The 67,480-nt window shown below is 37.3% G+C and overlaps 4 protein-coding genes, 1 long non-coding RNA gene and 1 other non-coding gene across 7 annotated transcripts; 1 reads left to right on the forward strand and 5 right to left on the reverse strand.

Annotated features, from left to right (window-relative positions):
• The first annotated feature begins 29,664 nt into the window (after positions 1–29,664).
• On the forward strand, positions 29,665–31,528 carry LOC103446036 (protein UNUSUAL FLORAL ORGANS-like). The gene has a single exon (XM_008385093.4). It carries the CDS (start codon positions 29,979–29,981, stop codon positions 31,296–31,298), a length of 1,320 nt encoding a protein of 439 aa, XP_008383315.3. The 5' UTR covers positions 29,665–29,978; the 3' UTR covers positions 31,299–31,528.
• A 463-nt stretch (positions 31,529–31,991) lies between these two features.
• LOC103445993 (GTP-binding protein ERG-like) lies at positions 31,992–36,078 on the reverse strand. Of its 2 annotated transcripts, none has more exons than XR_003776938.2 (8): positions 35,474–36,078; positions 34,562–34,651; positions 34,012–34,157; positions 33,482–33,640; positions 33,315–33,381; positions 32,967–33,093; positions 32,723–32,862; positions 31,992–32,634 (listed from the first exon to the last, which is right to left on the reverse strand). XR_003776938.2 is itself a non-coding variant. In XM_029110110.2 (8 exons), exons 1-8 carry the CDS (start codon positions 35,966–35,968, stop codon positions 32,550–32,552), a joined length of 1,290 nt encoding a protein of 429 aa, XP_028965943.1. In that variant the 5' UTR covers positions 35,969–36,077; the 3' UTR covers positions 31,992–32,549. The 2 variants fall into 2 exon arrangements, 1 of the variants encoding a protein (XP_028965943.1); XM_029110110.2 differs by having other exon boundaries at positions 32,986–33,093; positions 35,474–36,077.
• A 2,119-nt stretch (positions 36,079–38,197) lies between these two features.
• Positions 38,198–43,127, reverse strand: LOC103445992 (protein SUPPRESSOR OF FRI 4-like). The gene is made up of 7 exons (XM_008385055.3): positions 42,694–43,127; positions 41,589–41,689; positions 40,831–40,957; positions 40,315–40,691; positions 39,527–39,672; positions 39,348–39,401; positions 38,198–38,652 (listed from the first exon to the last, which is right to left on the reverse strand). The coding sequence occupies exons 1-7, from the start codon at positions 42,885–42,887 to the stop codon at positions 38,581–38,583; spliced, it is 1,071 nt and encodes a 356-aa protein (XP_008383277.1). The 5' UTR covers positions 42,888–43,127; the 3' UTR covers positions 38,198–38,580.
• A 537-nt stretch (positions 43,128–43,664) lies between these two features.
• On the reverse strand, positions 43,665–46,231 carry LOC103445991 (uncharacterized). The gene is made up of 3 exons (XR_011571936.1): positions 45,856–46,231; positions 45,132–45,241; positions 43,665–44,132 (listed from the first exon to the last, which is right to left on the reverse strand). It is a non-coding gene; the product is annotated as an uncharacterized lncRNA (long non-coding RNA).
• Positions 46,232–48,433: 2,202 nt separating this feature from the next.
• On the reverse strand, positions 48,434–52,100 carry LOC103445990 (zinc transporter 1-like). Its single transcript, XM_008385053.4, has 3 exons — positions 51,406–52,100; positions 49,877–50,026; positions 48,434–48,832 (listed from the first exon to the last, which is right to left on the reverse strand). Exons 1-3 carry the CDS (start codon positions 52,024–52,026, stop codon positions 48,527–48,529), a joined length of 1,077 nt encoding a protein of 358 aa, XP_008383275.1. The 5' UTR covers positions 52,027–52,100; the 3' UTR covers positions 48,434–48,526.
• Positions 52,101–54,924: 2,824 nt separating this feature from the next.
• Positions 54,925–55,031, reverse strand: MIR7125 (microRNA MIR7125). The gene has a single exon (NR_121005.1). It is a non-coding gene; the product is annotated as a microRNA MIR7125 (primary transcript).
• Between the last annotated feature and the right edge of the window lie 12,449 nt (positions 55,032–67,480).

Genomic DNA, 67,480 nt, shown 5'->3' on the forward strand with positions numbered 1-67,480 from the left:
GGGAACAAACTTTCTTTATGAAAGGATGGATATTGGAAGGGGTATTTGCAAGAAATGTATTGCAAGTGTCAAGGACACACCTTTCGAAAGGTGTTGTAAATTGTTCTTGAATAGTTCAAAACAGTTGGTTCTTCTACTTGAATGCTTGATTCTGTATTAGTAACTATGTTTTACAAATCGTTGTAAAAGTGTGACTAATAAGAAGTAGAAGATATATGAGAGAAGAGAAAGTACTTCACATTCGGAAACGTGAATCAAATATAGATCTCTGCGAAAGCAGATGGTACTTACTTCCTCATATGAACTACCAAAGAAATTGGAAAAACATAGATTGTCTTTATATTCCAATTTTAAGGAACTAAATTCCGTCACTATGTGAAATGGATAAATGTTTTGTTTGACAAAACAATGTTCTTTATTAATCAATGATTGGATTATGGTAATCTAATTAATTGTCTCTATAGTAGAGATAATATGGTAGTGTTAACTGTTTAGAAAATAATGATGCTTAAAACCCAAAAGGTTGCAAGGTAGTGACTAATCTCAACTAAAGTTGTGATACCTCTAAAACATAAATTACGAGTTGGTCATAAATGGACGCTTTGGATCGTTAGATCCGGATCCAATACCTTCTTGTTAAAATTGTATAGAGGCGAAATGTTCGAATCTTTATTCTTTTGGAAAGAAGAAAGAATCACAAAGTTGTTGAGGTTAATTCACTTAAATGTTAGTGGCACTTGTCCGCAAACATAATATTACTCATGTTGAATAACATTCACCGAAGATCACTCTCGGTTGGACTATAGTTTATTTTGAATAAACACAAGTCCGAATACTTTGCAAACTATTTCAAAGAATTCAAGTAATGTAAGTTGATGAGTAAGACATCTAAAGTATTTACCTCCTTAGATTTGATCCAAGAAAGGTAACACTTTAGATAAGTTTCCTTGAAAGATATCAAGGAAAATAGCATCATAAGATAATATATTTCTCCATTAGGAGAAGAACGAACTCGAATAAGATTTAGTTCGTTAGATGTTATCTATTATCCATATATAGGATATATACTTCTAAAACAATATGATTGTCAATGAGAAGATCTTCCAATATTTTCATGACTCCATAAGATGTAGTTGGAAAGAAAGACAAATCTTAAGCATGTTAAGATTTGGGGTTGTGTGCTAATAAGCAATATTTGTTAGATAACAATCTTGTAGGATATCCTTAAAATAACTTTTGGATATCGCTTCTATAAACCAACTAACAAATGTTGTTTTGTTGGGTAGTTCATTGTAATTCTACAATGTGATTTGCCTAAAAGCAAATGAACGAGAGATAGAACTCAAAGAATGGGTTCTTTGAGAGACAAGAAAGTAATCAACAAATATAACAACCTAGTTCCTATACCACAAGCTCCAAGGTAGTCGATAAGGATTTATAAACCGTCTCAGTTGAATGGTTTTGAACTTTATGACTACATTGAGTGCATATACGATATATACTCAAGAAAATGGTAAAGTACCATTTGACTCGAAATAATGAAACCTTAATAGCTAATTGGTAGCTTAAGGTGACTACAATCAAAGAGAATGGTTGACTTTAAAGGAACCATTTTTGACGTAGTCTTAGTTTCAATTAATTCGAAGATTGCTAGCTACAACTAAATGGTGATTCAATGTTTTGACATAATATGGGTTTCCGAAACCATTATTGAGATAGTCTTGATAATATATGTCTAAAACTATAAATCACAAGACATGTAAGTTGTAGAGATCCATCCATCATGGATCGTAGCAAGTTAGTGGGAGCTATTTGCATTTTATGAGAAAAATGATCAAATCGTTTGATTTCTCATAAAGATGTAAATGAATCTTTTGTTTACTAGTTTTACAAAAGATTAGTGGGAGTTAATCATGTTCCTAAAATTTAAATATATATGATATATTAATTTTGGAAATGAAAAGAATACTTCTTCGTTAAAGTTATGACTTTAATACATTATATGAAGATAGAATGTATATGGGAGATATAGTCTATATACATGGGATGGAAATCTATAATGATATATTTCATGATATAATTGGATTATATCAATCCCTAATAATAGACAATTGATGCTAGGAAGTTTCTCATATGATGATAAACTTCAATAAGAAGGACGATTCTAGTGAGACTAGCAAGTTGCCCTTCTCAAAGGGAATGTACCCTTTGACTCCCAAAGAAATAATGCGTAAATTGAATCCTTTATACATATGCAGAAAGGTTATTTATGTATTTCATATTGTATGAAAAACATTGATATGAGTTGTACCTAGAACGGTACAAGACGATATCAGTGCAAGCCCAGGATCAGAACCATGGCAACTGTCAAGTGAGTCCTTAAGTATTTAAGAAATACTAAAGGATAAATTCCTCAAAGATCGAGGAAGAATCAAAGTAATGTAATGGAAGCGTAAATGTATTAGATTATGAATCTAATCCATCATTGGATGTTTCTTCATTATGAATGAAGCGATAAACGAATATCTCTTTATTATGACTAAAGAGATATTTGGATGGAAACATTAAAGTAATGACTTTAGTGTGTTCCATTATGAATGCAAGATATATTGCCATATAGAAGTTTACAACAATGTTGTTTGGATGGGAAAGTTCATTTATGAACTCTCTATTCGATTCCAACCAGAAAGTGTATGACACTAATGGGGCGATAGCTCAAGCCTGGGAATCAAGGTCTCATCAAGATCCGAACTCAAATGAGAGACTGAACCACATGATTGAGAATCATGTATAATGGTGAAGTCGTTATACTCAAGGTTGCTTCTATGGATAACACATATAGATATCCACTGTCTAGGCCTACTACTCAGCCATTTATGAAATGACTACAGAAGAGGTATCATACTGATGACCAAGCTGATTGGCTCTAGTGCAAGTGGGAGATTGTTGGAAATGTGCCCTAAAGCCAATCATGTGATGATACTTTACGGACATTTCACATGTTAAACTAATTTAGTTTTACATATAAAGGGCAAAGATTATTGTTTGAGCCGTCTCATATAAATGTTATATGCTTAAACGATAAAGTCCAAGGAATATGTGATTGGGAGAATGTAATCTAATGAAGTTAGATTCATGAGACCATTCTTTCGTAGACACATCCTAAATGTTCCTGATCATAGGATTGTCAATTGGGCATTGACAGTCCGTTAAGATCGGTACGTACTATGTCTTCTCTCAGGGAGAGTGATTAGTCTCGAGTCATTGGTGTGTGTGACATCAAGACAAGTACGTAGGTGCTCAATAGAGAATGAGTACACTGAACGTGATCAACGAAGAGTTCTCATATTCCATGTCACATAAGAACTCATGGTTGGGATAATGCAAAGTAGTCCTTTGACCTGAGGCATCACAGTTGTCTTGTGGTTAAGTCCTTGATCTTTGATTATGTCAAAGTCACCCTCTCGGGGTGTCCACGACATCGTTGGGGTCAAGTGACTTAGCTATGGAGACAAGTGAATGCGCAACAAGGGATCTCTAACCTTCAAACAGTTGAGGGAGAATACTCTATGATATGATTTAGAATCTCTGGCCAGAGTATGAATGAGATTAGGGAATGCGTTCCAAATCACATTCAAGTAAATCATATAAGCACAAGATTCACATTGGATAGTAGACATGAACAAATAAACTATCAAACCAAACAATGTGGTCAAGAGTATTAGATTAGAGAAAGACCGTATTGCATTTGTAATCCCGAACTGAATAGGTTCTCTAACCTCTTTTGATTAGCTTGGGTAACCATGACATGCTGCTAGGCGTCAACCATGGTTTGTGGAAGCCCTAAACGTGTGTAATCACTAAAGGGAGAATTGAAAATAGTTTCAATTCACAATCGATGTAAAATGGTTTTAATTAGGCCTGGCAATTCCTGACACGACCCGATAACCCGACACGACACGACCGGAAATTAACAGGTGTTTGAGTCGACACGATAACGAATCGGGTATTATCGGGTAACCCGATAAGCACCTGTTAAGATAACGGGTTGGTTCGGGTATACACGTGGGTAACACGATACACGATAAGCAGAATATTAATTTAATAATTTTATAACCCTAAAAAATACTATAATAATTATATATATTAATTTAACAATTTTATACCCCTAAAAAGTTTAAAACTATAATAATTATATATATATATATATATATATTAAATTTTAAATTATATTTTATACCCCTAAAAAAACTATAATAATTATACTTACAAAATAAATAGATTTAAATTTACATAATAAATAAATAAATATATATATATATAAGAAAATATATATATATATATATATATATATAATATACACACCATTGAACTTGATGGGATACACGAAACTAACTTCAACGATCAAACCGTCAAACTTGTTTGTATATGCTTCGAGATCGCATATGCCAAAAATCACAAAAAACAAACATTCACAGATCAAGTAATGAGACAAAACTTTTCGACGGTTATAAAACAAAAAATCACGATTTAACGGTTATTTTAACTTCGATTTTGATGATTTTTTACAACTACACTTGTTGACCCTATACGAATACAATGAATGAATTCGATCGTCAATTTAAAATATTTACACAAGTGGATACCACAAAATCTTATGTTATACTTAATGAAAAGTATAAATAAACTCTAAGTGTTAGTGAATCTATCGTTTTGATGGGATACGAACTCTATGAAATTAATTTCAATGATCCAACCGTCAATCTTGTTTGTATATGCTTCGAGATCGCATACGCCAAAAATCACAAAAAACAAACATTCAGAGATCAAGTAACAAGACAAAACTTTTCGACGGTTATAAAACAAAAAATCACAATTTAACGGTTATTTTAACTTCGATTTTGATAATTTTTTACAACTACACTTGTTGACCCTATACGAATACAATGAATGAATTCGATCGTTAATTTAAAATATTTACACAAGTGGATACCACAAAATCTTATTTTATACTTAATGAAGGTATAAATAAACTCTAAGTGTTAGTGAATCTATCATTTTGATGAGATACAAATTCTATGAAACTAATTTCAATGATCAAACCGTCAAACTTGTTTGTATATGTTTCGAGATCGCATACGCCAAAAATCACAAAAAAAAAACATTCAGAGATCAAGTAATGAGACAAAACTTTTCGACGGTTATAAAACAAAAAATCACGATTTAACGGTTATTTTAACTTCGATTTTGATGATTTTTTACAACTACACTTGTTGACCCTATACGAATACAATGAATGAATTCGATCGTCAATTTAAAATATTTACACAAGTGGATACCACAAAATCTTATTTTATACTTAATGAAGGTATAAATAAACTCTAAGTGTTAATGAATCTATCGTTTTGATGAGATACAAATTCTATGAAACTAATTTCAATGATCAAACCGTCAAACTTGTTTGTATATGCTTCGAGATCGCATACGCCAAAAATCACAAAAAAAAAACATTCAGAGATCAAGTAATGAGACAAAACTTTTCGACGGTTATAAAACAAAAAATCACGATTTAACGGTTATTTTAACTTCGATTTTGATGATTTTTTACAACCACACTTGTTGACCCTATACGAATACAATGGATGAATTCGATCGTCAATTTAAAATATTTACACAAGTGGATACCACAAAATCTTATTAAGCGTTAGTGAATCTATATATTAAATTAAATTTAAAAAATTGGTGGCCATTAGATTGGCTGAGATTTAATCTCAGCTGTCCATTATGCATTAGGTATTTAGGTTGGACTTTGGAGACTATCCTCTTCTGCTTTTCTCTTCACTGCCGCAGACAGACCCCTGCTTCTCTCGGCCCTCCCCTGGTTCTCTCTCTGAACTTCATCCTCTTCCGTGTAAGTTCTTTCTCTGAACTTCTCATCTGCCCAATATTGTATTTTGTATGTTAGGGGATATTAATATTATACATGTTGTAGTCAATGTCATTGTCATAAAGATTAATATTGAATTGAACAAATAGTGTGGTGAATATAAAAAATATAAATAAAGCCCTAGGGTGCCATAAACTTGGTGCTGTTTTAGATGCTGATGGTATATATAATATACCAAAAGTTTGAAGTAGATGCTGATGTTTCTTTTTTATATTTCTTGTTGCCTTGATCTGTGTTTGTATGCGTTTGTTGATTTTTATGTGTTTGTTCTGGGATCCCTTTTTTGAAGATGAATTTGTTATCTTATTGGTTGGTTAAGTAGGGGTTGGTTAGTGATTGTAATTTTCATGCAAATTGCTTAGTATTGTTTGGTAATTTGCAGTTATGTTTATCTAGAATTGATAATCTTAGTTTTGTTTTTCTTTCTTAAAGCAATGGATGTTGTAGACCAAGATTTTACAAACCTTAGTGATGGAGGGTCGGTGGAAGTTACAATGGGAATACAACCTGATCATGAAAGTGAGAATACAGAAGATACAAATACAAGTCCGGTAAAGAAAAAGGCTAGAGTGGTCAAATTAGGTAAGCGAACACTCAGGTCTCCTGTTTGGAAAACTTTCAACAAATTGACTACTATTTTTGAAGATGGTAAAAGTCGTGCTCAATGTAAAGATTGTAAGAAATTGGTAATAGATGATAGTCATCATGGGACGGGTAATATGAATAGACATTTGAAAACATGCCCTGGACCGACTGGTGGATTATTGTCGATGTCTGAATTATGTCCCCAAAACTTTGATCCTGTGGTATTCCGAAGCTTATTGGTAGAGGCCATCATCAAGCATAATCTTCCGTTTAGTTTTTCAGAATATGAGGGAATTAGGGCTTTGTTTGCATATATATCTCCTGATATCAAGTTACCGTGTAGAAATACAATTAAAGCTTGTGTGTTGAGGATGTTCAAAAATGAAAAACAAAAGCTTCATAATTTGTTAGGCTCAGTTGAAGGTAGAATTTGTTTGACATCAGACTTATGGACCTCACAATGCACTGATGGGTATCTTGCTCTTACTGCTCATTTTGTAGACAAAGATTGGAAATTGCATAAAAGAATTTTAAGTTTTTGTCACATGCCTCCTCCGCATACTGGTGTTGCATTATCTGAGAAAATTAATGCATTGGTGACTGAGTGGGGGATTGAGAAGAAGTTATTTTCTATTACTTTGGATAATGCTTCTTCAAATATTTCTTTTGTTAGCATTTTGAAGAATCAATTGAATCTTAGAAGTCTTCTTGTGATGAATGGTGAGTTCTTTCATGTGCGTTGTTGTGCTCATGTTTTGAATTTGATAGTCCAAGATGGACTTAAAGAAATTGATTCTTCGGTGATAAAGATTCGTGAATGCATCAAGTATATAAAGGGCTCTGAGGCTAGGAAACTAAAGTTTTATGAATGTGTTAGACAAGTGGGAATATTGGATAGTAGGAGAGGTTTGAGACAAGATGTCCCTACTAGATGGAACTCAACCTATATTATGCTAGATAGTGCAATTTTCTATCGATATGCTTTGATTCATTTAGGGTTGAGTGATTCCAATTTTAGTAGTTGTCCTTCTTCTGAAGAGTGGGATAAAATAGTGAAGATTTCCAAGTATTTGGGGTACTTTTATGAGGTTACATGCTTATTCTCTGGGACAAAGTACCCCACATCAAATTTGTTCTTCCCTAAGGTGTTCGTAATCCAACTTCAAATTAAAACAGCCATGAATGACTCTGAAAGTTTCATGAATAAGATGGGGACTTGCATGTACATGAAGTTTGAGAAGTATTGGTCAGAGTACAGCTTGATTTTGGCAATTGCAATCATCTTAGACCCTCGTTATAAATTGCATTTTGTGGATTGGGCTTACACAAAGCTTCATGGTGTGAATTCGGTCGAATTTACAAAGGTTAATGACAAATTGAATGTTCTTTTTGGTGTGTACTTGGAAAAACTTTCGCATCTTGATAATTCAAATACTCCAGTGAATTCAATGCCTAATCGTCAAACAAAATATGGAGATGTTCTCTTTGAGGTAACATAAGTTTGTTTTTATTTACTTTATATATTTGTAGTAGTAGTACTATGATGCATGATTCTTATTACGTTTTTCGTTTTTGTTTTTTATGATGTAGGATTTTGATAATAATTACGATGGTTCAAGTTCGATTGAAAAAAATGAGTTGCAAAAGTATTTGGAGGATAAAAGAATAGATAGAAAAGTAGACATAGATGTCCTTTCTTGGTGGCAAAAGGAGCGTTTTCATTATCCGATACTTTCTCAGTTAGCACGAGATGTGTTAACAATTCCCATTTCAACTGTTGCATCAGAATCTGCATTTAGTATTGGAGGTAGAGTACTAGATCAGTATCGTAGTTCATTGTTACCAGAAACAGTTCAAGCTTTGTTGTGCACACGAGATTGGCTATTTGGAAAAGGAGGTAATATATTTTTATATGGTATAATACTATTGTTTTATTTCTTTTCATAATTATTTTGGTAAACTTCTCATAATTTGAATGGTTTTTAATGTTTGGTTTTTCTATACTTAGTTTATGCGGAAGAGAGTTCTGACGTGGAAAACCTTACCGAAAACATCATCAACATAACTCTTGAAGACAATAGATCAAGCCAAAGTTCCAATACAATTTCCCCATGATGATTGATGAAAATTGAGGATTTTGTAAAAGAAATAACATGCAAACTTTGAGTTCCATTGACAAGGTTTAAACTTTTGAGAAAGGCTTCACAACCTTGAAAACAAAAACTCTTTCATTTTGCATATCCTTGCACATTTAATATTTTGTAATATACTAGTGTATGAATGTTTTTTTTATTAGGCTCTTATTTTCGAGTGCAGATGTAGTACTTAAATGACAAATATGTTTTAATGTTTTGAAGTAATATTTATGTGGTAATGAGTGGAATGTGCAAATTTAAGAAAAATATATATTTTTCTTAACGGGTCATAACGGGTTATAACGGGTCGGGTCACTTTACCCGTTGGGTAAAGTGACCCGACCTGTTAGGACCCGTTAAGATAACAGGTGTGACACGACACGACCCGTTAAGATAACAGGTGTTACACGAAAACGACACGAACACGACAGACACGACCCGTTTGCCAGGCCTAGTTTTAATCGCCCACTACCTCGCTAAAAGGAACCTAATGGATCGCACACCATAAAAGGTAGAGATTGGAGATTAAACGGAAATGAGTAAGAATGATTAAATGGTTTAATCATTTATTTATGGCAAGGATTAATTAATATGTTAATTAATCAAACGAATAAGTTCGTTAAAGACTTCGGGATAGTTTTGGACCTTAAGGCCCAATGGGCTTCGAACGTCAAGCCCATTAACTTAAGTTGTATGACAATTTAATGAATAAAGATTCATTAAAGCCCAAAAGCCCAAAAATCCCAATATGGCCGGCCATAGTGTGATGAATTAGGGTTTTGGTTATTTAGGTCACTTAAAGAAGTGACTATATAAATGACTTTATAGCCAAATATTCATAAAGGATTAAAAGGGTTTATTTTTGGGGAAAATTGGTGAGAATTGTCTCTCCATTTTCTCTCTAAAGAGGCCAACACCTTGGAGGGTACATCTAGCAATCCTAACAACTCCAAGGTCACTCATTTCTTCTACAATCTAACCTTGGTGAAGAGACTTAGAGGTTCTCAATTTTGGGAACTTGGAGAACCTATTTTTCCATCCAAATCCATGGATCTAAGAAGCAAGGAATGAAGGCCCTATCTCTTTGGGTGATTAGCCTTTACTTATGCAAAGAGGAATCCACAAAGGTAAAAATTTCAACTAACTTTGTTTTGAGTTGATTATTGGTTCACCAATCTACTAGGCTTTGAATTTCATGGTAATGTTTTGTTTTTGGGTGCATACAAGCATGATTCCGCCTTTAATTGTTAATTGCATGCTATATGATGTTGCTCAAATGAACATGTTTTTCAAAATAATTCCTTCAAGAGATTCTAATAAGACTACTATGACTCAAAACAGATTTGAAACACTCAAAACTGCCTAAAACAATCAAATTGACTCAAAAAGAAACTAGAACTTGATTTGGACGAATTTGAAAGTGTTTATGACTCCAAATGCTTCAAAACACAAAATAAAACAGATTTGAATGACTAAGATTCAACAAAATATGGGGGGATTGTGTTTGGACGAAATTAAATTAAATGGGCAGATTGTAAGACAAAATTGTGATGAATCAATGGATGATGGAATAGTTAAGGGGCTCTTCTCCACACATGAAATATATGCAACGTAAATCAATTTCCAGTTATCAATTTAATAAGTTATGAACCTCGACACTCCAAGTTAATTAGGTCCGCTTAAATTAACCTTCAGATTTCCCTAGAATCATTGAATTGGATGAATATGCATCGCAAACAAATTATTCCTAACAAGTTCTCTATATGAACAGCATGATAAAGACACAAGTTAGAATCATTACGTTCTTTGGAAATCATAAGCATCGACAAGACATTTGTAACTATGAAAAGCATGATACTCTTGCCAGGAATCTACTTAACACGATCGTGACTAGCGACCTTCACTACTTGCGAATATAAATTCATAACGATTAGGTGAAACAAACTTATATCCTAGCACCAAATTCAAGCATGCAAATTAAGCGTGCACTCTCAATCAACATACAAGAATAAGTTCTAAATCAAACGGTTAAGCAAATTGTATTCACGACTTATGCAACGATAACTGGAAGTAATCAACTTATTTCACATATATAATCATGGTTTTTAATACACCCTTAGCCAAAACGAATTTAGCCAATCATACTTAAAGCAGAACAAAGATTACATGAATTAGACATTGAAATATAAGATAGAATACACCTAAAATTGTTCAACAGCTCAGAATGAAGAGCCAAACAATTGAGTGAATCTGTCCCTTTTCCTTGCTTGCGGCAGATTGGGTGTTGATGGTTTCTGGGCTGTTTTGATGATGTAGACTGGATTTTGGGGGGTGTAGAGGCACGGCAAGGGGTGTAGGGTGAGTGTGGAAGAGTGTTTGATGGTTGGAAGGTGGTGGAGAACTCGAAAAAGAGGGTGGAAGAAGGTGGAGCGGCTGTTTGTATTTTCTGGGCGCCAGAATGGTGTTTTGGCGTGAATGGTCAGTATATGGATGATTTGTGGCTGCACAGGGATGTTTATTTAAAGGGATTTCAGGAATTAAAACCCTAGGTTAATTAGGTAATCAGAAATTAAGTCTAAGGCTTCTAGAAATAGGAAACAAAATCAGAAACTTAAGGGAAATTGACTAAGAGGTGCGGCTAGGGTATGAAACATAAAAGGAATGTGTTTTAATTCAGAAAATAGGAAAGAATCACTCTCCCTTGCACGGCAAGGAAGAGGAAAGGTCAAGGGAGCGGCTGTGATGTAGGAAAGGTGTGGGTGACCTAAAAACAAAGAGAAAGATGTTCCCTTGCACGGCAAGGGATGGTGAGAAAGGGAAAGGTATGTGGGGTGCGGCATTGATGTAAACCATGCAAGAAATGTGTGCTTGATGTCCTAGAATACTGAGAAGGCCTTCAAAGTTGATAACACTTAAGGACACTTAGGAAAGGTCAAACCAAAGTAGGAAACCTTGGCTTAACTTTCCTACTTCAACTAGGAAACCTTGTTCAAGTAGGAATTATCATCTTCAAATCTTCAATTTCTTCCATTCTTTTGGCTCTAAGTATGTGATGTCCAATCCAAGCTCAATTGTGCTCCAAAAGGCTCCACAATGCATCTTTTTGTATAATATGCCCTTAAAACCTGAAAACACATAAAACTAGCTTAAAAGACTTACTTTAACTAAGGAAAAACAATGTAAATGCACAAGAACAAGCTAACTAAGGTGCATAAATATGCCCCTATCAGAAAACTACTAACATAATAAGTGATGGTTTTACTGAAAACCCTAGCATGCCAAAAATATCTCAAGAGACATATCGTGAAACAAAAAATATCAAACGTCTCATAAATCGTCTCGTAGCGCTATGTACTGCTAGTAAGATCACTAAAATAAATATATCTCCCGGCCTTATACCAGCACCGTGGTCTCTGTGCCCGTAGCCAGAGATTACCAACTCCCGGGCCAATGCTTGCTCCGTGTCTCTCAGCCCGTAGCTAGGGATTATTTCTCCCAGCCTAACTGCCAACACCAAATCCTCGCCCCAGGCGGCATAGTGTCTACTAGGTACGCACAAATAGTTACGCCTCTCATAAATAGCCACTTCATAGTATAAAGTCATCCATCGTCTATACTATAAAGAAGGGTTTCTAAAACATGTTCCAGCATCCTATCGTCATCCATCAAATAGTCTACCAGTTCATGGTTTTTATAAAAATACGATATATCAAACTATAGCTTAATATAGGCTAACAATTAATTCCTCACAAAAAACGAGACGATAAACAACATATTTCATAAACTTGCTTAACATAAAAATCAGTTCATAAACTCATAAGGCATGCATTTTATTTATGCAATTAAATTAGGAAATTATACAAATTTTAGAAAAGGTTCACTCACAGATACTCCTTAGCAGTAGAGTTATGCGGATAAGGATTAAGAATTTCCTCACTAGCAACTTCACCTAAACACAAAAAGGTAATAAATAAATAAAAGGATTTTCTAAAGGATTTGGGCTTGAACTAAATAAAATAAAGGATTTGGGTTGAATGGGTTAAGGTCTAATGGGTTTTAGGATTCTAAGGTTTTGGGTTAAAAGGGTTTAGGGTGAAGAATGGTGGTTTGGGCTTAAACCCAAACCCACACTCACACACACGCACTGTACACACACACGAGGCATGCACACACACTGTGCAGCCCAAAACACACACACACACACTTCATGCACATGCACGGACACACACACAACCCACACACATGTACGCATGCACACACACACATGCACATACCTGTTCACATACATGCACATACGACACTACACACACATTCACACACACGCACAACATACACACACACACGGTACACAACAACACACACACACACCACACATCGCAGCTCACACCACTGCACACCTATACACGGCACTACCAACAAACAGCAAGGTAATTAAGTACCTGGGTTCGAATTCGAAGGGATCCGTGCACCCACAACAATAAACTCGCCGAAGTTAATCATCGGGGAAAGTATGCATGCACAAGCAGTGGATAACAGGGCTAAAATTGAAGGTGAGAGCTCAAAGCTCTCGGGTCTTCAATGGCAGAGCACTTGCAGTTGCTCTGATGTTGCATGCAAAGCTGTAGTCGTGTTCCTTATGTCCCAAAGGTTCAAAGTATCAAGATTTGGGGTTAAATTTGTGAAGGAATGAGCACTGGTGGTGGCTGGTTTCTTTCTCGGTGCCGGAGAGAAAGGAAAGAGAGGGTACGAAGAAATAGAAGGAAAAGATGACTGAGAGGGAAGAGATAGAAGACTTAGGGGACAAAATTCAGGGGTGGGCCCCTCGGGCTCACCATTTAAAACTAAAAACCATTTTTTAAATAGAAAGTGGGTGAGGTTGTAACAATCTACCCCCTTTACAGAAATTTCATCCTCGAAATTGCAAATTTACATGAAAAGAAAAGAATATTGATTCCGCATTGATTCCTCCGTTTCCCATGTAGCTTCTTCGACTGCATGGTTCCTCCACAGTACATTTACCAAAGGAATAACTTTGTTCAGCAACACATTATCCTGTCTGTCAATGATAGCCACTGGTTCTTCTACATAGCTAGCATCCAAATTTACTTCCAATGGTTCTACTTGGATGATATGAGAAGGATTCGGTACATATTTCCGAAGCATGGAAACATGGAAAACGTTATGAATTAGTGACAACTCCGGTGGTAACTCCAACCTATAAGCAACTGCACTAATTCTCTCAATAATCTGACAGGGACCGACGTATCGAGGATTCAGCTTTCCTCGCTTACCAAAGCGAACAACACCCTTCCAGGGAGATAATTTCAAGAATACAAAGTCGCCCACTGTAAACTCATGATCCTTAGAGTGATTGTCTGCAATGCTTTTTTGTCGGTCTTGTGCTGCTTTCAAATTCGCTTTAATCAGAGCCAATCCCTGGCCGGAAGTGTGCCGACAAGGACGTCGGGCCCCTAAAGGGGGTGGATTGTAACACCCTACATCACCCAGGGGAGTGATCTTTAAATGTATATTCCCATCCTTACCTAGCACGAGGCCTTTTGGGAGCTCACTGGCTTTGGGTTCAGTCGGAACTTCGAAGTTAAGTGAGAAGGTGGACAGAGCACTTCCAAGATGGGTGATCCACTAGGAAGTTGCTCATGAGTTCCCAGAAATAAAACCGTGAGGGCGTGGTCAAGGCCCAAAGTTGACAATATCGTGCTACGGTGGTAGAGCGGGCCTGTGAAGTGATCTGCCCCTGACCGGAATGTGACACCCTACCCCGATGTATAAGGCATACACACCTTTGAACGCCACATACGTGGCCATTTACCCCAACATAGCACACCTGACACCGAAGCCAAATCTGAAACACCCAAATTATACACCCACGAAGAACACAGGCACGTTTTGCTGCTACCATGAGCATAACGGTCATGATGGTAAGAAGTATATCACCCTTCGTGATCATATTGAAGCTTTGGCATGTGAAGGAAAAATTTATCAATTCTTCCTTCACCCTCTAAAGGGTAACCGTACCGTAACCAACGTCAGATGAATGTGATATATTCCACAAGTGGCAGCACACCTATATCTAAATCTTCCAACAGGGCTATGAAAAATAATGAACGAGCTTTAAGGCCTGGCCACCAAGTGTTTCATGTGGAAGACATCAGGGGAGGCAAGTATCAAAAGCCTAACTCGGATCCAATATGTTTCTACCCTGAGGAAGAAAGAGGTATCATCTACCCTCATAACGACCCACTGATCATGGAAGCTCACATAGCCAACTTTGAAGTACGATGAATCCTGGTAGACACGGGGGCTTCAGTCAATATCATGTTTGCTAAAGCTTTCAGGGCACTTGATGTAGCTGAACACTTGCTCGATCGCTTGATTTCTCATCTGATAAGCTTCTCCAATGATATCGTGCAACCTTTAGGGAGCATACACTTACCTTTCACCATTGGTACGGGCCCTTACACAGCTACCATTACCACTAGTTTCTTGGTGGTTGATTTCCCAACGGCATACAATGTTATCTTCGGACGCACATGCATCAATGATCTCAAGGCCATGGTATCCACGCATATGTTGTTGATGAAATTTCCAACCTCCTATGGTAATGGTTACATCAGAGGAGATCAACTTAGTACACGATCATGTTACAACACTTCGGTCAAGCAACAACACCTGCATGTGCCCAAGGAAACCCTTTCTCTACATGACCAAGTCATAAAGACCAGCCCAGACGAAGCCAACTTAGATCTTCATGGTGGCAACAGTCAACCCAACGATCATCGAGATGGCTCTTTCACCTAGCAAGCACAACCCGTTAAAGAGTTTGAGAAGGTCTCTATCTCAAAAGATTATCCGGATCACATGGTAAATATTGGCACCACTTTGTCACTACCCATTCGGTTGGCATTGATCTCTTTTTTGCAAGAGAACATTGAGGTCTTTGCCTAGTCATACGAGGACATGCCAGGCATCTCTCCCGATATCATTTGTTATCGCTTAAGTATTAACCCCAAGACTAAGCCAGTGAGATAGAAGCAAAGATCTTATGATGCTGAACGGTACGAGGCAATGAAGATAGAAGTTGAAAAACTCAAAGGCATAAGCTTCGTCCGCGAAGTCAATTATCCAACGTGGGTAGCAAATGTTGTCTTTGTTAAGAAGAATCCGACCAAGGAAAATCTCCTGCTCCAAAAGGTCTTGTGGAGAATGTGTGTCGATTACACTGACCAAAACAAAGGATGCCCGAAGGATAGCTTTCATCTTCTTCTCATAGACAGACTTATAGACTCTACGGCAGGGTGTGAATTTCTGACCTTCATAGATGCTTACTCAGGATACAACCAAATCCTCATGAACCCTCCGGACCAAGAACACACAGCCTTCACTACTGACAGGGGACTATATTGCTATAAAGTCATGCCCTTCGGCCTAAAGAATATAGGAGCGACTTATCAAAGATTAGTCAATTCAATGTTCACCGAACAGATTGGAAAGAGCATAGAAGTTTACGTTGATGATATGATAGTCAAGAGCAAACATGTTGACCAACACATCACCAACCTATCTGAAACTTTCACCATTCTGAAGAGGTATCGAATGAGGTTGAACCCCAACAAATGTGCCTTCGGCGTAGGCTCTAGCAAATTCTTAGGTTACATGATAAGACAACAAGGCATTGAGGCTAATCCCGAGAAGATCAAAGCAATCTTCGACATGAAGGAACCGGTAACTTCAAAAGACATTCAGAGCCTTATTGGCAAGGTGGCAACCTTAACTAGTTTCATCTCTAAGGCCACAGATAGATGTGCTTCTTTCTTCAAAGCACTTAAGGAAAGTAGGAAGTACATTACATGGATTGATGAATGTGCCAAGGCATTCAAGAACTACATGATTAAAGCCCCTCTGCTCTCCAAATCTGAGGTTGGTGACACTCTTATTATCTATCTATCGGTATCGGCTTCAGTAGTAAGTTCCGTTCTCATTCGAAATGATGGTAATGTCGAACAGCCTGTCTACTACGCTAGTAAGGCCTTACAAGATGCAGAGACACAATACTCCAACATTGAAAAATTGGCTCTAGCATTGGTCATGTCTGCTCGAAAATTTCGCCCTTACTTCCAAGCATACTCCATCATCGTGCTTACCAATCATTTTGTTCGACAGATACTATAAAGTCCTGACACTTCGGGGTGAATAATCAAATGGGCAATAGCATTGGGTGAGTTTGACATTTCCTACCAACCAGAGCCAGCTGAGAAGGGCCAAACAGTGGTAGACTTCATCGCCGACTTCATATATCCTGTTGACATTGTTTATACGCCTAAAGAAGTGGTTTCATTACCCTCAGAAGCTTAGAAAATAGAACCAACAGCCCCAACATGGAGGCTATATGTTGATGGCTCGTCCAACCAACAGGGTTGTGGAGCAGGACTAGTTCTTACGACCCCCGACAAAGTGGCGATGAAGTATGTTATTCGTTTCAAATTCAAGGCGTTGAACAATGAGGCTGAATATGAAGCTCTCTTAGCAGGCTTATGTTTGGCTAAACACCTTGGGGTTAAACGAATTGATATCTTCACTAACTCTCAATTGGTGGTTAACCAGCTCACAAACAATTTTGACACTAAGGATAACTCAATAGCAGCATATCTGGCACAAACACAATTGTTGCTCAATCACTTCCACTACCAGATTACCCAAATTCCTCGAGCGGCAAACAGTCATGCAGATGCCTTGGCTCGCCTCACCTCAACGGTGGAAGACAAGATTGGGAGAAAAATTCAGGTCGAATTGTTGGCAGCACCAAACACCATGGCCGCGGAAGTGTGCAACTTACAACAGGGGGATAGTTAGATTACCCTGATTTATAAATTCCTTGCTCATGGCACCCTTCCAAATGACAAAGTCCAAGCTAAGCAGATTTGATACAAATATACCCGTTACTTGATCATTAATGACCAACTCTACAAGCGGGGTTTTAACCTACCATACCTGAGATGCCTTATGCCCTCAGAGGCATAAATTAATCTTCGGGAAATACATGAAGAAGTTTGTGGAGATCATGTTGGTTCTCGATTCCTCGCACATAAGGCTTTTCGCCAAGGATATTACTGGCCAACACTTCACCAAGATGCCATCAGAATATCCCGCTCTTGTGATAAGTGTCAACGCTACGCAACTATTCCTCACTCATCTCCCGAGCCGCTCACTCCTATGATCAGCTCTTAGCCTTTCGCCTAATGGGGACTTGATTTAATCGGCCCAATACCTGCAGGGAAGAGCAAGGTCTGCTACGCAATCGTTGCAGTTTACTACTTCACAAAGTGGGCTGAAGTAGAACCTTTGGCAACCATTACTGAGGCAAAAATAGAAGACTTCGTATGGATGAACATCCTTTGCAGATTCAGCATTCCCAACGCGATAGTCACTGACAATGGGTGACAGTTCGACAATAATAAGTTCAGAATGTTCTGCTCTAAGTTCAACATCAACTTATGTTTCGCCTCCCCAGCTCATCCCCAGTCTAATGGACAAGTTGAAGCCATCAACAAAATAATCAAGCGCACTTTAAAAACCAGCTTGGATAAGGTTAAAGACTGTTGGCCAGAATTTGTACCCCAAGTTATTTGGTCATACTACACTTCTTATTGGACTTCAACAAGAGAAACTCCATTCTCACTTGCTTTTGGTACAGATGCAGTTGTCCCAGTTGAGCTTGAGCAAGCAACATTCTGAGTCCAGAACTACGTGCAAAGCGAAAATGACAAATAACTTACCCTTAACTTAGATCTAGTTGAGGAACACAGAAACTAGGTTCACTTGAGGAATGTCGCCTACAAACAGCGCATCTCTAATTACTATGACTCAAGGGTCAAACTTCATTCTTTCAAAGTAAGAGACTTGGTATTGAAGAAAAAGATTACTATGCGACAGAGTCCCGAGTGAAGGAACACTCAATCCAAACTGGGATGGACCGTTTGAAGTTATTGGCATCAGTCGCCCTGGCTCATACAAGATTAAAAGCTCCGATGGCAAGACCCTTGGCCATCCATGGAACGCTGATCACTTGAAGTACTATTACAATTAAACTCACATTGTACAAGTGTTAAGCTTCAGCCGTTCGGCATCCTATGTAACGAAGACCATTGGCATGAATTCAATAAAGAGGTGATTTAGACATCTCGATCCTAATTCCCTTACATTCCTAGCAATGAAACACTCGGGTTCAAAGCTTCAACATGAATGCTCCTAACATGAAATAAAAGTTTAAGTATATGTCAACAAAACTATACAAATAAACGAATAGCTCCACAGTATATTCGTTCAATCTTACCCAAGTTATGGCTTACAAGATTTTCTCAAACATAACCAAGCATTCATCAATGATTGTGCAAATACTTGGCAATTAACATCAAACTATATGGCGCAAAGTCGTAAAAATCCATAAATAAAAAGCTCTCAAGCTTACAACATGGCACATGCCATACAAACAACAAACTAGTATATTCAGAGTACATGACACATGCCACACAAACAACAAACTCGTACATCCAGAGTACATGCAGAAAAGATGACACTATGAGTCATCCTCATCCGAGGCCGAACCCTTGACAATATCATTCTGCGTTTCAACCCCATCGTCATCACCACCTTCCTCAGCATTTCCAGGATCATCCCCACTCTCCTGAGACTGCTCACCGATACTAGCCTCATTATCAGAGTCATCATCACTACTAGGATCAACTGCGAGGACAAAGGCTTCACCTTTTTATCGGTACTCATCCATCTCATCACGGTACTTTCAGATAATGCTTCCATTGTCATAATGTTCAAGGACGGCCATCCATTTCCTTTTCTCAAAATTAGCCGCCTGGATGCAGTGAGGAGGCTTGGGAACCTAAGAACTTCTGCACGGCAGCGTCCCTCTTAGTTGAGATACTCCTCTTCAGCCCAGAAACCTCAACCAAGGCATTATCCAACTCCCCCTTAACCTTGAAAACATCAAGGATGGTTGTCTCCAACTGTTTCTTAGTCGCTTCCAATTGTTTCTTGAGCCTCACGTTCTCACCATTTCGCTTCTTCAAACTCTCAAAGTTTTTATCCTTAAGGCGGATGGCATCAGCCAAAGCTTTACTCGTTTTTCTGGCGTCATTCACAAGCTGCTTATTCTCTTTAAACTTTGCATTGTACCGCTCGACCTCTTATAATCTGTCTTCGTACTCGGTCATAACCTACATGACAAGATGATTGTCACTACCAGGAAAAAAATGGGAGAAAGTAAAGAAATAACATAGTAACACTTACATAAGAAGATAGCCTCATCATCCGGTCACGATCTGATTCGTTCTCATCTAGCGGCTCGCCAAGCTCATCAACAGTGGATCGACGTCCTGCCAGACAATTATTGACATACCTAAAATTACTTGGTTGCATGACAACCTTCAAGTCCTTCCAATGGATGCTACCAACCTCTTCCTTGTACTTCCTCTTACGGCTGAAGCTAGGGTCACCTTCTTGGTCAGTAGACTCCATGTTTGGAGGAAAGATAGGGTTGATGGTAGGAAGATGAGGTAACAATCGTCTCTCCTCCCCTGCAACTATGGCAGCAACACACCCGATGACCTCAGCTTCAGCCTTCTTTGAGGCAACAATCTTGAAGACCTCCTCTTGCGACTTAGGTTTAAGGGATGGCCTCACCTGGTGCTTACGAGCTCCCTTATGAAACAAAATGTCGTCTATGGGAACTAACATGGGTGTTTTCCCTTTCTTGGCGCTAATCTCCCCTTTCTTGCCCATTTTCTCCACTAAACAAGAAAAATCAAAGTAAGGAATGCAACTTTGTAAAAGAAAGAGGGGGCGAAATGAAAGATACAACTTACTTTCTCGTCTCTGGCACTCTGACATTAGGGGATGGAAACCGTACTTTTGAAATAAGGGTCGTAACTTACCCAAATGTCTATCCTCTTTGGGCACCCTCAACACTTTCTCTACGTCAGCTAGCTCTCGTCCGGACAGCTTGATGGTCATTCGCATCATTGTAAGAAGAAAAATGTTAGAAGCAAGAGAAAATCACAACCAATAGCAAATAATGCAAGCAATGGATACATTACAACCTACAGTCTGGAAGTGAGTAGGAACACGTCGCTCAGGCGTGACACCCTTAGCATACTCCCAATCATTATAAAGAAAGCACCAACGGTTTTTCCAAGTGTAGTACGCATATTTCTTACCAAAGACAATACGCTCTCTCTCACTCCGACATGCTCACTCGGCATACCCAATGCATGCTTTCACCGGGCGCATCTTATAGCAGTAGCGCCACTGATGAAAGGAAGGCTCACCTAACCCATATTCCATCCAAATAATATAAAATCGGATCAAGGTATCCCAAAAACCAGGATAGAGTTGCCCAGGCGCATATCCAATGAAAGACAGCATTCGTTGCAACCACGGGTGCAAAGGCAGCTTCACCCCTAAAGTCAATAATATCTGGGTATAGAACATAACATGACCCTTGGGCGGTTCAGAGGACAATTCTTCATGATGCACCAAACGCATTCCTACACTACGGGAGATACTACATGACTGCCTTAGGGCCTCAAGCCGTCTTTCGCTATCTAACATGTTTTTCACTAAATGGTCCGTTGTGAACTCAGAGCAATATATGGGTATGGCATCACAAACAATCCCCTCACCCACTGACATGAAGAAGGAAGAACCAATATTGGCTAAGGTTTGACAATTACGAAGATCACCCAATCTCGAATTTTTTATACAAGACTCCAACAAAGGCCTTGAAGACTTCAACATTGCAAGCTCAAACCTAGAGTTAGAGTTAGGGGAGCCCTTATCACTAGGACTTCCAGACTCTTACATCTACAACAAGCAGAAACAAACTCTATCACCACATGAAATATCGAAACATAAGGAAGTTCCTAGAGCATGGAGAAAAGCTCAATCAGTTCATTATGTTCTCAACCAAATACATGAACACTCAAACAATTCAACAAGAATGAAAACATGCGATCTAGTGGAGAAGACTACCAACCTGAAGATAGTGCAAAGCAATGCCAGAATCCCTCTCAACTATAAGAGCACTTTGTCTCAAAAAATCACTACAAAATGAGCAAATGAAGACAATGAAAAAGTGGAAACTTATCAATCTTATAGGGTTCAACATTGCCAAAGAAATTCAAAATTCAAAATTCAAAATTCAAAATTCAAACCATGAGAAAACCCCACATGGCAAGTCTTCAAACTTCTACACAAGCTAGGGAGTTTTCAAATTTCAAACTTACAGCATCCCCTCTCCTCCTCAAAAAAAAAAAAAAAAAAAAAAAGGGAGGAGGTGAACACATTAGCTTTATCAAATGAGTTCAACCACAATTCTCAAAAGCTTCACACACTCTTGATCAAGATAGTGTGAAACAAAACCAATTTATGGTGCCAACAAAAGCTTCATCAATGAAGTTCAACCACAATTCACAAAAGCTTTACACACTCTTGATCAAGATAGTGTGAAGCAAAACCAATTTATGTTGCCAACAAAAGCTTCATTAATGGAGGGCAACTACAATTCTCAAAAGCTTCACACACTCTTAATCAAGACAGTGTGAAGCAAAACCAATTTATGGTGCCAACAAAAGCTTCATCAATGGAGGCCAACTACAATTCTCAAAAGCTTCACACATTCTTGATCAAGATAGTGTGAAGCAAAACCAATTTATGGTGCCAACAAAAGCTTCACCTACAAAGCTTCAACACCAAAGCTTCACCTACAAAGCTTCAACTACAAAATCAGAGAGTTATTGCTTTTCTCTTCTTATTTTTTCCTCTCTTTCCCTCCTTCTAATTGGTTGCTCCCCCCTTTCTTGTTTCTGATTGGTCCTCCTAACCCTATATCGATCTGGGCCCTTACAATTAATTCCTAAAATCTATAGTATCACAACTTTAAACGTCCGTAACTATACCGTTATAATCCGGACTTGCAAACGGCTTTCGCCTATGCGTTCATGGGATCGAGCTCTATTCTAAATTATAAATTATGACCTCGAAAGGTCTACAGAATTTAAATAATTAATTTCCAAACTTCAAACTTTTTAACTAATTAAATTAAAATCTAAATCCAAATAAATTAATATAAAATCCAGAAAATAACATAAAATTTCAATAATAACAATGCGTAGATTATAACAGTGAAATCTAGAAACGGGATTTCACAACTCGTATGACGAAGGCGGCATAAGAATTATTCCAAACAACCAGCAAAATCAAAATGTTGTAGTTGAAGCCTTGTATAAGAGGTGAAGAACCAAATTATCAAATTATCATTATCTAAAGGTGCTTCTAGTCACAAACCCCTAAACCCTAATATTCTGTCGAGGGGAGGACAACAGGAGTGTAATTTGCACGGTGACACCAACAACCTTCATCTTTGCTCATCCCTTATTTCTCTATTACTAACAAAAAGAGAAAATTAAAACTTATAATGGGTCCTAAGGTTTTTATGAACTTCGAAATGACGAAACGTGAGACAATTGAAATTTGAGTCAAGGGCAGGAATTTAGGTAAGGACTAGGATTATCTCTCCTTCTTTTCTCATCCCCTTCCATCCCCTCCACTCACATTCTCTTATTTTGTCTTTCTCTTGCTATAAAAAATTAATATAAGATGTTGATGTAGCTTAACCGTGACCGTTCAAATAGGAGGGGTGGAAGCGGAGGGAAAAAAAGAGGGAAGATAATCCTACTCCTTTAGGTAAAACACAAGTCAAATCAAATCAAATCAATGTGTATACATGTTTTTTTGGTCAAATAGTTCAATGTATTGAGCTATCTCCTTTGACTTCCCAACTCTTTTTTTTTTTTTGGTCAAAGGTAAATATTATTACCAAGCACACACATATACATAGGTGACCCACTTACAATAAAAGCACAAAACAAAGATATAAACCTCTGTTGCAACACAAAAAAGAGCCCAACACAAACTCTAGGGTCCAAAACAGAAAAACCAAGCAGCTGGTTTCCTCTGTTGTCGCCGGAGCACCAACCATTAACAACGAACCAACTTCCCTTGCTGACGCCGAAGATCCAACAAGGCAAAGCCCCAGAAACGAAAAGAAGAAGACTCCACCTACTTGCAACAAGAACCACAGATATCCAAATCGCAACCACCAAGGAAAAGAAGCTAGTGGAAAATTACACAAGCAACAGCGCCGAGAATGGTGGACAAGTAGATGGTCGTGGTGTAAACACCCGAGCCGGAACTCTACGCACCATCCGATTAACCTGCAAAACGCAGAAATGGGGAGCAAGTACAGATTTGGAAATTTTTGGGAGTGAAGGAAGATAGAGCCAAATGGAATAGACAGAAGATGGATTGATTAGAACTATGTAAGTGAAAAAATAGCAAGAAAAAGATGAAGGGGAAGGTCGGAATTTGGGGCTTACCGATCGAAGGCGGAAGGGGATGGGATGGTAGTGAAAAATTAACAGGAAAACATGGGAAACACAAATAAAAGGAGAAAGGAAGAAAAGGAAAAAGAAAAAAAAAAGGGTTGTTACCGACCTTGACCACTGCTAGGGCCAGCGACCAAGCGATTCGTTAGAATTTTTACCACTCACAACCCAGTGAGAAAACCTCTCACGCAAAGAGAAAAACTCTCACCTTTCAGGAGAGAAAAGCTTTTTTGACTTCCTAACTTCAATTTAACTTTTCTATCAAAACCCATATAGGAGGAGGATGGTGCATCTTGTGTCTTTGGAACTGAGTTGAACTCTTATAAGGCCTATAGGGCAAAGTGTTGCACCTACTCCTGCCATTGTCAGGGGAAGAGAGCGAGCTAGATGAATTTGAACCATGGTAAATCCAACCATGAAGAGAGAGCTTTCATCAAAAGCCATATTATAAAGGGGTGTGCTATCCATGCACCATTTTTTACTTCTCATAAACTTTTTTAATTTTCGAATGTCGGATCGGATGAATTGAATAAAATCAAATGATAGAAATTAACAAAGGGTGTGAAATAAGTAAAAATAAGTGTGTGAATAATACACGCCTTTTATAAATAGGGTGGTCTAGAATTAAAAAAAAAGATGGGCCAAAGGCCCATCTCCAACAAAATCGATATTGTCCCAAACTTGGTAATTACCACCTACACAATTCTTCAAGTGTGAGATTTTATCACAAAAGACCTTGGTATTAGTTGGAGTGAGTTTGAGATATTTAAACTCTTCTGTTCACATAAATTTGGTCGATGTGGATATTTCAACAGGTGGTGCTGCTATCCACACATCTCTTTTTACTTCCCACACACCTTCTGTTAATTTCTGTCATTTAATCATCTTCAATTTATTTGATCCGACAGCCTACAATTAAGATGTTCAGTAAAAAGTAAAAAAGGAATGTGTGGATAGTATCCTATAAAATAATTTTAAGGGTGACAAATAATGTAGTGTAATTTCAAATCTAACTGCTCTAAACAAAAGTTGCATTGGGGTTTTTGTATTCATTAATTTATGTATTTTCTGACTAAAAAATCGATTATCATTAGTTTTTTGTTTCTTTAATTTTGTTTTCGTCAAATTTTGCTTCTTTAATTTTGACTTTTTACTTATTGCTTGTGCATGTCATATGAAGTGAAAACTGATTTAACGAACTAATAGTAATAAGCATGCAATTCATCAAGAGCCTAGAAACCCTCAGCAGCAGATCACATGGATGGATGTGAACCAACTCTCCCACAGAACTATCATCATAAGAAGATTGGACATGAGTGCAGCAATCTTACTAGTAATTAATTGCAGCAATCTTACTAGTAATTAATCAATTTTTTGAAGCCTACTGGAAAAAAAAAAGGAAATTAAAGGAGCATATTTAATTCATGAACCTGGTTTTTTTCACTGATTTTTTTTTTCTTTAACAAATTTAATATTGAAAAAAAGGTTGGTTCTGGTCTGGTCCTAATCAATCTAATGGTTATAATTAAAGGAAAACTAATGAAAAGGGATTGAAAACTTTGAGTTTTAATTATAAGGACAAAATAAAGGGTAAAGTGAATAGTACCATGATTGACTTTTTAGTGTAAAAATGTGGTTTTTCGTTAAAGTGAACAGTACCGGGTGCTTTTCATTAAAATTCCCTATAATTAAACATTATTTATTTAAATAATTTGATCAAAGTCCCTGACAGTATTTAATAGATTTAACTCCTACATTTATGCATTCAATATCCCACAAATTTAAATAATATTTTTACAATATAACAATTACTTAAAAATCAATAATAGAGTAATATCATGCTTTACATGGTTCTAGAAAAAAAAAAGATAATGTACCCATGTAACTATTGATATATTTTAAGAAATAACTATTAACATATTTAAAATATAAAATTAATACATATAATCAGCATGGGTACATTCACAAAAAAATATGGGTACATATCAAAATTCAAAATTATGGGTACAAATTAAAACTAAAAAGAATATTGGTACAAATTAAAAAAAAAAGGAACAAATTAAAAATAGACACATATGAAAAAAAATACTAAAAAGATATATTTGGAAATGATTAATAAGTTTTTCATTTTTAAAATTGACAAATGATGACTTGTAAATAATTTTAATATTCAAACAATGACATGGAGATTAGTCAAGGAACTTTGATCAAAAATAAAAAAAGAAATAAGGTTTCAATTAATGAGAAGAAAAAATGAGGGTTGAGAACCTAATTTATCCTTAATAAACCCTAATCATTATGCTCTAGTTTTGGTTTAGAACGTCTCTAAACGACTGACTAGCTAGCTAGCTCAAGGAAGAAACCCTAATTATATACTTGAATTTTGGAAAGAAAGAACATCTATAAATGGATATTTGTTTTCCTTAGATTGCTTGAAGGTATATGTGTCTTAGTTAATCTTTCTTTCCCAAAAAGAAGGTAAAGTAAAAGTTAAAAGAAGCTTCATGAAATTTTGGGCAAATCAAAGTGCCAAACCAAACTTGAAACTAATGAGGAACCGAGACCAAACTAGCTAGCTAGCTAAAGGAAGAAACATTGACAGGCTAGAAAAAAGAAGAGAGAGAGAGAGAGAGAGAGAGAGGTACTGTACTGGCCTGCTGGGCTGCTTGAAGGGAAAACACAATCTCCAAATATGAGGAGTTTGCCTTTTTCTGTATATGGAAGTTTCTTGAGGGAAGAAATAAATTTCCAAATCTGAGCGACCCTACTTCTTCCAATTTTGAAGCATAAACTCTGAGACAAATGATAACACTAAATAGATTGACGCAAACAAGACACGGTGATTGTCCTGACTCAGATTTGCATCTCTTAACAATACCAAACAAAAGCCAAATGGCCTACGGAAAGAGAATATGATGACTCAAAGAAAGGAGAAAGGAGAGTCGTCAGAAGGAGCGGATTACACAGCTTCTTTACAGAAAGTGAAATATTATATGTAATTATATTATAATTTGAAACAAGTTTGGGAAGTTGCTGACGGAAACATGGATAGTAGATCATATGTTTTTACGTAAGTAGTGAAAATTTTTAATTTTTAAGTTATTAACCTTTTAACATAAATAATTCATAATTTATATATGAATATATGATATATTATATCGTGTGACGGTCACGTTGAAAAATCTCTCTGCTCAAGGGGCTTCGAATAAAGTTTTTCGTTGTTCACGCCATTTGTCCAACTACTGCAACAAAGCCCTTCAATGAATGGGATTGGATTGGACATATGACCCGACAAAGTCTTTTGTGTCATACACACCACCTGCGTTTAGGGTTGCATGATGTCTTTCCAACCAAGTACCAAGTAAAACAGTAGTGATAATACCAACTTAGAGGTAGATTCTCTGCCTCCTCCTTTCCTTGTCTTCTAATTGTGTGGTCACAATTAAATCACGTTAATATTTTATATTACTATTCTTTTTTATTTTATTATTTTTATAAAAAAATAATATAAAATATTAACGTAACTTAACCGTGATCACACAAAACAAGAGGACACAGGAAGTATGAGGACAGAGAATCTGCCTTCTACCAACTTATCCAATTAATATTAAAATAATTACCCTATTTGCTTCCTTAAAATAATACAACGGTCGTTAATGATGTGCACAACTACAATTAGATGAGGCATTTAGGAGCATTGCATCAAGGAGTTTCAAAAGATGATGAATTTAAAGTCGGTACAAATGTTGTTAATTAAGTTTCTTGTTTTACTAACATATATGTTAGTTGTTGAGATTTAAAAGAGATACAAGTGAAATTTATAGGACATGTTAGTGTTGAATTTGAGTTTCGTCACATCGTCGGAGATCTAAGGTTTGAGTTCAATGTCGGAGGGTTGAGGTTCAATAACTATGTCTAAATACGCATTTTGAGAATAAGGTTCAATGTGAGTTAAATTCTAGGTTCAAATTAAGATCTTAAAATAAAGAAAATTTTGCATTAACCTATATTTCTTGTTCTAACATTTCTTATCATGTGATATGAGGATCTACACGTGTGTTTACTCGGGTCTAACTAGGGTCCTAGACTCCTATATTGTAGCTAGGTTCAAGGCCTATGTTTGAGGAAGGGGTGAACTACAGCACATGAGTGGATTGGAGCATGAAGTTCAAGGTGCAAGTTTACGCTGATGGTCTCAGGTCAACTAGGGTTTGAGCCGTTTGAAGGTTTAGGTTTGGTTATGGGGTCTAAGTCTCTGGTATGGGTAAAGTTTTCATCTGTGCAAAGGAGGATCATGAACTTAAATTTCATGAAATAAAGTTGCTAAATATGATATTTAATATGAGACTTTAAGAAACTATAAAAATTATCATTTGCTTGATGAATAACGATTCGTCAAACAAAGAGTCTTTACTTTATATAATATCATGTTCATCGAGTAAAAATGATCAACGTTTTGGTTTCTGCAGAGACTTTGACTGAACGAATAAAGTCCACGGGTCAAGTTATAGTCGTCAGGTAACTTTGCCTGATGAAATTTTGTTAGGCAAAATTAGAGGTGACAAAATGGTATTTGGCCCGAGAAAATTTTTTCATCTAAAGGTTTTGTTTTGTTTAGTTTTTTTTTTTTTTTTTTTTGTGAGATTACATCTTAGACTAAAAATTATGAAATTCTAAATTCACAAATTTCATCTTATGAACCTAGGTGATATACTTTTTCCAACACGATTGAAGGCACTTCTAAGTCCCTTCTCTTTCCCTCAAGATGACACTTGACTACAAGGAGAAAAACACCAGATAGTATACACGTGTTTCTTTTTAAATGTTTATCCACCCGCTTACTGCTACTCATACAAATCAGTCTTCACGGTGCATGCTTGTCCGCTTGTTTCAGACTTCAGAGGCTTCCAACTCGTGGAAAGTTGAATTGGTTGCATTCACTTTGAGGAGTTCGTACTTGTATTGTGAACAATGATCGGTTTTAATGCTAGGATCCAACTTCTGTTGCCTCCTACTGTTCCTCTCTCTCTCTCTCTCTCTCTCTCTCTCTCTCTCTCTCTCTCTCTCTCTCTCTCTCAATAGTTACACGTCTTACCAACCTCGGCCTTGACAAAACAACACCAAATTGACTGATGCATCCATCAGAATCACTGCGCTGAGGAAAAAGGTAAATATAAAAGAAACCAATATGCAAAAGGGAACATTAAAGAGACCATCCAAAACAAACCAAAGCCCCTTGAGCTATTTTGGGCACTACATTTTTAACACGCAAATGAGTTTCACACACTATTTTTTTTCTTTGATCATACAGATATCTGTTTAATTCTTATTTGTAAATCGAATAAAACAAAAGATAATCGGAGGACAAAAATAATGAGTTTCAGAAAATGGAAAAATATGCAGAAATCAGTTTACTATTAAAAATTCACCTATCCAAAATTTTCTTCTATATATGTAGTGAAGTTTCAGCTTCTTTCTCCTAGCCTTCAAACCCTTCACTCCAATCCCATGAAAGTTAACAGCAAACCATCCTTCAGGTGACTGCCATCACTTAACTCTCTTGCAGTTCTTTCTTCTTCACCCAATAGAAGAAACCCATGCCCTTTCTAAAACCCAACTGAGAGATTTTCCATTTTTATGTTCACATCTTTCAAAACAAAATTCCCACTTTTCAACTTGTGAAAAAAAAAGCAAGCTTGCATGTAAGCACTTATTTCCCAAATTGGCTTACTCTTCAATTCCCTTCAATTTCTTTGCTTGCATTCCACTGAACAAGTACTAAAATTTAGAGGCATATTTTACTTATAAGCCCTTGTCATCCAACACATAAAAAAGATGGAACCTTTTCATCCTTCTCTCACCTTTCCCTTCTCCTACACCTTCAACACCACTACTAGTGCACTTGGTGGTGGCATTGCTGAAAATATAGCCACATCATGTCCTAATCCATGGATGGATGCTAGGATATGGTGCAAGCTCCCCCATCGGCTCCTCGATCGTGTCATCGCCTTTCTCCCACCGCCTGCCTTTTTTCGCTCTCGATGTGTCTGCAAGAGGTGGTATGCTCTCTTGTTCTCCAACACCTTTCTTCAGCTCTACCTCGAAGTATCTCAGCGCCGCCATTGGTTCCTGTTCTTCAAGAACAAGAGCCTCAGGGGAAGCTACATATACAGGAACAACATTGGAGGAAGCAACGGTGACAGCAACAGGGGTGGTACTAATTGTGAAGGTTATCTTTTTGATCCTTATGAACTTTCATGGTATCGCCTTTCGTTCGCTCTACTTCCCTCCGGCTTCTCCCCAGCTTCATCTTCCGGCGGTTTAATCTGTTGGGTTTCGGATGAGGCTGGCCCGAAAACTCTCATTCTATGCAACCCAATTGTTGGTTCTATGTCTCCATTGCCTCCAACTCTAAGACCAAGGCTCTTGCCTTCCATAGGGTTGAGTGTCAACCCTACATCCATTGATGTAACTGTTGCTGGAGACGACTTGATCTCTCCATACGCTGTGAAAAACTTGACTGCCGAGAGCTTCCATATCGACGCAGGCGGGTTTTTTTCGCTGTGGGGAATCAATTCTTCCCTCCCAAAACTCTGTAATTTCGAATCAGGTCAAATGGTTAATGTTCGAGGAAGATTCTACTGCATGAACTACGGCCCTTACAGTGTCTTAGCCTATGATGTGGCAGCAAACAATTGTTGGACGATTGAGGCCCCCATGAGAAGGGCCCTGAGATCTCCAACCTTGATGGAGAGCGGTGGGAAGCTGCTTTTAGTTTCTGCAGTTGAGAAGAGCAAGCTCAACGTGCCGAAAAGCTTGAGGATTTGGGGGTTGCAGGCTTGTGGAACAACTTGGGTTGAGATGGAGAGGATGCCGCAGCAGCTCTATGTGCAATTTGATGACCTGGAGAATGGGAATGGGTACCGTTGTGTTGGACATGGAGAGTTCATCACCATCATGATTCTGGGTTCCGACAAGGCGTTGCTGTTCGATATGTCCAGGAAGAGGTGGCAGTGGATTCCTCCGTGCCCTTACGTTAATGCTGGGGTTGATGGGGACTTGCATGGCTTTGCTTATGAACCCCGGCTCGCTACGCCGGTCACTGGGCTGCTTGATCAGCTCACTGCAATTCCTTTTCAGGCTTTCAGTGCTTAGGAGGGTTCAAGTTGCAATGTGATCTAAATATGTAGCCGTAGGAAAGTGGCAGTGATGTCGGTGTTAGTAGGTTTAGTCCAACCTACTGAGGAGCTACTTGTTATATTTGAAGTTAATCTGCTATGTATTTTGTCGTTCTCTTCTACCTGGTGTATGAAACAGGAGATAGTTCGCATAACTATTGTGATAAACGTAATAATATTTCCTGGAATTAACTACAAGATTGAAAACGGCTAAACCGCCTATTGGACCGATTATAATAATATGGTATCGAACACTTCATTTCTGAAAGTCGAAGCTAGGGCTTTCCGCTTAAAACTGGAGAGGAATACCACTTTAGGTAAAGGGGAATGTTTTAAAAGCTTATCCTTCCGAGATCTGTCATATTTTTCCATTCTTAAGCTGCTGTTTTAACCGTTAATCAAATCATCAAACAAGTTTTCGAATGATGAAACAAAGGATTAGTTGACAACAAAAACTGCCAGTCAGTCCATACTAGATATTCTTACTCTATTATCAGGGAATGGGGGTATATACGCGACGAGTGAGACATTCACATGGAGATTACACGGTTCTCTTAAATCCGAAACTCATGACTTTGCATTAAACCCGAAACTCATGATTTCCTTAAGAACAAGCATGAAGCGTGCGGAGCATACAAATCAATCCCTTCCTCCTTTAACACATGTTGAATTTTACAATTCCACAAGCAAAGTAACATTCATAAATGGTTTCTTATCAATCACAGATACGAGGATTTCGAACAGTATACCATAAAAGGTACAAGTTCAAATTAAAATCAAATGAAAGAACCTAGCTTAAGCTTTCTTATGTTCGTATGTTCGTACATAAGCACAAATTTAAGGGAAAAAAAAAACAAGAAAACAAAGGGTTAGTATATGATGAAGAGATCAAGAGACTTGATATTGTATATTCTCAAAAATTTCGGGACTAATGTGTTTGCCTGCCAAGTTGGGGTCTTCCAGTTATTCGTCACCCACCTCCATCCCCAAACTAAAGCTGAAAATTTTTCTACCACTCAAAAAAGCTGCAACACTGGATGGCCTTCATAAAGTCGATGAAACTTCCTTTATATACACTTCCAAATAGGGTGGATCATAGGGTTGCAATTTTTGACATTCAACTCTATTCATTAGACTCGTCGTTAAGTCTGACCTTACAAATAAGGTGCCCTTCCATCTCCTGATGGATCGTATCCCTTCTTGACATTCAACTCGATATTCCAATGTATCATTTCAGTCTAACCTGGAGAATGAGATGGACATCCCTCTTGAAGATGGACCGTAGCTCCTCATTAGCTTCCATGCCAATTCTCCTGTTTCAGAAGCATGTATTTCAATTCAAATTGGCTCGTGTTGAAAGCAAAAGCAGTGATTCCAATATGCTAGGACTTCAGTATTTACCCTATTTTATTGCCCTTCTTTCCTACAAGAATCTTGCGTTGACTTAATTTGTTCGTGATAAGATGTTGTTCAATCCGAAGAGAGCCATCTCGCAACTCCTTCCAGTCCATCAACCGATGTTCAATAGTGTATGGGATTTCCTAAACAAGCAGAAATTGCCATTACTGAAGATCCTCAAATTGCTTATAAATTCAGACCTTGGGAATGAAAATATAATCAGATAGAAATGATAGCCTCAAAGTACCTCGAAACTGAAGATATACCTGATGCACATGGTCTAACAACCTTTCTCGGACAACTTCTAATGATATATTCTTCATAACTTCCTCAGTCATGATGAATGGATCTTCATCCCAAGACCGTTTAACGGCCTAAACATAAAAAAACCACTGAAGAACTGAGATGTGGGATATAGTGGACACCAGTAACATTCGCTAGAAAGATGAGCAGATACATGTAAACCAGACATATCTTGAAAATTCTTTCCAACCAAAACATAAATCTAAAGAAGGCCTTCGTAATAGAATATTTTTGACAGGTAAATGTCACAGGAAATGATGACAATGAAGGCAATACTAAAATGCTCACATGCCTGATCCATCAAATATTGAGCAAGATCTTTCACTCCAGAGCCCTTCAGACCAGAAATCATGAAACGCCTACAAGGTTAAAGAAAGAAATAGATCGTCAGATATACTTTTAAGAACCCTGGCGAAAAGAGAAAACACACCATCTTTGATTTTGTAAAAGGAAACACACCTTTCATAACCAGGAAGATCTTTGAATTCCTCAGCAACCTTTAACAAGTCTTTCTTCTTCTCAACTAAATCAACCTTGTTCATACATAAAATTCGCTTTTGCACTGGGTGTGGTAGTGCTCCCATACGCTTGATCAATCCTATAACCCTTACATCAGGCCTATATGGATGGAAATACAAAGAACCGGGTGATTAGGGACCAAACACTGATGAAATTTAGAAAAAATTGTTAACAAACTTGAGTGGCTGAAATAATGCAGGGAATGAGGATAATGGCTGAAATAAAAAAAAAATGCACTATTATCAAAAGCGATGAACATTTGCCCAAATGGAATCCACCTGCCATATATATCTAGCTCTGATGCCTATGTTTGTTTCATGCATATTTAGAACCATAACACTTGTGAGCTATTGTAAAATATGGCCATCTAATAGCTTGCTAGGATAGGTTTCCTTAGAGTCAACCATGGGATAACTTGAAGAAAAAAAAAAAAAAAAGTTACAGGGTATCATATGGAATGAATAACTAACCTGGTAAGATGCCTATGGACGTCAAATATAACTATGAGCACATCGTATAAAGTAACTGAACTCCAAGCACTTTCTACGCGAACCTTGAAATCCTTGTAAGGACATCCCTTGTTGCTTAATGTAAGACCTGGAGTATCAAAGAAACACTGCATAGGCACACATGAAGACAGTCAATAAATAGCTCAAAACATCGATAAACAACTGCAAGATATGTCATACACCACAATTTCTGTGCTCCAGTCTGTGGGGAGAAAACATAATAATAACATGTCTACACATAAGTAATCGACGAGAATAATATGCAAAGACAACCCATCACCATTACCTTTCCTGTATCAAACACACTCATCACTATATGAAAGTAAGTGTCGCATGCTCATCACATTTTTGTTGTACCATAATTTCATAAACAAAGAACTAGGATAAAGAAATGAATTGCATATTGTAATTCGAATAATTTTCAGAGCTCATTAGGACATAATATAACTTAATCAAAGCATTCCCAGTCCAGAAAACCTGGTCGATTATAAGCTAAAAACAAGAAACATACAATTTGTGTGTCTCCTTTTGTCATAACTCCTAATACTTCATGAGTAGTGGTGTTTGTCTTCCGTGAAACAGCGGAAACCTTCGTCCCAACCTATAAGAAATGCAGAAACATGTTATAAATCTGCACAATCTGTCACCAGAAAGGTTCTGGTTACAACAAAAGCCAGTAAAAAGTATACAATCCTCTGATATGGTAAACTTTTTTTAAAAAGAATATTACCACAAAATCCAACAAATTACATAGTTTACGAACAAAGTATAATCTCCCAAGCCAGTACATATCTCACATAGGGGGATTTCAAAGCTTCTTCATTTGTTTCCCTCCAAAGAAATTTTTGTTGGGACAACTTCAGACATATTAAGAAGCTCATGCCTGCTTTGGCCTCAAGAACTATTTGATATCTATCTGAGTAAAGTGCAGTGACCATGAACCAGCTATTGATATCGCTTTCAGACAAATTAGGCAGATTGTACCATATGCATGGTGAATATAACATAATACTGAGCAACACAGACGAACCCTAGTTGCCATAAAATATTAAACCATGACCAGCTAGGCAAATGAAAGAATCCACAACACCAAATTTACCCAAACCCTTGTCCAACGAAACAATCAAAAGCTTCCAACACTTCATTATAGTCATCCTATAGGACTAGCGTATACCCTACTGAAAACCCCATCACAAAGTCATCTTCTTTTTTTCGGGAAATGAATCGCCAAATCGTCAAACAAACTGTTAAACTACTTAGCAGTTCAAACCAAATCATAAACCACAGTAACACAGTCATCATTTAATATTATCATTAACTAAACCAACACCATATCCAACAGTTAATTAAACCTCCCCCCTCTTTTTCTCCCTCTCTCTTCTAAATTAAATACGTTTAAACCATAAAATCCAAAATAACAAACCATATAATTAGTCAGAGCAGACTTTCCCGCATTCGGAGCACCAATTATCCCTACAGACAGCGCCTTTTGGTCCTCCTCCTTCACCATTTCCTCCTCATCCCCTGATTCCTCATCATCTGCGCGCTCCAATGCTGCCTCGAGAAGCGCCTTAGCGAGCACTCTACTCTTTTGCTCCTCCTCTTCCTCCAAACGCTTCAATTTCTTCTTCTGGGCGTCCACCCCGATCGATTTATCAGCTTTTGATCTGTACTTGTTGTCCCAAGTCGGCTTCTGAGGAGTTTTGGGCTTGGAATCCGAACCAACGGATGGTATGGCGTAATGGGTACTGTCAAAAACCGAGTCCGAACCATTTTCGGGGTCTGAGAAAGATGGGTTGTGACCGGAGTCGTCCTCTTGCGGCTGAGCGGCGTAGAACCGGTGGAACAAGGAGGCTGGGTTTAAAGGGGTTTTGGTGGGTTTTGAAGAGAGGGTTCTCAGAACTCTTAGAGCTTTCATCTCAGCTGCTAGATACCAAGCATCGAGAGAGAGAGAGAGAGAGAGAGAGAGAGAGATTGGCTTTGTGTGCGTGGGCGGGCTGTTGGGGTTTTAGGGGTTTAGGCTTGAGGCTTCGTCTTGTCACTCTATATTGCTACGAACAAGTGTTTCTATTTTTATTTTTTTATTTTTTATTTTTTATTTCTATGGTCGAATTTTTTTTTTGGTTCATTTCTCTCTCTTTCTTATAACTAGCCTTCATTAAGCGTGTAAAAGACCTTTTTTGAATTACGACGATCTATGCACGACTTACACGTTTTAAATGTATTTATATTCGTAAATTGACAAAATGAAAGTCAAATGAATAATATGAGATCATACTATAAGAAATCCTTCATAAACCAATTAAAGCAGCTGAATTCACATAATAAAATCGATCTCTAGGCGCTTTGTTGCCCTCTTGGCAGACTATGACCAATTCCAGATCATAAGGGGAGAAGATTCAGAGAAGGAAATTTGAATCCAATCGTCAGGACTAAATACAACTCCATGAATGAGCAAAGAAACATTTTTCTCAGGTCTTTGCTAGACAAATGAGCAAGAATTTACATTAAGAATAGATAAAATAATATTCAATAAACAATTGATTAAATCACATTATTACTAGTCTATTGTGAAGCTAAGTCCACCCCTAGTGTAGATAATGTCGTTTGTCAAAAAAAAAAAAATTTTGATAACTAATTTAATCACATTATTATCCGCGTGCGAAATATCTTTTTATATACCAGCATTAAATGCCTCTTAAGATGTTTTGAACGTGTTTAAAAATAGAGAAAATAATATTGAATGAACAACTGATTGAATCACATTATTGTTAGATCATTGTGAGGCTAAGCCCTCTGTAAAACGCGTGCAGAAGACATTTTTTGAATTACAGCGTGCTACACACGACTTACACGTTTTAAATGTATTTATATGCTTAAATTGACAAAAGAAAAGTCAAATATTTAAAGTAAATGAATAATCTTACATCACGCTAGAAGAAACCCCTCATAAACCAGTTAAAGCATCTAAATCCACATAATAAAATCGGTCTCCATAGAATTTACATTAAGAATAGAGAAAATAATATTTAATAAACAACTGATTGAATCACACTATTGTTAGCCCATTGTAAGGCTAAGCACACCCCCGCCCTTTTAATGTAGATAATATCGTATGTTAAAAAAAAAATTTATTTGACAACTAATTTAATGTTAAAATAAACAATTGATTGAATCACACTATTGCTAGCCATTGTGAGGCTAAGCTTATTCCCATCCTCTTTAGTATAGATAATATCGTTTGTTAAAAAAAAAACAATCATTTGACAATTAATTTAATCACATTATTATCCGCATGGAAATACATTTTTTATAACCGATGAATCACATTATTATCCATGTGGGAAAGACATTTTTTTTATAACCGACATTACACGCCTCTTAAGATGTTTTGAACGTATTTAAAAATACATAAAATAATATTTCATGAACATCTGATTGAATTACATTATTGCTAGCTTATTGTATGATCCTACTTTTTTTTTTTAAAAAGTTGTACTAATTTATCACTGGCGCTACGTGCCTCTTAAGATGTTTTGAACACAACATTCATGATTTTCCTTATTTTTTATTATATTTTTCTTTCCTTCACGTGGTGGGCACCATTAACTTTCACTCATCCTTCCATTTTTTTATTCTTTTCTCTCTTCCCACTTATATTTATATTATATTTTATAATGACCAAATTACCAAATTACCCATACATTATTTAATATATTATATTAGGCTGCTTTTGAATTTATTTGGTTGAGGGGCAATTTTATTCTAATATCTTTGTCGAAGCCGCGACACCAAATCAGAACTATTCACTGCCCTATTCGTTTTATATATAATAGATTAGTATTTTTTTTATTAAAAGAACCAGTTTGTGGTTTCGCTTCGGCAGAATTACAACTACTTTAAAATCCAAGGCCCCAGGTGTTATTCTACCATGACGAGGTGGATTTTGGTATGCCGGGAACACAACTTGATCCACTAAATATCATAATACAATGATTGAATTTTTTTTTTTTTCAAATATCCAATTACTTGTACTATAACAGTTGATGTACCTGACTATTCCCAGCACATTGAAAAATTTATCCTTGGATGATGCAGCCAAAAATATAATGGCATAAGAAAGTCATAACTAAAAGTTCAAAAGCCCTATAATAACATCATTATTCATAAATAATACCAAGTTACTAACCACATTTGAAATATTAGTCAACTGAAGAATATTGTCGATGAACAAAATGGAATCCTTTAAATATCCCTAATCCTAAAAAGTTTGCAACAAAATCTATGGGGAGTATGAAAAAGAATATGAAAGTTACATTATATCTTGACATTTTTGCTCTTCTACTTCACGTTCTTGCAAAGAATACAACACGAATCTACGACTGGTTAGTCCGGTAAACCGCCCTTCACTTCGAATAAACTCTGCAGGACATGGAGCGTGCATCGGCATGAGATTCCCAGGTCCATACGCCAGCATGAGATTCCAAAGGCGCAAACACTGTCATCGTCGTCCCATTGCTGCTATTTGATCTAAAATGCCATTCGACCAGCAAGCCTGCCCTCCATAATCCTTCTGTCTATGGCAGCATCAATTGAACTCATCTGAAAAAGAAAACCGCAATGAGATCATCAGAGAGGGACCGTGTGCATGATTCACTTGGTTAAGCCAGACAAAATGGATTGGTCCTATGATCTAACCGAAGAGATACCAAACTTTATGAAAGAATCTGACCTGGCCAAGTCTGGTTTCACCGTTCAATGATAAAATAATGTTGCTACAATTAACAATAAAATTGTTGGTCTTGCCATTGTTTCACTCGAACCCCCACACCGCAAAAGAAAGCGTGGGGAGAGTGAACAACAGATAAATCTAAATTTTAAATGAGCAAATATATACATTCCATAATTAACTGAGTACGATGCTAGATAGGAGAATCCTTGAGGCCATAGAAGCAAGCTTGTCAAAATTGTAATCACTAACTAACAGCAAAATTATTGTAAATACCTACTTGAACCTTTTGATGCAGTTGCGTGGAAACCGGAGAATGGCAGTATAAACAAAACAGCATGCCCATCAACCAATTGGGTTGGAAAGCAGAAAGACAGATGATTGAAGGTTCACATGTTCTTTGTTAATTTGTTTCGTTTCAAAAGTAAAAGTTCAAATTCATACAGTAAATACCTCTCTAATCAGGAAACAATTGGTAAACAACCCAATCTGAAAAGCCTGAACATAAAGCCTACCTAGCTGGTTAGAGCAATGCAACTCCGTAAATTAAAGAGGTAGTATGACTTACCTGGCTAGTTTCATCATGCACCTGATACTTTGCCAATGACATTCTTCTTTCCTCCTGCAAATAAAATTAACCAATTTAACAAGTTAGCAACAAGTTCCTAACAAAAAACAAGTTAGCAACAACGAACAAGACTAGCAAAGTGGAAAAATAATCATTTAGGAAAATTAAGAACGACTTACCATGGACATAGCCTCATCATCCCAAACTAGATACACCTCATTAGCAGCTGGCTGGGGAGCAGGAGCTTTGTTTGCAATTACAGGGGGTGGTCCAATTGATGGACCACCAGTGTTCGGACCAGATGCATAAGAGTGTGAATTAACACCTGTAGTAATTAAATGAAAAGGATACGTCAGATTCACAAGCCTTGCACATATGAAATCAACAATCCAAAGGCATCATCAACATGGAGAGTTAAGCAATGTGGGAGGTATTCATTATTGCAGCAGGAAAATAAATAAGGGTTAGCATACCGGAACAATTACTAGAAGGAACATAAAAGATGCCTTTGTAATATTCAAACATTTAAGATAACAGAGCCAAAACTAGCCGTTGATAGCATATCCAAATTTGAAGTGACTAAAACAGAACTCTCTACAAGGATCTCAAAAAGCAACTTGAATGCTAAAGAACAAAAGAAAATCTGAGGCATCTACAACTTATTTTATCAGACATGAGGGATAAGTAGAAGTTAAAGCAAGAAGACAGCTCTGACACCATACTGCTATCATGCACGCAAAGGAAAAAAAACATATTTTTGAATTTTTTGACTTTAAACGAGTCGAACTCTTCCAACACTAAAATAATCTTCAGTTTTGAAATTTTCGAAATGCAGACAGTTTGAATTGCTTTTAAACGATAAAACAATAGTAGAAAAACAATAACTAAACGAGCAATTATATAAATCAATAATAAGAAATCAAAACTGAGGCACTTAGATAACTACTTGTTTGGAAAGCTTTAGCACCTTGATAAGCATCTGTTGAGCCTTTAACTTCAGCTGGAGAACTAAAGGGAACACTGATTGAAAGCAAAGGAGGAGAAAAGGGAGAACTTTGTGTTGGTACATTATTTATACCAACAACAGGAAACAGGGGTTGTGATACAGGAGCAGGAGGCATGGATGTAGTAAGCCCAGGAGGAGCTATATGTGGAGGCAGAGGTCCGGGGATTGTTGTTGATGGTAGAGGTGGCCTCCCATTCTGCACAGGGAACAATGGTTGCTGCACATAACCCAATGAGGAAGGAGGAGGTACTGAGACTGATGGAGGCTGTGGATACCATGGCTGGGGACGAGGTGGAACTTGCCAACCATTCGGAGGCACTCGAACTGCAGAACTGTACCTGGAGTGAACAAAAACCAAAAGAAACAAACAGATAAGTTGTTTATGTAAATGCTAATTATGTACTGCAGACAACATAATTTTAAAATTTCACAAAGCTGGTTAGAGAGGATATGCAAGAAACCTGACAGAAAACATACATTGGCCGCATTGCACCCAAAGGTGGTTGGGGAGGATATGCAATCCCCATCGAACCTGGCACCATACCACCAACAAACTGGGTTGTTGGGATGTCTACTTTAGCTACTTTTGATGGACCATCTTCATCTGCATATAAATAGAGATATTTAGAAAATAAACTTACTATACAAGATTAATACTATAACTGCAAAAGAAGCCATAAACTACTCAAAATGATAGGTATTGTACACTTTTTCTTGGTTTGATTTGTCTTTAGCTTATAAATGAGACGTCACTTTCAAATTTATTGCACAGACAAGATAACACCATGACAAAACATGTTATGCAGAATTCGTATGCACAGATTAGGACATCCGGATCCATGTGAATGAGTATTTGCAAAAGTATACATAAGCACAACTTGGTTCAACCAAGAACACATGAGAATTTGAAAAACTATTACATGGGCAAAATACAACCATCAAACAACTTATATTACACGGATACTGCTATGAACACTCTGATGGTATATCTAATTCAATACAAACAAAGAAGTTCAATATCAATGAGTCCATCTATGCATAGTTGCATGTACCAGCACATCCAGGTCATAATTTAATGTGAGTCAAACCCAACGATATCATAAACCAGTTGAATTTGAGCATTAAAATAAAATAGAAATTCACATGTCATCAAATACCAATGATGTTAACATAACATTAAAATAAAATATCAAAAATTGTCTGGATAAACATCAATATTTGTATGGATCCTTTACCTTCCTCTCCATAATGTGCAGCCAAAACGTGAGGTGGGATTCCTTGCATCCCATATATTTCAATATCCGTCGACTCCCTGTCAGCCTTCGCATTGGGAACCCTATAAAATAGAGTTTTAACAGTTTGAAAATCAGTAGAATGAAATTATGATAAGGAATTATTTGAGGCACAACTTATATATAGTCAACATTGTTTAACCCTACTCTATAATAGTTCATGAAAAAGATCCAGTGAGATAGTGTAACTACAAACAATTAGTAACTATAACCGTCTATGACAAACTTATTATGTTCCAGTTAGAAAAATTGAACCATGGCTTTTGATTATGTTTTTTTCTTATTAGAAAAATGGAAGACAGGTAACAGTTCAAGTAGAAATATATTGACAGTTACATTTTGGTCCTAACTCCTAATACAGTAGACAAAGTTTAAGTTTAACTTCATCATCAGCATATATTCATATCCATTACAGAACTACCTACGGGCATAAAAACCCTCTTAAACTTATACGGGTAAGAGTTTAAAGCAATAGATTATCTTCCTGAGGTTTCATGGGCTCTCTTATTATCAAGCAGGCCCCATACGTATATGAGTTCACATTACAATATTTCCCAACAAAAGGAAACCCAATTCATATTAACAGCCTCATTGTTTCCTGGATTCCCAATTCTACCAAAATTACAAGCACTCACAAAATATTCCCCAGTCCCATACTTTTGCACTTGATCCACCTTCAAGCTACCAAAATTATAAACACCTACAACCCAACTTTGCTCGAAAATTATTAAGTTGCCCCTATGCAGCTAACAAAAAGCTAAAATCCCAAACTATCTTTCCAGCTAAAATTTTCTACAACTGCCGAGCCCACATTACAAAATTAACACCCAAGTCCCAAATGTCCAAATTGTTCGATTTTTCGTAACCATGAATTTAGAAGGCACAAATCTAATTATAACAAAACAAAAACGATAAATATCATAAATTTACACAGCAAAAACAAAAACTCATCAATATCATATTCTAAAATAACAAATTCAGCGACGAAACAAAAAGAAAAAGAATTAGGGTTTTTGACAATTGGGGGAAAAGGTATAGAAAGCCATACTTGGTGACGCTCTCTTTGTGGACCTGGAGGACGTGAATGGCCATGCCGCCGGCGGTGGAGAGCTTCTTGTGGCAGACATGGCACTTAAAATGCTTGGCTTTCTGGTGCTGCACCAGTATCTTCTCATCGTCGAACTCTCTATCGCAGTAGTAACACCACACCTTCGACGCCACTCTCTTCTTCTTCTTTCCCATATTTCCCTTCTTCCCCCTCTACCCTCCTTCTGCAACCCTTCTTCTTCCTCCTCTGGTTTTTCTCCTGCTTGTCTTCCTCTCTCTCTCTCTCTCTCTCTCTCTCTCTCTCTGTATGAGCCTTCGGTTTTGGTATTTGGGTTTTTGTTTTGGGGTTTTTTCTCCCTGTGATCTGTGATTTGTTGAATTTCATGTATTTGTATTTATTGTTTATAAATTTTTATTTTTACCGATTCAGTAATTGGCTAGGGCTTTTTCCAATTGGTTTTAGTAGACTAGAAATAAATATAAATTTATAAGGCTGGACACATATTGGGTTTACCCGAGTTGAGGGCCAACTCACTTCTTGACCAGCGTAGTGTCATTAATTTACGTATTATGTTATATGACAACGTGATAGTCACACTCAAATTTACTGAAACGCATGTTGTCTCATGAGAGTGTAATTCATCAATTTTCTTTCCTTTGGACGAAAAGTTTGTTACTTGATAAAGTTTAGACCTGAAATTACTTAATCAAACCGCCATTCGCAATTGATCTCATCTAATTATGTTGCGATTTAATAACTCTCTTTCAATAAGATATAGGACATGTTACTTACCGGGAATTGGTATTCATGGGTATCATTCTCATTCCCGACATATCTTGCATTTACTGACACACATGACATGCCCTGAACGTGACTTTCCATGATCTTTTACACATACAACCCATCTCAGTTAGTTCCATCCAAAATGTTTGACAATTGCCATGAGTTAAGAAAAAAATGTAAGAGTACCATTTTCCTCCAACACTCAGATTTAACTGAAAGACAAAGGGTGATTGAGTACATCTATAGTTGCTAGTAAAATTACAACCAGAAAGAAGCTTGTGATAACATCGTCTCAGGTTCAATAGCAGCTGGCAAAGACGAAAGTAAGCGTACATGTATCAAATGGATTCTTAACCAATATCTAGCCTGCAGACTGCAGCATTTAAATTTAAGTTCTTCGTTCTTCCTACAGTGGAAACGGGGAAGCAGCATATCCTACTCTTCTTTCTTGGAGGATTGGGAAGAACCATCAGTATCACCTTTTAACTTGCTTACACTAGCTTCGGCTTCAGCAAGAAATGCAGGATCAGGCTTGTGTTGGTCTGAAGGCTCTTTCATTGCCATGTATATGTAAAATGCGATAACTACGTTGACAGATATAACAGCAAGGAATCCACTCAACAACGTGAGTGAATAGGGAGACATGTCGCTTACACCTGCTTCAAATGAATAACCACCTTGCTCAGAGAACCAAAAAGGAAAACTGAGGCAAGAAACTTTAACAGAAAACAACTAGTAACCCCATTCCCAAATCCTAGCTAAAAAAATGTTGATCCAGTTATCATATACTTCTCCAATAAGGCAAGTCGTGAGATCAAGTCCTAAGATTGTTGACCACAGACATTCACTCACAAGATTGTGATAAGGGCATGCCTTCTCTGTAATTTTGTTATATGCACGCAAGGGATTATGTTCTCTCTTTAAGTTTCCTACAACAGTAGTGCCTTAGACAAGATTATCCACGTTCGGAAATCTAACTTCTAACAGTTGGCACTAGTTATACTTGACGATAGGATGCCATCTTCATCTTATAAATCACATTCACTGTAGCAATAATGTAATTCGCAAAAACAATATAGATCCTAATGACAATTTTTTCACGGAGGTCATTAGTTGAAATTTGGAAGCAAGATTTAGAAAACTTAATTGAGATAAAAATTTCAATTATCACAACACTAAGAGTGAGATGGACAAACTCTAAGGTGCCGTAGGAACTAAAAGCTTTTGTGTCTCTCAGTGTGGTGAGCACTGGGTGTTTCTGAGCAGCGAGGTTTACACCCATTTGCATTAGTTCATCCAAAGTTCCTTTCCCTTATGCACAAATTATTGAATAAGCCATCTTCCTATTAATGTTAAGGGGTCAACTGAGCATCTCACCGGTGGGATTGCATACCCGGATCAAATCAGAAGGTCATAAGGACTTAATACAAAATGCAATCTAGAAATGGTCTGCTTATTTAGAACAAAAATGGGTAAGCACACAAACATTATAAAGAAGAATACTTAGGCAGATAATTGTATGGCAATATAGCACTAAGAAGAAAACCACCGCATAACTAGTGCAAGCTTTTCTTAGAATGACTCTAAGAGGGACCTCAAATAAGATGCAGTATTATGAAAATGACTTAAAGCAGCACTTGACACAGTAGCCTTACCAGGAAGCAAATTATTGTTAAACGCATATAATATTGCAACAGGAATTATCCACATAAACATTGACGCAGTAACAAACTTTTGTATCACGCCTGCCATTGTTATCTCCAATCTACAGAATTAAGAGGAAAACAATCAAAACCAACAGAACAATAAGTCATAAGCAAACATTACGGACGGAGATCTGTAAAAGACTATCAAGCCAGATATGCAACTAATAGGCCATATTCATAGTTCATTGGCATCATTGGTAGCATTTAGCTTATGCACGTGATTTCGGTACAAATAACTGAAACCAGTTCCTATCTGTACCTAAACATTATTCTTAATGATCGTAAATTCATTCAAATCGAAACTTAATCAAATACCCATGGAAAAGAAAGAATTGCTGACATGAGTGAAATACAAATTTGATATAGATGTCTCTTTAGGATACTTCTATGCAGGGCATAACTGAAGTATTAACTACTAGATTTTTACTGGGATATGAGATACCACTTGAAAGCAATCCATATACAAATAAAGACCAAAACTTTTCAGTGCAATCAATCAAGAATCAATCACCAGTGAACAAAGACGCCAAATTTCAAAACTTTACATGGTTTCTGAACAGGGTAACACAGTATGAGACTGACCCAGAAAGATCTAAGCTCACACAGACATTTAATCGAACACTTGGTGTGCGCATACTCAAACGACAAAATAATGAAGCGAGAAAGAGCGTACCCAAGCGACAGCCTTGGATCGGGAGGTTGAAAGTAAACTAGATACGATTTGACTTCCCAACGTTAGCTTGGCTGTTGTGCAAGCCGATCGATTCCGCTACAGAAATTGCATATTCTGTGTGATATAAAACAGCTCTGAAGTGGATGTTCGAACAATTCACTTCGGAAACAAAACCTGTGCTTTGGGTGCTGCAATTCAGAAGCAAAGCTTCAAAAACAAGAGGCTGCCTGCTGCGCTGGCTAGGTGCGCTACAATTATGAGCCGTTGAGATCTATCCTACGGTGAGTGGTTTAAACGAGCTCATGTGTAGAAACGGGTAAAATATTATGAGATCGTTTGAAACACCCAACTCCGGTAAAATATTATGAGGTCGTTTGGAGTGCTAATAACCGTCTCATAAGGAAATAGCTTATTTTTTCGCTATGATTTGTGTTCAATTTCAATATTTCTATTGAAACAAATTTTGTGTCACTTTATTTTCTAAAACACAATTTTCATCTCATTTTGTCACATTCTATCGAATTTTTAAGAAAACTCAAGTGTGGCCCACCTACATGCTGACATGTTTGCCACATTAGCTTGTCAAAGCTTTGGTTCCACCTCATCTCTGATCCTTATTTCGTCAAATAATACTTGGTTACTCAAACATGAGTATGAACTCTTAATAAAAAAATTTCAAAATTGTTCATTGTCAATTTATAAAACTTCATGTTTATAATCAAAACCGTTCAAATTATAAATCACCCTATAAAAATCATCTCCACAAAAAATCTATGATTAAAACAAAGTTCTATGAATGGTTTTGATCATAAACACAAAGTTCTATGATTAAAACACTAAGAATTTTAAGTAAGAACTCATACTTATTTTTGAATACCCAAGTATTGTTTTATTTTGTTGGCCGCTTTATGTGCCTCCAACTCGAACGGCAAACACACATACTAAGGCCTCGTTTGGCAGCTCGGACTGTACTGACTATTTCAGTCGGATAGGATAAATAGTCGTCGGATAGTACTGACTAAATTAATCGGGCGTTTGGTATTGTATCGGATTAATTTATGCATCGGATAATACGTCGGACTATAATATTTTTTTTTTAATTCACAATAATTGTTGTTAAAATTAAACAAAACAAAAAAAAAGGAAGAAAAAACAGAAAAAAAAAGAAAAACAGAAGAATAAAAAACCCAGGACTCTTCTCAGTCGCACCTTTCTTCTTCACCATCTTCCTTGCGCATCAATCCCACCATCGACGACCGATTGCAGAGGAGTAGCGGCCAGGGTCGATAACTCGGAGCCTATATTCGAATTCTTGTCCCCCTCCTCGTCGGAGCCCAGCTCCCTTCCTTATCGGAGCCCAGATCCGAGTTGCTACCCCCCTCCTCGTCGGAGCCTAGCTCTCTTTCTCGTCATCCTTCTCGTCATCGGAGTCCAGATCGAAAGAATTTGAATCATCATCTTCCTCCTTCAACCCATGGAATGTTTTGTTGTCAGAAATCAAAGGCGAACAGAGAGGTGGGGGTGTGTGTACAAAGAAGGAGGAAGGAAGAGAGACAGAAAAAAAAAATGGCGACGAAGACGAACTTGGAAGTAGACGAGAGATAGCAGGTGATGGGACAGAGTTGAAGGAGAGTGCGTGAGAGAGGGACGGAGTGAGCCAGTGTGAGCGAGAGAGATGCACCCGACTAATAATACAGAGGTTTGGGACGGGATAAACAAACGGGTATGAAGGGGATAAAACAAGTGGGGCCGGATTAAGTAATACGGTGCTTATTTAATACGACGTTCACCAAACATCCGCTTCGTATTATTAGTACTATCCGGTGGTATTATACGGCATGCCAAACGAGGCCTAAGTACTCTTGTTATACATTAACATATGATACTAAGTACTCTTGTTATATATTAACAGATGAAATAATCATTGCACATGCCACTTTATATAGAAAATGCTATCTCCACTTACTTTTGCCACCAAATTAATTAATAGTTTACTTCAAAGACAAAATCAATCTTGTGGGATTTGAACTTTTATCATTTTTAGCTTATTTATTTGGGAAATGTGATTTTCACACTTTTTATGTATTTTCTCTTTTTCATAGTTGTTGGATTGAATAAATAAAAAAAGAATTAAAGGATATACATAAAATGATAAGTCGAGAAAGAGTAAACAGAAATGCAAAAAACATTTCCTCTATCTAGCTAACATAATAAACCTATGTTTTCTAAAGCCCTTTGAGTTAGATCAATTGGTGAGAGAGGGTGATCTAATTCGTCAGAGTTAGAATTGATTCAGGTTATCAATCAACGGTGATTTTCTCACTCTTTTTTTCCCTTGGTGTTCTCCTCTCAATTATGTTTTCCATTCTTTGTAATGCCGGCAAGTTGGAAGGTATACATTAACATAAGAAAAACTTGTGAGATATGGAGACTAGTTTCCTACTCAACATTTTAAAAATGAATCATGACATATATCCCATCTTACTATGCTAACATATGATTGTTACCTTCATTCGAAGTTTTTGGAAACTTTCTTGTGGATGGAAGAATTAGATTATTTTTACTAACACATTGAGCATTACCAAAATTCCGTTAGACTATATTACAAGATGAAAGTACACAAAGAAGCCTAAACACAAAACACGAAAAAGCCCTGATTACATTAAAGTATTTATGCCCATTTGGCCAAGAGGGACATACATCCAGAGCCCAGAAGAAGTGAGATATTAGCCCCAACCTGGATCCTTAGATTGCTCTGCATTCTAGGGTTCATAAAATCTGCTGCTAGTAGGTCAACCAGAGCCATGTATATTAGGATCCCAGCTGATGCAGAGTTGAAAACTCCTTCCACGATTAGAGCACTTGGGCTGGTCTCGTTGTAAATGTTTGATATTCCCATTCCAACACCAATTCCAATTGGGGTTGTGAAGGAGAAGAAAAGCACCATTGCTGCAATGGCCCTGGACTTAAAGTTGGCCTGCACAGACAATGGAAACATCATTTATAAATGTAGAAATTGTAATGGAGTTTAACCTAACTCACAACTCTAAAATGTTTGGGATTTGGGGAGAGGGGAGATATTTTGTCTTGTCACCGGTACATCAGACAACGAAATTTGTACAAAGACAAGTGTATATATCTAGTGACAAGACAACTTTACATAACTGTGGGACTAGGGACCCTCATTGGTACCCTAAAAAATGAATGTTGACTTTCAAAAAATGCTGAGATGAACTGATGTGTGAGGCATTTTAGTCGTGATGAAATGCAGTTGGATCCTACAAAGGATATGCATGACCTCTGAATATGCACCTAGAAGATTACGTGACAACATCAACAAGACGACCATTTGGAGCTCTAAAACCCCACAAAATGGTACCCATATGGCCATGTGAAAATCGGTAAATGGCTAGAACATCATAATATGTATCCTACTATTGAATATCACATTGGAGGGGAAAGGTGGTTTATATTTGGCTTTTGAGAAAATTGGAGTATTGGTCTCTAAAAATTGCCTAATTAGAGTTTTAGTTATGAATTAAAAGTTCATGAGTATTGATCCTTTAATATGTCATAATAAGAAGCAATGGGTCCTTGTTAGTAATAGCATCAGAACTTCTGTCAAAGTAAATTGTTTAAAGGGGAATATAACATATGAAAGTTCATGGACCAAAACTCCAATTCGACTAAAATTCAATAATCAATCTAATTTTTTATTCCATATTTTTAAGAGTAATGCTAGGTAAACCAAATTTCTAGACCAAATTTGCAAATATGATGTCACTAATAGAAGAATAAGTATGCTAACCGACAGTTAAATAATAATCAAATCATTATCAACCACATCATTTGGTTTAAATGTTGGTTTTTCTAACACTACTCCAATTTTAATCTACTAAAAGAGATTCAAATTTAAGTGTAAGACAACAAGCATGTTGCCCTAACTAGCTGGTCACCATTTATGCAGGGGGATTAAATGATAATGAAACAAGAATGTGATGTTTGAGGAAATTGATGATACCTGAGTTATGCACCCACCAAGGCCCATGCCTTCGAAAAATTGATGGAAAGTAAGAGCTGCTACAAGAGGTTTGATTGTCTTGGGACTCTGTGAGGCACCTAAAGATATCCCAATAATTACTGAATGAACCAAAATTCCCAGCTCCAGAACCTAAAAATTATTCATGCAAAGAATTTACATAATTAAATCAGAAAAATTGCATAGATAAAAATAAACACTTGTAAATTAGAAAACTGCCCTTAACATTTCAAAATTTTCATTATGTAAAACTCACAAGTATTTTTCTTATTAATTATAAAAAATATTGAGTAAAAAATCAAATTTTTAGAATGCTAAGACCAAACACAATCATGGGCTAAAGGCCAAATTACCCCATTTATTCCCCCAAACCCCCCCCCCCCAAACCCAACCCAATCCAAGCCAAATCTTTGGGCTAAATGCTAAAAGCTAAATCGAAGCCAAATTCCCTCCAAGATTTAGTTCACATACGTGTGGACTCACCTAAGCCTAGCCCAATCTCGGCCCGGTCACGAGCTCTACTCGCACCACGTAAGCTGAAGCCTTCAGCGCCTGACAGGATGAGACCCATTGTCAGGGCCGTTGTCGAATCATGAGCCCAATGGCTCTTTTGTTCATCTGATGGCTGACATTTTTGGATCGTTGGATCAACGATCTAGATTTCAAATTTTGTTTTTTAAAAAATGTTTTTTTAAAATACATTGAATCGAACAGCTGAGATCGACTATAATCAAATCTAATGGTAAAAAAAAATAAATAAATAAATCTAACGATCCAAATTTAAATCCAATGGCTAAAATAATTAAAAAAAATTATTTAACTCAAAATTCATCAAAAAACTCTATAAATACCTATGTATTTGTTCAAACATCTACACAAAACTCACTTTTCTCCTACAATTCTTCCCATTTCTATAAATACCTATGTGTGTGCTTCATCTTTATCATGTGTTTTGTATGTGCTTCACATGTGTTTTGTATGTGCTTCACATGTGTTCTATGTGTCTTGTGTGTTTTATGTATTTTGTGTTTATACATCTCTATCATGATTTTCATATTCTTTCATAGTATTTCATGAGTTTCATGTATCGATTTAGTGATTTTTCAATATTTATTGGAATTTAAATATTTTTAGATTAAAATGTTCATAAAATTAATTTACGATAGTCTACATAATTTTTTTTTAAAAAGTAAATTTAAGAAAAAAAAATAGCCTAAGTTCATTTTTTTAATAATCCCGGACTAAAATTTTAGGCTAGAAGGGTTGGAGCAGAAAAGTTGTTTCTAGACTAAAAGCTAAATTTTCCGGACTAAAAAACTTGGCTTTTAGCCCAAAGATTGAAGATGGTCTAATAATAATTATCTTAAATTAAATTAAACACCCCAAAAATAGTTAATATAAAAGAAATTGATAAAACTGGAGAGTAAAAAACAGTGAAAACACTGACCAACCCAACAAAATGTAGCACCAAAAAATTGAACCATTAACTTGAACATCCAAACCAACTCTACCTGTGATATCACTCGATGCCTAACAATTTCGAAAGAAGAAATCGAATCCTCTGGTGCAATCGCGCCAGAACCGTGAGCATGGCCGTGTGTGGCATGTGTGTGAACATGCACATGACCCTCGTGCAACCCATTCATCTCTTCATCCTCCTTCACTGGCAGTGCTTTGGTGAAATCTGATCTTCTATAGTAGCTGGTGGCAAAGGTGTCGATCATCATCGTCCCAATCGCCGAAAGCATGGCAATGAAGCCGGTAAACGGGAAGCTGCCCCACGGGGTTTCGCTGAGGCAAGGGCTTCTCAAGCTCTCAAAAGCATCCGGTAGCACGTGGATGAACCCTGTTGCTAGAATCACACCGGCCGCAAAAGCCTTGATCACGAAGAAGATGTCGTTTTCGGGGTTTAGAGCCGGAATTTTCTTGCCCAACATTGGAAGGGAGACACCAAGGAAACTTGCTATGAGGATTGAACTTATCGCAAGTAGCTTGAACTTGAGGACTTTGAACTTGTCATGGTCTAGGGTTTCCGAATTGCATTCACATTCGGCGGAAACCGAGATGGGGACAAAAAGAAGGAGAAGGAGAAGAGGAAGAGGAAGTGTGTGAGTTGGAGTGAGCTTTTTCATGGCTATCAGTGAGAGGGGGGAGGGGAAGAAAGAGTGGGAGAGAAGGTTTTGAAATGGGGTTGTGGAGTGGTGAGCTGAAGCTCACTTTATATATGAGTTGGAGAATTTGGGAAAAGCAAAGGCATTAAGGTAAAAATGGCGACATGGAAAGGGAAGTGGGGTTGGCAACTGTATGGTTGGTGAAGCCAAATGACGACATTATGTGTTAATGCAACAGTTTAAAGGAGGTTGGAGGATTTTAATTAGGTTTTAAACTTTAGATCACTATCTAAACTGTCACTTATGACCACTGACTGGGACTCGGGCACTTAAGTATTTATTAGGGATGGCAGAAAAAAGCCCTCAATGTTCCATCTTTGAATGGAATTAGCCAGCCATTGCATGAGCATGGTTGTTGGTCAATACTTAGGAAAAGGAATTGACTTGTCGTGTGGGGCACATCAAGCAACGGTTTTGATTTGAACAAAAAAGGTTAATTCTGGTCATGTGTTTTGGGTCTTGACTCATAGTCATGTTTCAGCATCAGCAAGTAACATAGATTAGGATATATGATTGTCGCACCGTCATATTGTATTATTAATTTATTTATGTTATAATATATATTAATTTATTTGTTAAGACGTATCAATCATATTATACAAGTAACAGTGTGGTAGCTAGTAAAAAATTAATATTTAAGATGACAATTTCATATATTGCACTCACACGTACCAAAATTTATCAGAAAGGACAAAAAAATTCTTTACATTTTTAGTCTTCTTCTAAGAAAGTACTGTTCAATACGGTAAAGAGCTTTGTTTTAGGAGGTCTGCCTTTGAAATCAAGTGACATACTGTAAAACGTTGACAATTTGTAAACCCCGAATCGCATCGATGAAACATTGTAGATGCCACTTGCACGTGCATCAATGGTTGATATCCTGAGCACTGTAGTATTTCTCCTGTTTCCTATATGTTTACGTTGAAGTCGAGTGATTTTCCAACATCGATGGCAACAATACTACTGATATTCCTTAAAATCAAAACATTATAGAGATATTTATTTTTGAAACCAAACAACAAAATTATAAATGCATGCCAGTTGCATTTCAACATTTTTTCATCCGAAACAAGCTTTATAGTTTGTATCAAATACCATACGCAAAAAGTACAATAAAATATAGAAAAAGAATAAGTTCTGCGTTAAATATATATATATATATATATATATATATATATATGTATATATATATATATATGCAAGAAAAAGAATAAGTTACACGATTGTCTCTTATACTTTATAGGGGTGGGCACAAAACCAAAACACGAATCAAATCGAACCGCATCGAATGGTTTGGTTTTGTGGTTTCAAAACGGTTTTGGTTTGGAACCGAACCGAATAGGGGAAAAACGGTTTGGTTTTGGTTATGGCCCTTTGAAACTGAACCGAAATCAAAATCGCATAACTTTATTAAATGTTAAATTCTAATTGGTTATTTCATTGAATCCATACATTTAGTATGGATTCAACCACATCATAACATGGCCACATGATCTTTTTCTTTTCTTTCTTCTAGTCGTAGTTTGTACTCTTTCTTTCTTTTACTCATTTGCTGCTCAACTTCATTCTTCATCTAACTCTCTGTCTCTCTCTCTCTCGGCCTCCACTCAAAAAGATGAAATCGTACAAGTTAAACCCACAATTATTCAAATGAAACATGCACACTAATCAATCTTAGCCACTAAATCAAATAGATATATCTCTATAGATATTTAAAGATATATTGCTTTAGATATTCAAAGCAAATTGTTAATGGTAGTCAGTTAGATATTTGAAACAAACAATACCTGCTGCTTTAGATATTATTCACATGCACCGAATGGCAGTCTGTCAGTTAAAGGTTTGAAACTTGAATGACACAAAGTAAGTTGAATGAGTGTAATAATGTATGTTGTATGCATACATGTCTGATTGTAATTGAAGCCATGCTTGATTGAATTTTAATATTGTATGCATGCTTGAACAATGCAATAATAGAAGACATGCAAAATGAAAAACAAACAGTAAACGTTGCTCATAGAAGAGAATTGAAGTGTATATCAAAGGAAAATGAAATGAGATACAACTAGGTAACCATAATAGTTTTCTCAAACAATGAAACCAAACCAAAACCGTACCGAACCAAATGGTTTGGTTTCATTTCGGTTTTAGCCTCAAAACTGCATCGAACCAAACCGCAAAAACTTGCGGTTTTGGTTTTGGTTTCACCCAAAACTGCACCAAACCGAACCACGCCCACCCCTAATACTTTATGCGGACATAATCGTCCTTGAGATATTCATAACACATAACTTTGATCCTTGAGATTTAAAATCAATAGAAGTGGTCACTGAGATTGTCCACCATCTATTATTTTGGTCCTTCCATTAAAAAACTCCGTTAAGTGACCCCTAAGCTTTTTAATGGAAGGACCAAAATGATGTATGGTAGACAATCCTATGAACCAAAGTTATGTGTTATGCAAATCTCAGGGACCAAAATCATGTGTTATGCAAATCTCAGGGACCAAAGTTATGTGTTATACCCTGAACTTAACGGAGTTTTTTTAACGGAATGATCAAAATGGACAATCTTAGGGGCCACTTCTATTGATTTTAAATTTCAGAGATCATAGTTATGTGTTATGCAAATCTCAATGACCATTTTGATTAAAAAGCCTTCTTTATGCTATATGTTGGCTACTTTAGACTATAAAGAGAAATACAGAACTTCGAATCATTCAATGTCGTTGAACCTCCACCCATTGTGACCCTGACAACTTTGCCTTATGCATATACTTCACGGGAGGTCCAGATTTATTCGTACTTTTTATTTTTCCTCCCTTCCTCTTCATTTGATCAACGTTGTTATTTTTGGCATAAAACTCAAAAATTAAAGCTAGTTGCAATAAGTTCGATGCTTATTTAGGGCACTACTGGCCATAAAAAGATTGAACTTATTACAACTAGCTTGCATTTGAGAGCTTTGGCTTCTTCGCGATGCTCGGCGTCGGTACTGCAAGTGCATTCTGCAGAACAAAAGAGGTTAAAGGGAAAAGAAGAGGAGGAAGAAGAATGTAAGAAAAAGGAGTGGTATAGACTGGTCTTTCTGTGGTTGTGAGCATGTGGCTTATCAAAGCCTAATCTATATACTGTCTATTTATATATGTGAGTTCGAGAATTTGGCCAAAGAAAGGCTGGAGTAAAAATGACGACATGTAATTGAATTCAGTTTGTGTGGAAGTGAACAAATGACAAGTGTGCTGTTTGAGCCAATATATTGATGATATTATGATAGAGATGTTATGCTACAGACAAAGTCGGTATTGTAAATTTACGTGATATTATTAATTTACGTATTATAATATTGGCCAGCGATATACTTGATAATTTTAAAACTTAAGGTATAATAATGCGCTACTAGAACATGAGCGTTAAATACACATGATAGTATGACCATTATACTGAAAAATTTCATTGTAGCTATTTCTTATTTGAACAAAAGTTTGTGCCATGCAACAAAATTTTAGTACACGTCTAGACTAAATTGTGGTGAACTGAGAAAGCTAAGATGAAATGCTCCTTCATTCTAGCCAAAAAACCTACAACGTTTAAAGGTCCATGTTGAGTGGAACATGTATGTCCACACCAAATGGAATAATACATTTTTGGAGCTTAGGCTTCAATGTTCTAGAGCTTCCACCACTTTTTGTTATGCATATACTTCATGGTGGGTGTCCATATTCTACTAGGTTCTCTTCACATGTTAGGTCTACAATTTGCCTTCCTTGCTCTTTGTTTTTCAAAATAGAATCCATGACTATTTTGAGGATGGAAAAAAAACTCACATTAGAAGGTTAAGAAATCTTTCTAGAGCTATAAAGAATTGTGTCACTTCCTCTATTGTTAATTGGTTTTTCAATTGAAACTTTAACTCTTTTCACGATTCACCCTCATGCATGTGAAGCTTAACAACAAAACGTGTTCTACGTCGCGCAATTAAATTGTCTACCTCCTAAGTTTAAAATCTTTATTGTATATGATGGAAAATATTCGATAATGTAAGTAATTGTCCCACTCTTAAAATTAAGAAACATTTTCCTTTTAATTTTACTATTTTAGATTGTTATTTTATGGTATTGTTCACATTGCCACATATCTTTCCGAAAAGAGAAATTCTTCCCTGTCCATCCCATATGCAGAAGACTGATGAGGATTAAAAACTGACGAAATCCTGTTGCCATTCGATGTCTATGGTTCACGTTGTCCCTCCTTCCCAGCATCTCCTTTTTCAGCCTAAAATCAAAGTAGTAGTTTCCAACAAAAAATATATTTATAGAAAGCAATAATTTGACTGGTTCAGAACATAATTCCAATATTGTTTGGTTGGTGGTCCTATAGACTACACAATACTATTCCGGAAGGGAATATATTTAGCAACTGGAATTTTAATTTTTGGACCAGTTTCAGTCTACCAATATCAATCTAAAAGATTTAGAACATACTTTCAAGTAATGTGTTAAAAATAAGCTCATAAACAAAAGTAGATTCCCCATTTTGGTTGTACTCCAATAAAGATTTTTTGTTGGGGCTTACTTAAGCAGAGCGCTAGAGCATCTCTAACAGAAACTATAAAACTATTAAAACTCATTTGAAAGAGCAAATCTAAAAAACTCATTTCCAAGAGAATCTATAAAGAACTCTATATAATAGGGAAGTGAACAATTGCTCTTTAAATTTTATATAGTCACTATTCGTATGATAAATGTTAAAAAAATTATAAAATTCAATTGTGGGTCTCGGAACCAAGGATAAAAGGAAGATAGAGAAGCTTTAGAAAATAATTGGATCGGATTTGAATTGTTAATAATAAAATATTCCAAGTTTGTTAAAATAGAGAGTACTGTTTGGAGATGAAAATTTAAACTAAGTTACTAAAATAGTTTTTTTGACACTGCTCACTCGCTAGTTTAACAAAAATTTTGAGTTTTCTCTTAGAAATTCTCTAGTAATACAATGCTTTGTCATTTGCTTGAAATCTTAGAACTGATTCTTGGTGCACTTTTGAAATCCCAAATGCTGACAAATAATACAATTTATTGACCCCAAAAGGGATGCTGACAAATAATACAATTTATTGACCCCAAAAGGGAAAAAAACATTTGTTTGCATACTTTTGTCTTTGAACTTCTATTTGAACGGAGTAGGATTCTTTTTTTTTTTTTTTTCCTTCCCTTTCCTTCTCTCCCCTCCTATTTGAACGGTCACGATTAACCCACGTTAACATCTTATATTAATTTTTTTTTTATAGAAAGATAAAGACAAGATAGAGAATATGAGAGGAGGGGATAGAAAGAGGAGAAGAGAGAATCATAATCCTATTTGAACTTCTACCTTATTCATGCCGACAAGAACTTGGCACTTGGAGTAATTTAGATCATGTCAGCATAGCTATACAACTTTAGAGCTTAGAGCTTTGTTGATAATCATTTCATGTTTAGTTTTTTAGTTTTAATTTTTTTATTAGAGGTAATGAGGAAATATATGAGATAAATGATAATGAAGAAGCTTGTAAGAAGCAATGCATGGTCAAGAAAATCTTTTGTACGACTAAGGCATGCACACCTCTCTCTCAATCGGGGTGGGACCATGGGTAAGAAAGTGGGAGGATGAATATAGAGGACTCTCTTTTTTGCGTCTGGCTGCACAATCACATAGTCCAATGAGTGAATTTTAAGAATTCGCGAACATAGAGGGATAGAGATGTGGTAGGTATGTATAAAAAATGATAAATAAGATGAAAACTTAGTACAAAAAATTGTAACAATTTTAAATTGTTTCACTTTCAAATTTTTGTTTCATGCATTCTCTTTCATTTCTCCTCGTCCCTCCCACCACCATCCTCAACACTTCTTCACTGCTCTTTTCTCTCACATACTTTCTTTCAATCCCGAACACAAAGTAAAAATTTAAAACTATGATTCTCCCCATTTGGCCATAAGAGACATAAAACATACTCCAAGAAGAAGCGTGAAACTAGCCCCAATTCGGTGTTTAAGTATATTTCACAGCCTTGACTAATAAGCAAGCACTAAAAGCTTATTTACATCGCACTCTTAATTTACATAATATACAGCAAGCATCCATCGTGATCACCGTCAACAGTTTGCTTTCTTTAGAACAAGCGCATCACTTTCACGGGAAAATCTCTTGTCTGCAGTTGCTTTCTCAATACCCAGTTCAGTTTTTTTTTTTTTTTTTTTTTTTAAACGACTTCTTGCTGAATCGTGAAGAAACGCATATCCAAAATTGTGAATTTCAGCTGCCGCTATTGTAAGGAATGGAGATTTGATTGACCAGATAGCAAACTGTTGGTGAAGAGTGGAGCGTGAGTCAACCTGCCGGCGAGGCTTCTTAGGTTTTTGCTGCTATTGGTTTAACTCTAGGACTATGCAGGATTGGTCTGCCGGATACCCTGCTATTGGCACTGCCACCGCTATCATCTTAACATTTATTTTACAAAAACATTACTAACAAACATAAATTTATTATTTTTTAATGCTATGGTTTCTCTATGCAGATTGTTGATCTGGCTCATCTCCCATTCTACTTTTCCGCAGTGTATAGTTGCCTAATGATTCGTGTCATAAAATTTGAGCCCTTACAACCCAAAACCAAAGTGGTCAAAGATGTAACCAACAAAGATGGGGAAAAGGGAGGTCGAACACATTGCCACCCGCTCCTTTAATTGCGATGCCAAGCTGTCTAACAAGTCCACGACCAATTTCGCGTATCTGCTTAGTAGTTTTAAGTCAGGCCCAATTTAAAGTAATTATATTGTTATTTGCTCCTTCAAATGATTCCTACTGAACTATATGCATTTGTTAATTTTCGCCAAAGCAAAACTTGGTTGCACCTTGTTATAGTAGGTAGGAATTATTTGGAGGTCTAGACACATAAATGCTTCACAACCTCAACCTATAGTAGGTAGGAATTTATGTGTCTAAACTACCTCAACCTACATGCTCCACTCACAAAGCTTCAACATACAAGCTTCAACAAAAGAAAATTCAAAGAACTTAGCGAAGAAGACTTTGGTGTATTTAACACAATACATTGAAATGAAGGAAAGCTTATTTATTGATATCCCCGATAAGTTACAAATATGTACATATACATGAGTCAAAATAAACAAACATGAGGGAGCCTTTACAAAGGTTGCTTAGGAGAAGTCTCAGCAGTCGGTAGAGCCCCAGAAAGAGAAGGCACCGGAGGGGGATCATTCGGAGCCTCAGTACTGGACAGAACCCTAGAAGGAGGAGGCATCAGAGGTTGATCATTTGGAGCTTCATTACGCGGTACAGCCCCAGAAGACGAAGGCAATAAATGCTTTTGGAACAAACCCACAAATCTCTGATGATCAAGTAAAACCTGACCATCAGATTCCTTCATCTGGTCAAGCTTCCTCTTCATGTTTGTAGCATAGTCATGTGCGAGCCGGTGCAACTGTTTATTCTCATGCTTGAGCCCTCTAATCTCCTGTTTGAGACTCATCACTTCAGCCGCCAATGATTCAACTTTGCGGGTTCGAGCAAATAGGCGTTGGGCCATATTAGACACAGAACCTGCACACTGAACACTGAGAGCCAGAGAATCCTTAACAGCCAACTCATCAGACCGTTTGGAAAGTAGTATGTTATCTTTGGGAGTGAGAAGGTTCCTGGCCACCACCGCAGCGGTCATATCATTCTTCATCACGGAATCCCCAACAGTAAGAGGACCAGTAGGGGAGACGAAGGATGGGCGCCATATGTTGTCTGGAAAAGGCGTGGCTGCCTTTTCAACAAGGTTCAAGTCAAAACGACAGTCGGAGGGGCCAGACATTTTCAAAGGTGTTGAAGAGAGAAGAGGTCGGACAAATCAAGATCTTAGAAGTGCAAGAATGGAGCTTCTACTGGTGGAGATTCAAGTGTGCTTTGGAACTTAATGCTAGCCTCTATAAAAATCTGCACTCGACGGAGTTTCAGAAATCGAAGAGGCGCCTGCTCAGAAATCGAAGAGGCGTTTGCTTTCTCAAAAGCTGGGCTGCTCAGAGACCACAATGGTCGATCTTAGAAATCGAAAAGGTGTTTGCTTTCTCAAAAGCTGGGCTGCTCAAAGACCACAAAGGCCGATCTCAGAAATCGAAGAGGCACTTGCTTTCTCAAAAGTTGGGTTGCTCAGAGACCACGAAGGCCGATCTCAGAAATCGAAGAGGCACCTACTTTTCCAGCCTTGTCAGCACCTGTCACACGCACACTCAGCTTTGCGGAAATTATGGGCATTCTGTCGAAGATTTCTGGTGAAGTAGAAAGCACATGAATCTTATTGTTCAATCACCCACTTCCCACACGCAACATTAGCTCAATGGGTATCTGATCACTCATATATTTCATGCATTTATACCATCCATTTCTAAAGTCTTTGTGATATTTTTGTGTTAAAATTGTAGCATTTTACCTTACCTTGTGTTAATGTGTAGTTAAATTTGTTTTAGGATAAATTTCAAGCAAAAGTGGGGGAGACAATGAGCAACAGAAAATAAATGGGAAGGAAAGCAGGACACAAGAGGAATAAAGAAAGGAAAAGAAGAATAATAAGCAAGGTGGGCAGTGCTGAAGTGGGAAGACACGGAATGGTGGAAGGAATAAGAAAATAATGAAATGAGAAAATGATGGGCTTGGTGCTTTGAATTGTCATTGCCCTTTGGCTAAAGGCAACGGACAAAGAAGAGAAAAACAAATGGGCACTTCAGATACAACATAAAAAAAAGAAGGAAGAAAGCAGAAAGCATAAAATCATGATGAATGATTAACATACAGCAGCAAATGCATGCGGACAGGTTGGAATTGGAAGAAAAGTCAAATGAAAAAAAGAATAAGAGAAAGAAGACTAGCAGACGTGAATAAGAGGCAGGTTAGAGGCACGGAAAGGAGGGAACAGAAGCAGAAGGCAGAGCAGAGGTCATAGACACGGGAATAAGAGGGGCGAGGCGCAGAGAAAGAGGAAGGGACAGAGCAGCAGGAGACAAGGCATAAAAGAAAAGAAGGCAGGGAGCGACAGAAGAAAAGGGTTGTATATTTTCTCAAACTCATGTTTAACTTTTGGTTTAATTTGAGAATAATGTGTAACTAATTTTTAGTAGTTAGGGGCTGTTTTGAAGCCCCGAATATGATTGTAAGTTTGTTGTGATATTTTGTTTGAATGACTTTTATGAAAGGATGAAAATTGTTTCACTACTTATGTCATTGATAAATTCTTTATGTGTTTCTATGGATGCATACATAGTGAGCATATCTAGGATTTTAATGCTATGAATATATGTATGCCTGCCCTTATTGAATGAGGACCTACATATGTTCTAGAGTAGCACATGTTAATTGTGGTTAACATGTGAACCGATTTCTAGGATAAGTAAGACAACACCAGTACTTACGATGCCTTGTGATGACTCAAACTCTTTTTATTCTTAATGATTTCTACTTGTTAAATCTATGAACACGCCATTCTAGATTGCATGCTAGGGACTAAGTTAAGTTGAAAACACCATTCTCTTAACATACTACATAAGAAAGAGTAATAGGTTGAGTTCTAACAGTGAGCCAACTTGAGCATCTTCATCCGGAAATAAAAGGAATTTGAATGAAACATAACATGTTTGCATGATTATTTGGTGGTGGATAACAATTCCCCTAACTCGTTTTTCTCAAACTTGTGATCTACTCAAAATCTGTTTATGTACTGTTTTTGTATGATTTAATTTAAATAGCAAATCAACTCCAAAAATCCCAAAAATTTGTGAGACTGTCGTACTGTGTGTCTAGTATTTGCATATAAAATTTTGTTGAATTTGGATAAGTGTAAGTTAGTCTAATAATTATTGTTCGGTGGCTGGTCAGTGGAGACAGCCACCCTGTTTTTGTTACATTTTAAGTATTTGGATAAAACAATCTTTTGCGGGAAAGACCCTTATTTTCATATGCTACAATTGACAAATCTTAGTGTTAATAAGGAAAATTAATAGGATTATTGTGTGCTACTTTGTGGTGCGTTATAATTACTACCAGTACCACAGATAACTTTGCCAAAGTTCTCTGACAAAGTTGAGACACGTGAAGCTTGCAACTCCCACTACATCGCTCTGACCAAGAAGGGTAAAAGAATAGCAAAGAAACAGCACTAACAAAGTTTAGACACATAAATTTTGAAGGTCTAGCTACCATATTATTACCCACAAGGGTAAAGGAACAGTATCACTACTGGATAATTGGAAAGTCTCTGTGTGTCAATCTCTGTGCTTCGTGGCAAGGTAGACTAGCAAACATGCCCAACCTTTACTCACATTCGAGAAAACTCCCAACAAAATTGCTTGCTTCAAAATCGAAGAGGCACCGCCCTCCGAATCTCGAGAGCCAGACTCCCAACATGATTACTTTCTCAAAAATCGAAGAGACACCACTCTCCGAATCTCGAGAGCCAGACCCCCAGCATGATTGCTTTCTCAAAAATCGAAGAGGCATCGTTCTCCGAATCTCGAGAGCCAGATCCTCGACAGAATTGCTTGTTCGAAAACCGAAGAGGCACCACTTTCCCAACTTCAAAAGCCGGATCTCCTTGGATAAAGCTTGTCTGTAATCTTCACCCGCAACATCAGCTTTCCAGATACCACAGACCACTTTTTCAAAGTGCTCTGATAGAGTTAAAACATGTGAAACTGGCAGCTCCCACTACCGTGCTATGACCAAGTAGGGTAAAGGAATAACATTACTACTTGTTGTTAGGGAGACTCCTATATATGTCGACTTCCATCCCCAACGGACAGGCAGACCTGCAAAAATGCTCAACCCTTCCTCATATCTGAGAGGGCACTCCCAACGAAGCCTTTCGAAATATTCAGCTTTCTTTCCCCCCGATAATACCTCTGCAAACAAGCTATACTAGAGCTAGAATATCTCATATCATCAGGGTTAAAAGCAAGAGTATCCCATATCATGCTTTTTCCATGTCTTTTCCTTTGGCCTTGTTCTTACCTGCAAGACAAAGAGAAAGAGAGTAATCAGTCAGCACTTGGAATCAGGCTTCCAGTCAGGAACTGACTGCCTGAAACCCCTTACCTGATTACTTACCTGGCATTACTCTCGAGTACTCATCTTCAACATCTTATGCTTCCAGGGAAGATACCGCATCTGCCTGAGGAACAGATAGGGCAAGTGAGAAGGATACAAGGAAGCATGTGGAGACAAGCGTAACAGCACACGTGCCGATACATCCACTACTCTGTCAAAAGCAAAAGTATCCCATATCAGCAGGGTCGAACGTACTATAGATTTGATGGACTTGTTTTGACCCTCAAATTCTTCAGTCGGCCTTATACTCTAGAGGAAACCAGAAAACCCTCCAGCCCAGTTCAAGAATAAGCATGTGGAAAGTTACTTCTTCAAAAGCAAAAGTATCCCATATCATCTCTTCTCATTTTTCTTCTCTTTATCCTTCATGCTGCCTGCAAGATAGGGAGAATGTGAACAATCAGCCGGAACTCGAAATCAAAGTTCTGATCTGGGACTGATTGCTTGGAGCTCTGATTGCTTACCTTGTCTGTCACCTCTTTCAGCAGATCCCCTAGCTCGGCGACTTGGGGGACTCCTACTACATGGTTTGTATTGCGCTTGACCAAGCCTGAAACTACAAGTAAGCTTCAAGTGAAATTGATACATTACGTTGTGCATCTCCATCAGTTAAAGATACCACCCCTGGATGGAGGAAGAGTAATTCCAGAGGAGATGCCACATCTACCTATGAGACAGATAAGGCAAGTCAAGACGATACCACACTCTGGTACTTAGAAGTTTCGTGACTACGAGATCATTCTCCCACAATATTTCCTAATGTCATTTGTACTAAATCATTCACTTGTACTCACTAAAGGAGAGTTTGAACCTATGTACTTGTGTAAACCCTTCACAATTAATGAGAACTCCTCTAATCCGTGGACGTAGCCAATCTGGGTGAACCACGTACATCTTATGTTTGCTTTCCTATCTCTATCCATTTATATACTTATCCACACTAATGACCGGAGCAATCTAGCGAAGATCACAAAAAGCGATTGTTTTCGCTACCTAGGATCTATCTTGCAAGAGAACGGAGAATTAGATGGAGATCTCAACCATAGAATACAAGCTGGATGGATGAAGTGTAAGAGTGCATCCGACGTGTTGTGTGACCGTCGTAGGCCACTGAAGCTCAAGGGAAAATTTTATAGGACGGCAATAAGGCCAGCGATGTTGTATGGCACAGAATGTTGGGCAGTGAAGCATCAACACGTACACAAAATGGGTGTAGCGGAGATGAGGATGTTTCGGGGGATTGTGGGCACACGAGAAAGGATAAGATTGGGAATGAGGATATCCGAGGTAAAGTAGGAGTAGCCGAAATTGAAGGAAAGATGAGAGAAAATCGGTTACGGTGGTTTCGACATGTGCAAATAAGGCCTAGGGGTAGAGGTTCAGGGCCGAAGGGGTAGAGGAAGACCTAGGAAAATTTTGGAAGAGACCCTAAGAAAAGACTTAGAGTACTTGGATCTAACGGAGGACATGACACAAAACCAAGCGCAATGACGTTCTAGGATTCATATAGCCGACCCCACTTAGTGGGAAAAGGCTTTGTTGTTGTTGTTGTTGTGGTATGTTAAGTGCTGGCGTGGTATTAGTGGACCCTGTTACACGTCAGCCCACTCTCTCAAAAACTTGCACACGTGGAATTTTATAGTCCACGTAGAGCCATGTGGACTGACAACATGGCAAATTTAAAATTAAAAAATTTCTTGAATCTCTAACCCACTATTCCCGTCCCACTAACCAATGCAACCCCACTATCATCGAGCATACTACCATTCCCAAACCCAGAATTAAGAAGGATGAAGTTGGTAACCCTAGCCCCTGTCGCGAAACCTTACTTCTGTCGTGAAACCCTATCGCGAAACCTTATTTCCATCACTTTCTACCCGTCGATTTCCTATCGGCGTCGTACCCACTACCTATAACAATCCTTAACCCGTGACCCGCAACCCACAATCCACAACCCAGAACCAACTCCTGATTGCAACGATAATCAAGTGCTTTGAAGTGAAGGATTCGAAATCGAAGGCTGAAAGTGACCTGGGAAATGAGGGAGGATCTGTTAGATACATTTCCAACATACGGTTAATGCTTTTTGGTTTCTTTATTTTGTGTTGTTCGATATTGGACTGTTCGAAAATGTTGGGGATCTGAAATTGTGTGTACTTTGTAATTTTGGATCTATATTTCCTAATTTTAAATTGCTTTGTTCGAAAATGGTGGGGAACTAAAAATTGTTTGGTGTTATCGGTTAATGGAGGACTTTTGTCCTTGTTTAATCATGTTGGAAAAAAGTTTGTGGGTTATATATGTTTGGCAGTGCTTTGTTTATACCTTTATCTGTGGTATGATGCTTTATTTATGCCTTTATCTGGGACACCACATTGTCAATTGTGGTGTGTCTTTATCTGTGAATTGTTTTGTGGTCCTGGGTCTTGAAGTTTAGGTTTCATCACTTTAAAATAGGAATTTTTTAAGCAGAAATTAGGGTTTCATCAATTTATAATAGGGTTTTTTATGCTGCAATTTCAGGGAACAATGAACTATTCACAATCAAAATGTATCATAGTGGACAACTCAGTGAAGACTTCTATGTTGGAGGGAAAGTGGATTTCTTTGACTACTGTGACAAAGATTTCATGTCATTGCTCGAGGTTGACGATATGGTTGAGGAACTGGGATATGAGAATGTCTTCATGAGTTACCAGTATAGGATCCCAGGGATGGAAATTCGAAATGGGATGAAGCCTTTGATGACACATTCAGATGTTATCAACATGTGCAAATTTGTGCCAAACCACACTCTGATTGATGTGTATATTGAGAAGATAACACCTAAAGAATATGTCTCTCAAGAGATGAAGTTTATGAAGTCATTTGAATCAGTTGCTCAGAGTAGGGTGGTTATTGAAGAACTTGATGGTGATAATGATGACTAGTGCAATTTGATAGAGGAAAGGCCAGTGCAAGTGAATAGAGGAAAGGGCAAGCTAGCCATAGAATATCCAGTCAATGGCCTTGCTGGTGAATATAGTGTGCCTTCCCAATGTGTGACTCAAGTTGTTAAAGAAGTGGCTGATGAAATGGGTGATAGAGTAGTTGGTGAATGAGTGGCCGATGAAGGGGTGGTTGATGAAGGGGTAGATTAAGGGGTTGATGAAGGAATGGTTGATGAAGGGGTAGATGATGAAGGAGTGGCCGATTAAGGGGTTGATGAAGGGGTATATGATGAAGGAGTGGCCGATGAAGGGGTGGAGGATGAAGGAGTGGCTGATGTGGGTGATGAATGAGCGGAAGAAGAATATGAGAATGACAGTGACTTCATAGAAGAAGAATTTCCTGTTGATGAAGATCATTTACAATTTATGAAGTTTGTAGATGATCATGTGGATGCACATGAGGATGCAGTGTTGGCTAGCATTAGGGAACAAAATAACCCATAATCTGGGAAGGGATTTGGGCAAAAAGGGAAGAATTTGAAGAAAATATTGATGTAGATCTTGTTGGTGAGCCGGATTACAATTCGGATGGCCTTCATAGTGTGCATGAAGATGAAGACGGTGGTCCAAACAACAGTGAGCATTATCCTGAGTTTAATGAGAAGACTGACATGAAGAACCCACACTTGTATTTAGGGTTGATATTTAGGGATGAAGCACAGTTCAAAAAGGCAGTAGTTATGCACTCTATGATAAATGGGTATGGGGATGTCCATTTTCCACGGAATGAGAAGTTCAAGGTTGATGCAGCATGCAAAGAAGGTTGTCCGTGGCTTGTCAAGTGTGGGAAGATGCACAATTCAAACAGCATGCAGATAAAGACGATTTTAAATCACCACACATGTGGTAGATTATGGATGAATAGGAATATGAAATAGTCTTGGCTTACTGAGCAGTACTTGGATAGGATCCAACTTAATCCAACATGGCATGTTGAGTCTTTTATGGACACCATTCAAGCTGAATGGAAACACGGTTACTCTAAGATGAAAGCTTATAGGGCTATGCATGCTGCTATGAAGATTATAGAGGGTAAGCATTCTGAGCAATACATAAAATTGTGGGATTTTGGTGAGGAAATTAAAAAGACAAACCCGGGGAGCACTATGAAGATACAGTTGGATGAATGAAGGTTTCAAAAGATGTATGTGTGTTTGGGTGCATGCAAGGAAAGTTTCAAGCATGGATGCAGACCCTTGATTAGTTTAGATGGTTGTCATTTGAAGTCTCAGCATAGGGGTCAATTGTTGGTTGTTGTGGGGATAGATCCCAATGATGAAAC

Source organism: Malus domestica, chromosome 10 (assembly GCF_042453785.1).
Source record: "Malus domestica chromosome 10, GDT2T_hap1".
Lineage (NCBI taxonomy): Eukaryota > Viridiplantae > Streptophyta > Magnoliopsida > Rosales > Rosaceae > Malus > Malus domestica.

Bases quoted from the DNA above. Each gene is read 5' to 3' on its own strand.
- LOC103446036 (XM_008385093.4), top strand. From the start codon at position 29,979: ATGGAACCTTTTCATCCTTCTCTCACCTTTCCCTTCTCCTACACCTTC.
- LOC103445993 (XM_029110110.2), bottom strand. From the start codon at position 35,968: ATGAAAGCTCTAAGAGTTCTGAGAACCCTCTCTTCAAAACCCACCAAA. The intron at 33,641-34,011 runs GTTAGTTATTCA...CCATCCATATAG, and splicing joins GTCCATAGGCATCTTACCAG to GCCTGATGTAAGGGTTATAG. The intron at 32,635-32,722 runs GTAAATACTGAA...CTTCTGAAACAG, and splicing joins AAGAAGGGCAATAAAATAGG to GAGAATTGGCATGGAAGCTA.
- LOC103445992 (XM_008385055.3), bottom strand. From the start codon at position 42,887: ATGGGAAAGAAGAAGAAGAGAGTGGCGTCGAAGGTGTGGTGTTACTAC. The intron at 40,692-40,830 runs GTATGTTTTCTG...TGTTCACTCCAG, and splicing joins TTGGGTGCAATGCGGCCAAT to GTACAGTTCTGCAGTTCGAG. The intron at 38,653-39,347 runs GTAAGTCATACT...TTTCTTTTTCAG, and splicing joins TGCATGATGAAACTAGCCAG to ATGAGTTCAATTGATGCTGC.
- LOC103445990 (XM_008385053.4), bottom strand. From the start codon at position 52,026: ATGAAAAAGCTCACTCCAACTCACACACTTCCTCTTCCTCTTCTCCTT. The intron at 50,027-51,405 runs GTAGAGTTGGTT...AATAATTTTTAG, and splicing joins GGCATCGAGTGATATCACAG to GTTCTGGAGCTGGGAATTTT. The intron at 48,833-49,876 runs GTATCATCAATT...TTGTCTGTGCAG, and splicing joins TTGGTGGGTGCATAACTCAG to GCCAACTTTAAGTCCAGGGC.